At 38.4% G+C, this 72,089-nt stretch overlaps 1 protein-coding gene and 1 long non-coding RNA gene across 5 annotated transcripts; both read right to left on the minus strand.

Moving 5' to 3' along the window:
- Positions 1–24,866: 24,866 nt before the first annotated feature.
- Positions 24,867–27,167, minus strand: LOC143554964 (protein DETOXIFICATION 46, chloroplastic-like). 4 transcript variants are annotated; one of them, XR_013139119.1, is made up of 4 exons: positions 27,084–27,167; positions 26,162–26,205; positions 25,947–26,084; positions 24,867–25,202 (listed from the first exon to the last, which is right to left on the minus strand). XR_013139119.1 is itself a non-coding variant. In XM_077044613.1 (4 exons), exons 1-4 carry the CDS (start codon positions 27,104–27,106, stop codon positions 25,164–25,166), a joined length of 234 nt encoding a protein of 77 aa, XP_076900728.1. In that variant the 5' UTR covers positions 27,107–27,167; the 3' UTR covers positions 24,867–25,163. The 4 variants fall into 4 exon arrangements, 2 of the variants coding, with proteins under 2 accessions (XP_076900728.1, XP_076900727.1); XM_077044613.1 differs by having other exon boundaries at positions 25,947–26,074; XR_013139120.1 differs by lacking the exon at positions 26,162–26,205 and having other exon boundaries at positions 27,084–27,157.
- Positions 27,168–57,023: 29,856 nt separating this feature from the next.
- LOC143554966 (uncharacterized) lies at positions 57,024–58,361 on the minus strand. Its single transcript, XR_013139121.1, has 3 exons — positions 58,272–58,361; positions 58,064–58,160; positions 57,024–57,268 (listed from the first exon to the last, which is right to left on the minus strand). It is a non-coding gene; the product is annotated as an uncharacterized LOC143554966 (long non-coding RNA).
- Between the last annotated feature and the right edge of the window lie 13,728 nt (positions 58,362–72,089).

A 72,089-nucleotide genomic window follows, 5' to 3' on the forward strand; every position in this document is an offset into this window, starting at 1 on the left:
CACGTAGTTACATTGTGATGAATAATACAAAAAACTATCTTACACATGCTTTCACAAAATGTCAATAAAAAAATATGCAACCTACATAAAAACATATAACTTACACTTGTTCTAAGAATAAAAAAACATATAACCGACATACGAAAACATATAACCCGCGCATGTGTAGGATATGTGTATCTTTGTGTAGTTTATATAATTGTTGATGTCGAATTACATATGTAAGCTGTATGCTTTTTGTATGTTATACGTTTTTATTGCTCAAAACAAGTGTAGGTTATATAACTTTGTGTAGGTTGTATATTTATTGTTTACATTTAATGGACACATTTGTATGATATTTTTATTATTATTTATGAAAATAATTTGTATAGGAAACCCAATTGAAAAAAGATATATATTATGTTTTGATATTTAGTGTTAAAAAAACACGTTAATATATGCTAATAAATTAAGTGAAAATTATTTTTTTAATATAAATAAATAGTATTATATAAATAAATTGTATTTATGTTGAATAAAATAAAGAATGTGTAAACAAAAAATAAAACTAAAGTAATGTTTTTATCTTTTTAATTGTTATAGTCAAATTTGTTAGATATATATTAATTAGAGAGATATTTATTATGGTCATATTAGTTGTATTAATTGGAGAGAGAGAGAGTGCATTTATTGTTGCATTTCATCTTTTTTATTTACTTTTAAATATTTAAAACCTAAAATTAAACTAGTGGCTCATATTCATTTCTCGCATTTCTCACAGTAATATTTTATTTCTCTCTTGAACTTAAACCTATATATATATATATATATATATATATATGTCAATCATACCCAGTGGAGTCCCACCAATAGCAAAGCTATAAGTAGGGTCTGGGAATAGTGAGATGTAGGCACATTGTAACTCTATCCAATAGGATAGAGAGGTGGCTTTTAGAGAGAGTCTTAGCTCCTATATATATATATATATGAGAGAGAGAGAGAGAGAGAGAGAGTTAGATCCTTGTATTAACTATGCTAATTAATATTGGGCTATCTTATTTGAATAGAAGAAAATTGCGTATTTTAGAAAAGGGTGCTGCTAAACGTACCCCCTTACTCCATTTTTACTAAATATACTCTATCCCTGAACTTATTACATAAATTACAATTAGCTATTAACATTATTTATATACATATAACATTACTTTCATTTGATAACATTCATTACATATATCAAATTAATAACTTTCAAGTATTACTATTTATTTATATTTTTAATATTAATATTATCAATATTATAATATCTTTTTTTTAATTTTAATAGTATATGTATTTATATTATTCTTATTTCACCACTTTATCTTTTAACCCTTAACCCTAACCCTAAACCCTAAACCCTAAACCCAAAACCATAAACCCTAAAACCCGAAACCCTAAAACCTAAACCCGAAACCGAACCCTAAACCCTAAACCCTAAACCCTAAACCCGAAACCGAACCCTAATCCCTAAACCCGAAACCGAACCCTAAACCCTAAAACCGAAACCCTAAACCCGAACCCTAAATCCTAAACCCGAACCCTAAACCCTAAAACCGAAACCCTAAACCCGAAACCCGAAACCGAACCCTAAACCCTAAACCCGAAACCCAAAACCCTAAACTCGAAATCATAAAAAGAAAACGCAACTTGTAAAAAAAATAATATTAAATCCTTACTTTTGTGCTAATTTGGTAATTATATGATTTCAAGAGTTAATATGAAAGTTGATTTTTCCAAAGTATGGTATGACAAGCAACCAAGAGGGGTACATTTAGCCTAACCTTTTAGAAAATATCTATTTTCAAATAAAGAAATAGAGTATATATATGTAAAACAAGGTGGTGCTTTTCATGCTCCATAGAGTAAAATGAATTATTATAATAACATGAAAAGGAATCAAGACCCCCAATATTATATAAAATGCAAACCTACTTGACTTTGTTTAAAGAGCTTTTTGCCAATCTTTATATTCATCTTCCCATCATCCACTTTCTCGTATCTCCTTCCCTTTCTTCCATATGCAACTCAAAAGAGAATAGTATGTGTTTTGACTCAGGATTGCAACTTAAGTAGACATCCAAAGGGATCGCATTGATCCCAAGTTAATGTAAGATACTATGATCGACTTAGGATCATGCTATCCTTTTGGATTCCTCCTTCAGTAGCTTCGAACTCGCCAACAATGTTTATCGATCGCATGTGAAGAGTGGCTTCGGATTCATACACGTAAGTTTAGTATCACTCGTGTATATATAAAGAATAAACTTCTAGTATTTCCCATCAAAGATCTTTAATTGAAAGATCAAACGATGAAAGAAGTTATCATATATATTAAGAATTATATACTGATAAAATACCTACAACTATATTTTCAGTTTTGAAATTTAATGTATTTATATTGGATTTATTTTACTCAAAAGTGATAATTTTAAAAGAAGAAGAAAAAATGCAAGTTTATGCGTATGCACCGCGTGACCGCACCGTATCCAAAAGGCAGACGTAATTATGCCATTTTCAACTGTGTGTTTTATTTTAATATTTAGCAGTTTATTTTTTATTTGATTTTAATCTTATGTATATTATTATTAATTTGTAGCTTATATCTATATTTCTGTAAACACAAAAGAATTTCAATAACTGTTTTTTATAACAAATTTATAGGTTTACTATATCTTGTTTTGATCATCTGCATACACCCAATAATCCAATAAAAAAAAACAAGAAGAGAGAATATTTGGACGTGCTAGTGTTTTATAGGGGCGAGCCGGTAGTATGACGTACAAACAAGTTTTTTTTGTACAACTAATATGTATTGAAGAAAATAAAGGACGCAATCATATTTTTCTTAATTGCTCTTAATAGAGGAATTTCATTGTTTTCCAAAGTCTAATTTAACGAGAGAAATGAAAGGAATTAAGAGGAAACACGGCAAAATCGTATTCCACTAATTAATGGTTACAATAAGGAAATGGAGAAAATGAGATAAATGGAAGCAAAGTTTGTGTTTATTTTCATCCTTTCAAATTAAAGAGATTTAGAGATAATCGTCTTTAAACATATTCAATCTTTATCTTCTTCCCAGGAGAGATTTGGAGATGCTTGTCTTGGAACATATAAAATCTTTCTTTTTCTTTCCATTGTCTTTCGAACTCGAGAGTACGGTAGTTACTTAGATTTTTCTTTTCCCCTCCCTTTCTTTACTCTTTTTAATTCACATTCTCTTCTTTCGTTGCGTTTATTAAACTCGGCAACAAAGTATTATTATTATTACTTTTCTTATATTTTGATGCAGTGCAATTCCTTTATTCAAAGTAATTACGAAAATACATGACGTCCATTTACTAAGAAATGTTTGTATACATTTACTAAGAAATGATAACATAGATATAATAGGTCTAAGTTTTCACATGTGTACGTAAGTTATAGAATATAGACTTGAAAAGGTGACAGGTAGTCTCCCCTAGTTAAGAGAAGTTTGTCCCGAAATTCAAGTGGTAGCGACTTCGATGGGTTCTTTGAGAAAGAGATGAGGACACTTGTTCTTCATATGATCTCCATGTTCCGACGTGAATTCAGGACCTCGCTTCGAGTTCCATATCACGTTGAAAATTGGGATACTACTTCGCTTTAAGTGTTTTGATTTCTTGATCCGACGTTCTCTTGACAAGTTCTTCAACAAAATGAAGCTTAGGGTCGATACGAACTTCCTCTAATGGCACAATCAATGATTGATCAACCAAATATATCTTCAGATTTGACACATGATAAGTGACATGAACATTGTTGGGCTATTTAGGTAGTTTGAGCTTATAAACCACCAAACCTACTTCTCAATGATTTCTAGTGGTCTAACGTATCTTGAGGCAAGTTTACCTTTTTTACCGAAACAAACTACGTCCATTCGGGAAGATATTTTTAACATAATTTTGTCTCTGACTTGAGATTCCAAAGGTTTTCTTCGATTGTCAGCATAACTTTTCTAACGGTCACATGCAGCCTTTATTATGTCCTTAATGATAGTAGTTCTGTTAGTGGTCTCCTGAATGACACTTTTGTCTATACAACGCCTCGAATCACTTAACACCAGTGTGGTAACTGTTGTTATATGAAAAATCTACCAATGGCATATGGGCATCCCAACTACCATCAAAATCGACCACACACTATTTGAGTATATCCCCCAGGGATTGAATCATTCTTTCACTTTAGCCATCGGTTTAAGAATAAGTAGTGAAATGATAGATAGATATACTATGTCTTGGTATTTACTCGGTTATAAAGAAATTCTTGTATGCTTGTATGTAGCTATCTATCTTAGATAACCATCATAGATCCAACTATATTAGGGATTTCATGAACTTGATGCAATTAAAATGTAAAGAGTAGATACTAAACTTTATGTGTTACATGATACATAATGATGTTTCCCCAATTAAAATGATCCATGCACATGTTCACATAAGATGATGACATAGATGTAATGTAATAATCGGAATTTTCTTAAACAATAAAATAATAATTGTCGAGTACGATACTAATTAAAATTGTTAGCGTCTTGTTAAACTGGTAGAACATTAATGACAAATAACGTAACGTTTTTATGTAAATATTATTTTAATATATAACTTAGTAATAGTAGTTATAAGTTCAGGGGTTAGTTAAAATAAATAATAATATAAAAGGTTTATTGTGTAAATATGGAAATAACTGAAGGACCATAGTTGCCGTTTCTTAAAAACCAAATTTGAGACATGCACATCTACGCTATTGTATCCAGAACTAATTATTATATTTTTGAGTTATCCTAATCCAAAGTTAAACGATTAAATCGAAACTTATGGTCTTTTATTATTCCTTTAAATATCATGCATTAAAACATTTTCTTTAAAAACCCTAAATCACTGTTTCTTCCCGCTCATTCACGCCACCCACCGTCCCCGTTCAAACGCCCATACCACATCCCTCACCGCCGCCAGCCACGTTCCGTTTTTCAGCCGCCGCGAATCAAACGTCACCCGCCACCGCTGCTGCAATCATATGCCACCGGCAACCTCTGCTAGCCTTTAAACTTATCTTCTGTCAACAACTTCCATTCGCGATTAGATAGTCCCGGTAACCATTCGATGGTTCGCAGTTCCAGATTCTACATTCTTCAAACCCCTACCAGGTCGAGGTATGGATTTCAACGCTTCCTCGTTTATGTGATTTCGTTTGTTCCGGCGACTTACACACATAATAAATCTGAGATTTCTTTTACTAATAAAGAAAATAGTCACACATGTAAAATAAGAGTTCTGTTCGGCTTTTGTGCACATATAATTTGTTATAATCAAATTGCTATAATATGGATTATTTTTCACAAATAGATATCATAATTAAATCCATATAAAATGTTTTGTAAGTTGGTGTCTATATTGATCCAGAAGTTTTGCTATAACCAAAGTAGTAATTTATTAATTTTGATAAATGGTTACAAAGTCAACTTGATTTTTGTATTGATTTATTATTTTGAAATACCAATGAACAAAACGATGAAGATCTTTAAATTCTCCGTCGCCGGATCATCGGTTAACCGACTAACAAGGCAACTAATTTGAAGTTTCATGAATCTGATTTAATAATTAAAGTGTAGGGTCTTGATCTAGTTAAAGGCAACTCGTTAGGTTTTTGCCCTGCTTTTGCGTTGCTTTTCTTTGCTAAACTAAGGTACGGATTCTGTTTCTTGTTACTTCGTAGTACGGATTCCGTGTTTCTCTTCTTTTAGCTTTACATTGTTTTCACCGTTCTCGTAGTGTACGGATTCTGTTTCTTGTTACTTCGTAGTACGGATTCCGTGTTTCTCTTCTTTTAGCTTTACATTGTTTTCACCGTTCTCGTAGTGTACGGATTCTGTTTCTTGTTAATTCGTAGTACGGATTCCGTGTTTCTCTTCTTTTAGCTTTACATTGTTTTCACCGTTCTCGTAGTGTACGGATTCTGTTTCTTGTTACTTCGTAGTATGGATTCCGTGTTTCTCTTCTTTTAGCTTTATATTGTTTTCACCGTTCTCGTAGTGTACGGATTCCGTTTCTTGTTACTTCGTAGTACGATCTCCGTTTTTGTTACTCTTAGTATTAATTATAGTCCGTTACTTTGTTGTACGGTTTCTGGTTTCTTTCACTCATAGTATTGATTCTATTCCGTTACTTTGTAGTACGGATTTTCGTTACGCGTCAGCTATATTTTGAGTTCAGTTATATTATATAATATATTTTTGTAGCATGCAATATATTATTTATTTTGTACTCTTTATTGCATGTTCCGGTTTGAATATGTTTAGTTATATGGTTTTATCTTTTGTACTCTGTTACCCGAGCACACACTTTTCGTGACAGTGTGTTTTAAAAGTTCACAGCGTCTCTAACTAGTACTTTGGTAGTACTTTGGCTGTTTAAGGGCGTATGGATCGATCCTAGTTCAGTTATATGTTACACGTTATATGTTACACGTCACACGTTTATATGTTATATGTTTCTGGCTCTGGGTGTTTCTGTTATAGTTCTGATATGTTTCCGTATGCGTTTAATTATGTTCTGGCCAAGTGTCGGATCATACCTCCGAATTTAATTAAATATATCTTTTCAGTAAAAAGGTTGGTTTCGAGTTTGAATTGAAGTCCGTATATTTATTTTCTTACGCTGTCCTTACCTGTACTATTGTTCTTTCCGTTGCTGAGCAATTTTTGGCTCATCCGTATTTTCTTGTTTTCTTTTTCTTATTTTGTTTTCAGGTAATCCGGGACTCGGTGAAATTAGTGATGAGAGAGAATAACGAAGTTAAAGCTTTTAAAATTTAATTGTAACATCCCTAAAGTTTTCATACAAATTTTGTCAATTTAGGAAGTTGAGGGACCATTTAGTCATTTAGCTCAAATAAATATATAAAACTCTCATGAAGCGACACATGTCCGATGACTAATCGCATAAAATCGACATGTGTCCAATGATTAATCATATGGAATGACATGTGTCGCCACATGTCAACATGAAGGACACGTGTCGTCATAAGAATGAAAGGTGGCAAGAGATGGTCCGACCGAGGGTGTGAGTTTCAACTATAAAGAGTGGTCATATGTTGCTCATTTGTGACATCCCGAACACCAAACAACTCTCACTTTCTCGAAGTTTATGCCACCGAGTTGGAGTCTCGACGCCACTATAGAGTTTCGACGTTTTATACCCCCGACACCCAACATATAGTCGAAGTAGTCATCGTTCATCCTTAAGCGTTATACCAATTTTAAGGTAAGAGTTATGTTTAAGATATTTCAATTAATAGCTTAGATTTTAGTCGAGGGTATAGCCTAAACCTTGGAAAGTTTATAGATATATTTTAAATTTTTTTATATATATAAAGGCTTACAAAAAAAATAATAAATGTTTCTTTATTATTAAGAAATATAAAGCTTTACATTCAAAGGTTATTGTTAGTTTATTTTCTTATAAACAAGGAAACATTAATTTTTATATAAAAGATATTTATAAATAATTAAAAAGAAAAGCGTGACGGGCATGTAGTAATTGTAAGGGTGACGATATCGGTAGTCGAGTTTCTTGTCTAAGGAAAGTAATTCGTATAAATCCCAATCAACCGCGGGACCCGTTTACTTTCCTGGAGAGCTTGATGAGAGTGTTCGAACATATTAGGCCAAAGCACACCACACCAAACGTTATGCGAACTAAAATAGCATTTTGAATAAAAATGACTTTTATATCAAAATAAATGCTTATCAAGGTTTAAAGCTACAAATTTGACTAAAGGTCTAAACCTAGATCAGTTGATCTAGATATTCATACAAAGATATTCTCGTAACTACAGGTTCGAGATAACACGCGCAACATAAATCAGTAAAGACATTTTGATCATAATAAAGGTGAGTACATTGACTCCAAAACTAACGCGAAGGCGTTAAGCATTTTTACATATGATTTAAAAATCAAACACATGGCTTGAATGGTTTTCAAAACGTTTGATGCGTAAAGGTAATCTAACGACATAGCATTCAGGCCATAAGTGCACGTATACTTGGATCCAATTTTATACACGTGTTACGGATGAAAGGCCGTAACATGGCTAGTAAAGAGACTCAGTTGTAGGAATACGTAAAACTACGGTCAATCTGAGTAAAAAGGCTAGCGTGCTCCGTGGTTGTACACTCGGGTGAAATAGTCCTGCTGAATGTGTAGATATACTAATACAAATTACGATTGAACGGGTTTTAAATTCTTGCCAACATTAAATACTTTGTGTCTGTTAATGTTATTCACCAGCTTTTAGCTGACGTACTATTTTAAACATTTTCAGGTAATTAGGAGTAAGTGATAAAGACTGTAGAGTAACAGGGAGACAGCTCATTGGAGATATAGAAGGATCTGTGGGCTCATTTTGTTAAACTCCTTAATAAAATATGATTATGTTAAAATAAATGTTTTATTATATCAAGGGTATTTAAATCCATGTTTATATAAAGAAATATTTTGTCAAAAGAATTTTCCGCTGCAACAAAATAAACTCTATATATTTTCAAAACCGATACCAACTATTGGTCATACGTCTAGGCCCATATGGCCGGGTGTGACATTAATTCATTTTGGTTTAATAATGTGACTTAGGTTGATTTGATATCTGTAATAGTGACACGTCAGCCCGTTCTGGGTTTGGGTGTTACATGTAATAAGTCAGATTTCATTTTGTAAGTGAATATAGACATGAAAAGTGACAATTGTTAATAGTAATCGGTTTCAGACACGTTAATCAGCATGTGTCGCATAGCCGGTTACTGGTGTCGGACACATAACCGGCAACTGGCACATTACCGACATTGAACACGTATCTGGCGTAGGATGCAGGTTTAACATAACTGGCATCGAACACGTATACGGCATCGGACACGTTATGGATGTAACTGGTGTCAAACGCATTTCCGATGTAACCAGCACCAAACACAAAAGCGTTTGGTGCTTTTGTCAATAAGTAATTTTAATGAAATTGATAAATGTCTCATATATGTTTTAAAAAAGGAAAATAAGTAAAAATCATTTACTAAAATTAATTATTCGGAAAGTTAACTTTAAAGAAATTAAATAAATGTGTAATACACATGCTTTAGAAATGAAAATTTGTAACAGATAGTTGTCTTTAATACTAACTGAATATGTAAATTCTTTCAAGAAAAAAACAAAAAGAAAAGAAAAGAAAAGAAGCCGCCTTCCATCTTTTTGTTTCCTTAACTCACGACTTTGTAATGGGCTTGTTGAATTTGTTCTCAGCCCAATTAGATCACTAGTCCATTTAAATCTATTTGTTGATTTAACTGAGCCCATGTGATTACAATTATTTCCGTTAACTAATTTAAAGGCATTACTTCTTTTAGTTTTCGTTTAGCTCCATTAGGCTCCATTAGCAAGTTTGAACATTGTTATAAGTTTCCATCATAATATTCATATCTTGAACTTAGAATTTGGAGTTACGTTTGATTGATTTGAGCAAAACAACAATTTGATAACTAATATCAAAATTGTTTCCGTTTAGCTAATATCAAAATTTTGATTACAATTATTTCCGTTAACTAATTTAAAGGCATTACTTCTTTTAGTTTTCGTTTAGCTCCATTAGGCTCCATTAGCAAGTTTGAACATTGTTATAAGTTTCCATCATAATATTCATATCTTGAACTTAGAATTTGGAGTTACGTTTGATTGATTTGAGCAAAACAACAATTTGATAACTAATATCAAAATTGTATCGCCAGCTCCCACTATGTGTTGTGTTACCTACAAAATATTTTTTTTAAAAGAGTAATGTATTCAATACTCGTATGACGTATCGGTAGTATACTTTCTGTGGGATTGAACTCTAGTCGTACTATTCGATATCATCTAGCAAAGAAGTCAGCTATGGGCAAGAGGCCACCAAAGCGGGTTTAAATGACGGTGACGCATTGCTCTAGTGCCTAAAATACACAGATTTGTTTACACTAGGTTACTGAAGAGGTATGTACCCGCCTCAACATCGAGCGGGGCGGGTCAACCCACAAGATATATACAAGACATTAGAAATCAAAGATATTATCAAGGCACAAAGCCAAAGCCTATGCGCATGGCGCATACAAAACATGCTCAGGCACACATATGCTCGCGCATCACATATGCGCGCAGCGCATCAGCGCGCGGCGCATATCACATGCTCGTGCATATCATATTCGCGCATGAAATATCTGCGCGTGAGAATAAAGAGAAGACCTCGCGCATCCTCAGGATGGGCGCATATCACACATGCACATAATCAACCTCGTCCTTATCCAATTCAGGATTAGGGCAACCTTGATTGTGCACGTCAGACAACCTTCCAGAAGGCATCTTTTTAAGGAATAAGGATATGCTGATGTTGACAGCTGCCAAATGAAAGGTCGACAACTCAGCATGACACATGTGCTACCACGTGATTACAACCAACGAGAAAGCGCCAGGTGTCCCAGAGGACACGTGGCGCAGTGCGATTGGAGGAGGCCAACGAGGCTGAGCCCAATCAGTGGAAACCCTAGCACTATAAATACAGCATCAACTCCACTTTGATGGACACATTCATACTCAATCATTGACAGTTACAGGCAGTGATATCACATTCAATCATATTGAATTACATTCACTCACAGTCAGTTACATACAAAAACACAGTCACACAATCATACAGTATTCAGCTATTAAGCAATACTCTCCAGATTCCCTTACTCTCACATTATTATCTTCTCCTACATATACTTATTCTCACGCCGGAGGGTTACCCCAAAGAGGACCCCTCTGTCCCTTTCTGAGGGGTAAGTTAACGGCGTTGTTCATTTTGTAGGTGGAAGAACACAGATCCAGAAGAACCATCGGTGAAATAGTACAATCAAAACCCGAGGAAAGTAGATCTGCTACTAGTGAGTAGATCCACGTTTCTTCATTGGCGCCATCCACTGTTACAAACGGCAATCAGATCTCATCAGATCTACATAAAAAAAATCAATCACCATGGTTTCTGGCGTTCGTAACGCTGATCAAGCTCTGGAGGATATTGAACGTGAGGGTGTCAATGAGGGACAGCAGTTTCTGAGGGTGCCGCGTGATTCTACGCGCACCACCAGTAACCGTCCCTTCATCACAATCCCTCACGGCCAGACTGAAACTCCTCCAGACGATCTCACGTTACAAAATCTTGCCGGCGCGAAACTGAAAGGAACAATGGGTCCAGAAGAAGAAACAAATGATCCGAATGAATGACTCATAAACGAGCAGCGGCGTCTAATGGAAAAGTACAATGAAATGATCAAACAGAAAAAGCCAGCCGACCAAACACAAAGGCAAGCGTTTGATAAGCAGACTACAAAAAGGCCGCGCGCGCCGGAAGACGGACATTCTGTTCACACTGCACACACTGAGTTCAGTGATGAAGAAGTGCATAGCATGAGGAAGACGCGAGATACTCATGCAGGAGGCTCACAACTCCGCGCGCCTGTGAACATGGCGCCTGGAGCCAGAGCAGATCTGGATCTGCACATGCCGTACAACCCGCCAGTGAGGGGGCAAGTGGACGTAACCACGCCGTACAGGCCGGCCATCTTAGTGAAGCACTCAAAATTTACTGAGCGCATCGCTAAGGCCCCCATCCAGCACAAGACCAAGATGCCAAGTGGTCTGGGCAAATATGATGGCACAACAGATCCAGATGACTTTTTGCAAGGTTTCTATAACACGGGAAACCTAGAGAGCTGGACGATGCCAACATGGTGTCACATGTTTGCCCGCTGCCTTACGGGCGCGGCGCGTGTCTGGTTCGAGAGCTTGCCGACTGGGCAAATTGATGGGTTCGAGGAACTATTGGAAAAGTTCCAAGCCCACTTCGTACAGCAGCGCAGACACACGCGCGATCCTGATGACATCATGCACTGCGTGCGCAGGAATGATGAAACGATTGAGGACTACATCACCCGTTTCAATCAGGAGTCTCTGGCAATCGGGGGTATAACTGAGCAACTCCTGCGCGTGGCTTTTATACAAGGCGCGCGCAGTGATCAACTCCGCCGAGCTCTCGTAAGCAGAGATGGTATGCCCACCACTTGGGCAAAACTAATGGAAGCATCGCGAGTCTTCGCGAGAAATGAAAAACAGATTGCCCAAGATAGGGCAAGAGAAAGAGCGCATCAGGCTGAATCACCGCGCAGCAAAGAGAAGAGGGCCAAACAGAACTCTGTATGGTCCAGGTTGCAACCAACAAGTTTTTCTTCCGCAGAAAAGCAAACGCAACCAAGCTCACCCCAGCCCCAAAAAGATGTTCGTAATCGCGGGGAGGGTGACAAGAGGGAGGGCGGCAGAGATCCTAGCAGACCTCTGCCAAGAATATGGACTCCCCTCACTAAAACACCTTCACAGGTGTTAAGTACTGAGAATGTCCAATTCAAGCCCCCCAAGCAACTACACTACAAGGGACCGCAAAACAGTGGCAAATATTGTGAATTTCACAGGTCCCCGGGCCACAACACCGACGCATGCCATCATTTAAAGGATGCGATCGAGAAGGATGTAAAATCAGGCAGGCTGGCTCACTTGGTGAAAAACCCAAGAATAGAAGATGAGCAACCGGAAGGAGCCTCTGCCAGCAAGAAATACAAAAGAATCTGTGTGGCTGAGGGGGGACGACATGGGCAGACGTCAAAAAAGAGAAGCGCGCAAATCCACGGAGATTGGCGCGAGCAGCAAGTTATCTTCCCAAGAATCAGGGGAGGCCCTTCAATCAGCAGCCCTCTCGTCATCACCACACACATTGCTCATTACGAAGTGTCAAAGGTCCTGGTGGACACTGGAAGCGAATCTGACATTATGTATGAGCAATGTTTCAGAAAGTTAGACCCGGCAGACCAAGCGCGGCTCGAGATGGTGAACGCACCAATCTGTGGTGTTTCAAATGAAATCATCCATCCCCTAGGTCAAATTCAGTTTGAACTAACTATGGGGGATGATGAGCACAAGCGAGCCGAAGTTGTCAACTTCTTGGTCTTGCCCACCACGTCATGCCACAATATGATCCTGGGTAGGGGAACGATTGCCCAATTTAATGCTATACCGTCGCCAGCGCACGGCGCATTGGGGTTCCCTACACCAACAGGCGTAACATTTGTTTACCGCGATCATTTGTGCGCAGTGACAAGTACGCCGCGGGAAGGGAGAATGAAACTTCCAATGGCGGACAATGCGCCAGAGAAGTGGATTTTAAACCCAAAATTCCCAGAGCAAACGGTCACAATTGGCGCTACCATTTCAGACGAAACGAGATTGAGAATGAAAAGGTTGCTCACAAAATACACGTCGGTCTTCGCGTGGCAACACTCCGATATGACTGGGGTCCCGCGAGACTTGGCGCAACATTCTCTTAACACGTTCAAGTCGGTGGAGCCAATTGCTCAGAAAAAGAGAATCATGGGGGATGAAAAGGCGAAGGCCATGAATGAGCAAGTTGAGGACCTGTTGCGCGCAAACATCATACGCCCGATCCGATACCAGACGTGGGTAGCCAATCCTGTGATGGTAAAGAAAAGCAACGGGTCATGGAGGATGTGTATTGACTTCAAGGACCTCAACAAAGCATGTCCGAAAGACTGTTACCCCCCTCCCAAACATCGACGCAAAGGTGGAATCCGTGGCGCCATTCAAGCTCAAATGTTTCCTGGATGCCTACAAAGGCTATCACCAGATTCAAATGGCACCACAAGACGAAGACAAGACTGCCTTCAGAACCGACAAGGGTGTTTTTTGTTACACAAAAATGCCCTTTGGTTTAAAGAATGCGGGCGCCACTTATCAGAGACTTATGGATTCGGTTTTCAGTGAACAAATCGGAAGAAATCTAGAAGTCTACGTTGATGATTTGGTGATCAAGAGCAGGGAGGAGAGACAAATGCTCAAAGACATCGAGGAAACTCTTCAGCGCTTAACGGAAGTCAACATGAAGCTCAACCCGAGCAAATGTACTTTCGGCGCGGAAGAGGGGAAATTTCTTGGTGTAATGGTCACTAAGGATGGTTTCAAGGTGAACCCTGAAAAAGGTGGAAGCCATCCTTGACATGCCTTCACCATCCACCATGAAAGAGGTTCAGAAGCTGAATGGTAGGTTGGTGTCAATCAACAGGTTCCTAGCGAACCACGCCAGCAAATCTACTCCATTCGTTAACACTTTGAGGAACTGCTTGAAGAAGAGCCAATTCAAGTGGACGCCTGAGGCTGAGCAAGCTTTCAGTGAGATAAAAGAATGTCTCATAAAGCTGCCCGCGCTCACAGCTCCACTTCCTGGCGAAACCCTTACATTGTACTTGTCAGCTGGAGACCGCGCCATCGGCGCAGTATTATTGGTGGATCGCAAGGGGATCCAAACGCCAATATACTATGTGAGTCGGGTACTGACAGACCCTGAGACGCGCTATTCCATCATGGAAAAGTTAGTTTTGTCACTAACACACGCGTCGCGCAAGCTTCATAGATACTTCAATGGTCATCCTATTGAAGTTCTGACAGGTTACAACATCCAGCAAGTCTTGCGACGCCCCGCGCTCTCCGGAAGGCTGACAAAGTGGGCGCTGGAATTAGGTGAACACACGATCACCTATAAGCCCCGTCCAGCAATAAAGGGTCAAGTTTTAGCGGATTTCATCACGGAAATCCCAGAGGGAAAGATTGAAGAAGCTCAGCGCGAGGTAGACCCTCCGCGAGCAAATGATGAAGAAGATGTTTGGAGGCTATTCACTGATGGAGCCTCCAACAGCGAAGGGTCCGGCGCAGGCCTCAAACTGGTGGACCCTGATAATCATGAATATACTTATGCTATTAGGTTGGACTTCAAGAGTACCAACAATGAGGCTGAGTATGAAGCCCTGCTGGCTGGTCTGCGCATTGCGCGCAAGTTTGGAGTTAAAAGGCTAGAGGCCCATGTTGATTCTTACTTGGTAGCTGCACATGTCAATGGCCTTTATGATGCCAAGGAGAACACCATGCCTCTATATCTAGAGCAGGCAAAAAAGCTCGTTGAGCAGTTTGACTTCTTCAAAATCATACACATCTCGCGCAGCGAAAACAAGTCCGCTGACGCGTTGAGTAAGATGGCATCAACTAATTTTGATCACTTTGGCAAAGATGTCAGGGTGGAAGTGTTGAGCAACCCGTCAGTGCAAACGCAATCTGTCCTTGTAATTCATACAACCCCTTCATCCTGGATAACTCCAATAATGGAATTCCTGAAGGAGGGGAAGTTACCGGACGATCGCGCACAGGCGAGAAAGATAAGACACAAGGCGCAGAACTATGAACTACTTGATGGTACATTATATCGACGCTCTATCTTGGACCGCTCATGAAATGCCTGGATGCTGAAGAAGCAAGCTATGTGATTAGGGAGATTCACGAAGGAATCTGCGGAATACACGCTGGCCCGCGCATGGTGGTTGCCAAGGCAATGAGCTCAGGCTACTATTGGCCAGGCATGTACTTGGATGCGCTAAAAGAAATACAAAAATGCAAGGCATGTCAGAGCTACGCGCCAAACACCATGCGGCCAAAGAACAACTTGATTCCAGTGACCTCCGCATGGCCTTTCCACAAATGGGCCATTGATATTGTAGGGCCCCTGCCGCAAGCGCAAGGGCGAGTGAAATTTTTGGTAGTGGCGGTAGACTATTTCACAAAATGGGTTGAGGCCAAGCCACTAGCAAAAATCACAGCTGAGGCGATGAAGCAATTTATCTGGAGCCACATCATTTGCCGTTTTGGCCTTCCTATGGAAATTGTGAGCGACAATAGCAAACAATTCACTGACAGGAAGATATCCAGCTGGCTCAAAGAATTGCACATCAACCAAATCTTCACTTCGGTCTACCACCCTCAAGGAATGGCCAAGTGGAGCGCGCGAATCAAAGTTTGTTAAATGGGCTGAAGAAAAGGTTGGAGGGAGAATCCCATTCTTGGGTCGAAGAGTTACCTAATGTCCTGTGGGCGCACAGGACATTAAGCAAAACTAGCAATGGCGAATCCCCGTTCAGCCTAACCTATGGGACAGAGGCTATGATCCCAGCAGAAATTGGATGCCCATCCCATAGGGTACTCATGATGAGCAAGACTGATAACGAGCGCGAAAGAAGATTGGACCTCAACTTGCTTGAAGGGCGCAGAGAAGCGACTATCATCAATGAAGCCAAATACAAGAAAAAGCTGGAAAATATTATAATCAGCGCGTTAAAGAATGCCACTTCAAGAAAAATGATTTTGTCCTTCGAAACAATGAAGCTAGCCGCGCAATACCACCAGGAAAAATGTCCCCCAATTGGGAAGGACCTTATCAAATCTCAGAAGAATTGGGGAAAGGCGCGTACACTTTAAAAGATTTGAATGGAAAAAAGATACCGCGCGTGTGGAACGCAGCACAGCTTAGAAAATGCTTCATGTAAAAATTCAAATATGTAATCAAGGCTTTTAAGCCATCATGAATGATGATTCGCGCTATCTTTCAATATTTGTTCTATTACCTTTGCATACATGTTTCACACTTCCTTTATTAATTTGGAGCAATATGACAACACTATATTGACTTCAAAACAAAATAAAACGAAGTAAAACATACATGCGCGAGCCTTAGCTCAAACGCGTTAACGAGTCTTAACTCTAAAACGTCAGGGCCTTAGCCCAAACCTACGAGCCTTAGCTCAAACACGTTAACGAGTCTTAACTCTAAAAACGTCAGGGCCTTAGCCCAAAACAAAGAGCCTTAGCTCAAAACACTCACAAACATCCATCTTACATCCCGCGCAGCCTGATCATAAAAATCCCTAAACACAACTAAGGCAAAGTACATGCCAAATCATAGTTGTTAAGGTCTCAGGTCGAGGTCGCGCACGGAATCATAGTGGATATCTGAGTAACACATGCTGACATGTAATGGCTAAAACTCATAATTCCATATAAAAAACGCGCGACAACGACGCGCAAAAAAGGAATAGTGAAAAGTCATCGCGCGTGTCAGCATAAACAAGATACTGCGAAACCACTTACAAAATAGGACTATGGTTAAGTAAATAATTTCCTTACAACCTTGTTCTTATTTTAACGTGCAAGCATATCTTATATCTATACAAGCAAACATGAAGAGATGAATGGAAATGCGCAAGATGTGAAAAAGGGAAAACAAATTTCATTCCATAGCATTGAAATTTACAAGTGTGATGAGTTGCAAATTACAAGTATAACAAAAAAAAAAAATAGAAAGATGAAGGGCTTCTCAAGTCTCCACGTCGACGTCAGCCACTTCATCACCCTCATCATCTCCCGCAGGATCTGGCGCGGCCCGCTCCTCATCTCCAAACTGACCATAGTCAAGTTCTTCCTCCTCAATGGAGTCTTCTATCACGACGGTGTCAGGAGCAGATTCTTTCGCCGCGCCAGAGCCGCTGGCAGGGGCAACATCCCCCGCGCCACCATCATCGCCACCAGCCCCCTCGCATTCATCGAGCAACTTCTTTAGCGCGCCGAGGTCGGGCTGGTCAGCAAGCGCAGCTATCTGCAAATCATTAGAAAATAATTGAGTACAAAACACTTGGAAAATTAATCAAGAAAAACTCATTAAGGTCAAGGTACCTGCACAAGGATGGGGATGGGAGTATTCATATACTTCTCCCCCACCGCGGCCATGTCCGCGCAGGCCGCGTCGCTCTTGTAAGGGTACTCGGATGGGTTCTTCTTCAACATGCCATATTCATAGCCATCCGTAAACCCTTCAGCTCGACCCACCAAGCGCGCGGCAGCATTGCAGTCCATCACAAGGGCCTGAAACTCGCCAGAATATTTCATCGCCAAAGCGCAACGAGTCATGCCCTGTGACACCAGCCATTGGCGATCCTGCGCTGAGGCTAGCAACAGACGTCTCGAGGGCAGGAACCTGGGAGTTTAATAACTCAACAGTTTCCTTGGTCTTTTTTAGCTCCTCTTTATCAGACGCTGCTGCAGCCAAAATTTTTTCTTTCTCCGCCTGCGCAGCATCAAGTGCTTCCTGGCTAGACGCTGCCGTCGCCAAGGCCTCATCTCTATCGGCCTGCGCGGCAGCCAACTCCTTCTTCAGGCGCGCAACATCACTCTCCAGTGATGATTTCTCAGTGATACTCTGGACGATAGCTTGGTCACGCGCCTCCGCCTCCAGTTCCAAGTCACGCACTCTCCGAGCGTACTTGGCAACTTCGGCCTCCGCCACCTGCTGCTTCTCCCGCGCAGCTTGGAGCTCATGCCCGCGCTTAATAAAGGCGGTGTTGGCACTTGCTCGGTTTTCGCTTAGCTCCGCCTGGAGTTTCTCAGCTCGTGCGCGAGCATCAGAAAGGTTCCAGGCAGCCACCTTAGCCTCTTGCTGGGCTTCCACAAGAGCATCGCGTACTTTAATATAATCACGATGAAGCTCTTGGGAGGCAGCAAAGAAAGCCGACCCAGCGAAAATGTGATCGTTGAGCAAGTCAGCGCGGGTGCGCCCCTCCTGATACCTCATTTCAGTAGGAGGCACAGCATGAGCCCAGAAGTCCTCGCATACACCCATGGATTGGAAGGAACTGTCTTCGTTAATATTCCATCTCGGGCGGTAAACGTGGTCACCTTCCTGCAAAACACAAGAAATGTTCTAAGTCATAAAAACATACTTATATGGAAGTACGCTCAGCGAGCAACAAATTAAAACATACATGCGGGGATGAAGCAGAAAAGTCAGCGCCAGCCTCACCAGAAGTATGCGCCGCGAAGTCTTGTGGCATCGCAGGGCTGGCACGGACTCCGAAGGAGTCTTCAGCTTGAGCTCCCTCATCCTCCTCATCTTCTTCAATCGGCCTCTTCTCCTGCGACCTGGAGGGCTCCAAACCAGTCTCGCGGAGAGGGCTGCGCGTAGGAGGAGGCGAGGGAGGTCTCGACGCCGCCAGTTCGGCGCGCAATACGACTTCCTGCTCCTTTGTAATCCCAATAAGGGGAGACTCAGCACTAGCAGGAGCAGGAGCAGAACCAGCGGCGCCGGCAACGGCGCCAGGAGTGTCACCAGCAGCTTGTACGCCAGCTACAACTCCTATGAACAAATCAACAACAAAAAATGGTTTATGATTTGATCAAAACAAAAAATTCAAAAGACAATGGCGCAAAACATACCTTGGCGCAATTCTGTTCGCGCGGCGAACATCGCCATAAAGTTCATTCTACCCTTTTCTGAGGGTAGAACAGGGGACTTCGAAGCAGCCCCCGGCGCAGCCTCAGCATCTTGTTGCGCCTGCGGCTGATCTGCTACCGTCGCCGGTCCTGCAAACATTCAAATGCGAAAAGATTTAATAATAATTCAATCAGAATCGCCCTCATTGAACCATTATGGGTAAGCAAAGTATACCTTTCGCAGGCGCGACACTGCTTCTCTCTTCAGCCGCGCGAAGGGAGGAGGTCACAACACCATACCTCAAGTGGACAGGAGGTCTGCCCACTTTCACAGGCAGGGAAGCTAAAGAAACCTTGGTGGTAAACACCTGGGTTTCCTCAGGTCCCTTCGTTTGAGCATGGGGATGAGCGACAGGGGTGTCATCTTTCTTCTGTTTCTTACTGCCCCCTGCGCCAGATTTCCCCTTAGCTTTGCGCTTTAGTAGGGGCGCCTCCTCTTCCTCCTCCTCCTCTTCCGCGAGCTCCAGCTCGTAGTTTTCGAGCGCATCTGCAAATACAAGCAACAGAACTGTTAATAAACTTTGGTATTCTAAAGGAATAAGCATAAGTGCGAAGGCTTACCAGGCGCGTCGCTATCAAAGTCAAATTCCAGATCCACAGGGATGAACATGTCATCGAAGCGATCTGGGAAGCCCACCTCCCCAGCGCCCAGCGGGACGGAGCCACCCTCCACTTGATCGTCGTAGGCGGCGTGGAAAAACTCCTTGGTTACTGTGCAAAAACAAGACAAATAATATCAGCAAAGGCAAATTTTATTAGCGCGGAAATAAGGCAATGCGATAACTTACGCAAGCCGTCCACTTGGATGACAGGCTCCGCCGTGCTGTCGGCCCACAGCTTACTCATGCCGACCCCCACCAGCGCCTCCTCGCGAATTTTCTTGGCGGAGGATGGTTCGGCGGTCAGTTTCTTAACCCAAGCGCCGGTTGGGTTCTTAATAACATCCGCATCCGCGGGCGCAGAATCGATTCGCGCGCATCGTCATGCGGATGGGGATTACACCAGCCCTGATGTAGAAGAACCTCTCAGACCAGTCATGAAGGCTCTTGAATGACACGGTGCTGCACTTAACCTTCTGACTGCGAGGAATAAAGGAGATCCAAGAATCTTGGATCTTGGGCTTGTAAAAAAATTGAAAGCGACGAGGGGTGGGCTCCTCGCGCTGTGATTTGCACATGAACTCGAAATGAGTCATGCGCACAAGTCCAAACGGATGGACTTGGGATATATGTATCCCGAAAAACCGTAACACCGCGCCTACAAACCTTGTCATCGGAAGACGAAGGTTGCAGTGGGTGAAAAAATGGGTGTACAGTGAAATATAGCCGGGAGGCGGGTCCGCCGCCGTTTGCCCGGCCACAGGCAACATGCAGCCAAACACAGGGAGAAAACCCTGTGACGAGATGAGGCTATCGAGATCGGCCTGCCTCAGTTTGCAGGGGATTTCATTCCACCTTTTCGTGGCCTTGGTCCTCCCTACTTCTTCCGATGTGGTCTCAACAACCCTCTTCCCCTTGCCCTTTTGCTTCAATGTCGACATCACCACAGATTTCACACGGCGTCTTCGAGAGGCAATAGAGGTGATGGAGGGGTTAGAGGAGTCTTAGCTATCAGACATACAATAACAACAGCAACAGATAACAGGGTATCTGGAAGAAATAACCAGAAAATCGGAAAGACAGAAGCTTTGGAGTACACAACAATGAAGATGAAGATAAAAATTTTTCCTAAGGGCCTGCTTTTATAGGCCCAGGAGAGAGAAAATTGGCAACTGATCGGATTTCACGCGCCCCCACTCGCAGGTGTAAGCCAAAGAGGGCGCGGCACGTGTCCCTAACACTGTTGAGGGGACATAAAAACGTAACGGCACTGCCACGGAGCAGAGACGCGCCCCCACCCGCAGGTGCAAACCAATGCGAGCGCGACACGTGTTCCAGACAGCTGTGCGAGGGGACATGAAAGGCAACTGTAGCACCTCGAGCACACGAAACGTCTGACACGTTTCCGGCGCACGTCACCACCAACCAACCACGTGTTTGGACACTTCGTTTCAAACAAATGGATAGAACTTCGCGCAAAGATGGAAACAACCAATAAAACGACAAAACCCCATTAAAAAGACCAAATCAGTAAGTCTAATATCTATCTTACCGCGCTAGCGCGAGATAAGACACACATTAGACTGGGGGGCTTGAAGAGGTATGTACCCGCCTCAACATCGAGCGGGGCGGGTCAACCCACAAGATATATACAAGACATTAGAAATCAAAGATATTATCAAGGCACAAAGCCAAAGCCTATGCGCATGGCGCATACAAAACATGCTCAGGCACACATATGCTCGCGCATCACATATGCGCGCAGCGCATCAGCGCGCGGCGCATATCACATGCTCGTGCATATCATATTCGCGCATGAAATATCTGCGCGTGAGAATAAAGAGAAGACCTCGCGTATCCTCAGGATGGGCGCATATCACACATGCACATAATCAACCTCGTCCTTATCCAAATCAGGATTAGGGCAACCTTGATTGTGCACGTCAGACAACCTTCCAGAAGGCATCTTTTTAAGGAATAAGGATATGCTGATGTTGACAGCTGCCAAATGAAAGGTCGACAACTCAGCATGACACATGTGCTACCACGTGATTACAACCAACGAGAAAGCGCCAGGTGTCCCAGAGGACACGTGGCGCAGTGCGATTGGAGGAGGCCAACGAGGCTGAGCCCAATCAGTGGAAACCCTAGCACTATAAATGCAGCATCAACTCCACTTTGATGGACACATTCATACTCAATCATTGACAGTTACAGGCAGTGATATCACATTCAATCATATTGAATTACATTCACTCACAGTCAGTTACATACAAAAACACAGTCACACAATCATACAGTATTCAGCTATTAAGCAATACTCTCCAGATTCCCTTACTCTCACATTATTATCTTCTCCTACATATACTTATTCTCACGCCGGAGGGTTACCCCAAAGAGGACCCCTCTGTCCCTTTCTGAGGGGTAAGTTAACGGCGTTGTTCATTTTGTAGGTGGAAGAACACAGATCCAGAAGAACCATCGGTGAAATAGTACAATCAAAACCCGAGGAAAGTAGATCTGCTACCAGTGAGTAGATCCACGTTTCTTCAGTTACCATTTTAAACCCTAAACCGAAACTTTAAATAGAGTTTTCAAAACCGTAGAACTAGAGGTGGCAAATGAATGGGTTGGGTTGGATTGGGTGATGGGTCATAATAGATTTGGGTCAGGATGAGTTTTTTTTTTAAAGAAAAGTTAGGATAGATATGAAATGGATTAGGTTAATCTATCTTGACCCAAGTAAAGGTTAAAATACAAAGGGTTTTAAAAACCCATCCAAAAAATTCATTAAAACTAATAAAAAATAACTCAAAATATAAACTAAAAACGAAAAAGGCAAAACAACAAAAATGTTTCCTCCGTCGTCCTCGTTCAATAAAAAAAACTCTGGTTTTGTCTCTGTTCAGGTTCGATTTTGGTTTTTTTTCCCGTTTTGGTCGGTTGTTCGGTTTCGATGTTTTTGGTTTCTGTTCGGTTTTGATTTTTTGGGTTTTATTCGGTTTTGTGGGTTTTGTTTTGAAACAAAATAGGATGGAGCTTGTTTTAATCCATTCTAACCCACAAGCAAACTCATTCTAACCCATAACCGAAAGTTATTAGCAATCTTCCAACCCATTTTGACCTACTTGAAAAATCATTTTGATCCATCCTAACTCATTTCAATTGTAAAAGTTATCAATGTTGACCCAAATTAAACAGCCCATTTGGTATGTCACCCTTACGTAAAACTATGAACTGGATCATATAGATCTTAACCGATTAAACCACTAATTTAGTTCATCTTTGGTACTGTAAAGTCGATTTTGATCATCATTCCCCTGAGTATATATATGTTCGATATAGCATGGACCATTATTAGTGATTTTAGTGTCATCATATTACTTAAGATAATTAGATTTACTTAATGCTAAAGAGAAATGCGAATAATATTAATCTCTCTCGTAGAAGTGTAAAGTTGATGCTCGTTCAAAACTATTATAATTTCTAGTATCAGGTAACATTCATGTTCAAGAGGGTAGACCGGACTAGGGATGAGCATGGTACCGTACCGATACCGACCGGTACCGGCGCCGAAAATACCGATCCCGAAAATCGGAAATTCTTGGTACCGGTACCGAAACATTCGGTTCGATACCGGTACCGAGGGTAAAAAATCGGGAAATACCGTTACCGTACCGTACCGTACCGTAACGGTACCGTACCGATCCCGAAACTTAAACTTTGATACCGATTCGGTACCAGTACCAAATCGGTACCGATTTTGCTAATCTCTAGACCAGACAACAAGTGGGGCCCACGAAGAGGAAAAATATGATTACTATATTTAGAAGGTTTTTGGAAATTGCCTATAATATAGTTATTTTTTGTTTTGTCGACAGTAACTGGTCATTGGTGGTAACTGGTATGACATTATCAGTGGGAATTGGTCAATTATTAAGGACTAATTCTTGAGTAGTAACTACTTGATCAACATTAACTATAATCGAAATCGATGCTATTAGCCTATCATATCAATGCTAACTTTGGCAATCAATGGTAACTTAGTTGTCGGTGGCGGAAATTATCTATTAGTAGTAAATATGTTATTGCCGACGAGTTTCTACTAAAGGTAACCAAATAAATTTAGCTTCTTTTAACCGCCTATTGCTTAAGGTAAACAGATAGTCGTTAATTTTTTGGACCACCTACTAACAAACTTTCTCACGGAGCACTGCATTATCTCAACTATACAATGTGATGGTTCCACAACTGCAAAACAAAAGTACTTGGTTTATTTCTGAAACATTTTTTAGAACATAAAACGCATACTTATTCACGATTTCACGTCCTTCTAAATCATCTCATTAACAATTTGATATTACTATCAAAATATTTCAATCTAAAAATAATTATACATGATTGAAAATTGAAATAGATATTTATATGCTTTCATACTTATGAAAGCTACATGTTTGCATACATTTATCAATTGATTAAGATTAATATCTTTTTGTCATACATATGACTTCTCTGTATGTGTTGCCGATCTTATATGCCTATCATTACAAATAAAAAGCCATTTAATGGCATATAAAAAGTGTCACAAGAAATCAAAGAAGTGCTACTAAAGAACCTTATTGGAATGAGTGACACACAAAAAAAGTGCCACTAGAAGCGCTACCACTAAAGCCTTTTAGTGGCACTTTTCTCGTCTGCCGCACAAACTTTTCGGCTTTTAGTGGCACTTATTTTCATGTGCCATTAAAAATATTTGGACTTTTAATGGCATTCTTTTCCATATGCCATTAAAACATTTTGGACTTTCAGTGGCATTTTTATCCGTATGCCATTAAAATATTTTTAGACTTTTAGTGGCATTTTTTTTCCATATGCCATTAATAACATTTTGGACTTTCAGTGGCATTTTTATCTGTATGCCATAAAAACATTTTGGAATTTCAGTGGCATTTTTATTCGTATGCCATTAAATTATTTTTGGACTTTTAGTGGCATTTTTTTCGTATGCCATTAATAACATTCCGGAATTTTAGTGGCATTTTTATCCGTCTACCAACATAAAATAAAAATAAAACCGTCAAACATAGAAATTATAATATCTTGACCACAACTAAAAGTTTAATCGCATTCTAAACACACACCAATCGCATTCCATATGCATATTATATGTCTAATAACTCTCAAGTCAAGTCAAAAATCAATCATATAAAAAGAAAAATAACAAATATTCAAATAAAAACTAAAAACTTCATCACACTTGTTAACCTCTTTCACCATCTTCAATCTTCATGCAAGGTGCCTAATAAGAAAAATAAAAACTTTTCAATATGTAAATAATATGGACACTAACTTGTGTAGCATACTTAATTATTAACCTAAAATCGATAATAACCTATTAAAATCAACCATCTCAACGCTTGTGAAAAAGCTAAACTAGCCCGAGCCTAAAAATAAGCTCGTTCTATAAACGAGCCCAAGTTTCATTGTCGAGCTCGAGGCTAACGAGGCAAATATTTTTATTATATATATATATATATATAAGGTAAGGATCCTAAGAGAACCCTTTGCAAATTGAGAACTTTGAGAATCATTTCGAACCACTAAAAACACATTTAAAAAAAATATTTTAAAAAAATCATAAAACAAAAAATAACAAAAATTTTAAAAAAGTTAAAAAACCAAAATTCTTATATTTCATTCCGGTTTCATAAAAAATACGTCGTATTATACACATGTATAATTTTATTTAATCTTTAGTTATGTAATATACACATATATACAGTATCATTTATCTTAAATTATACACATGTGTATAAAAAAAACATGTAAATGTACACATATGTATATATTATACACATGTGAATCAACATTTTCTCTATTCAGAGTAACCGAATTGTTAATTAATGTCGTTATATATAGAAAATGGAAATGTGTAGTTCAGAGAATCGCATTGCAACTAGTTCGAACAGTTATAACTAGTTGAGAGAATTTGGTCACTTTTTTTTATTTGGCCCGTTATCTTTTTGGAAATAATGATACAAACCTTTGAAATCATCATTATAAATACCGGAGCAGCAAGTTTGAATATTTGTACAAGTTCATTAGCCGATGGAGCCGCAACCACATAACCATTATACCCTTTATCTTTCAGAGCTTCAACCATCATAAATCCTGCAACCACCTACAATATGTGTGAGGTGTCACACGACCTATACGACAACTTAATCAATCCATGTTAAACAATTTCATTAATCATACCTGAGACACCATTGTTGCCCATGCGGCTCCTGCAATACCGTACCCTAAAAATAAGCAGAGCACCACATCACCAATGCCATTAATAATACTTGCAACTGCCAGAGCCTTCAAGGGTCCCCATGAATCCTTCATTCCCAGGCTGGTTAAAAAGAAATATTAAGCCTGGCAAAACGAGTGGGTCGGTTCATGAAACAGTTAAAACTGGGGTGGGGTCAAAACTAGGGTGTAAGATAGCCGAGCTGCTTGTGAGATAGTCGGGATCGGCTAGCTAAAAGCTCGAATCAAACCAAGCTTAAACGATCTCGAGCCTAAATAAGTGTGTTTGATAAATGTGCCCGAGCCAGAGCTTCACTTATCGAGCTAGGTGGTGAGCCTAAACGAGCCTAATATTTATATATAAGTCTTACTTAATATATTAATGATACATTTATATACCAGTAATTATATATAGAATAAAATAAAATAAAATAAACTAATATATTATGTTATATACAAAAATTATAATATAAGGAATGCAAATATTATTACTATAAATGTATAAAGTAGTTGACAAATAATAAACGAGTCGATCCGAACCGAGAAGAGCTCGAGCCTGAAAAACTACTCATGAGCCAAGCTCGAGCTTTAGAAATAGAACTTGAAACGAGCCGAGCTCAAGCTCTCATAAGTTAAACGACCCGAGCTTGAGCCTAGGCGAGCTTGGGCTTAGCTCGGCTCGTTTACATGCCTAGTATAACTGAACTGAATCAATGAAACCAAAAGTATAACCTGAACAAAATAGCCTATATATTTGTTTTAGGCTCTTTTAACTAGTATTGGTCAAAGAAATTTTAACTTGTTAACGATCAATACCTAACTACAACTAAAAAAACATTATTATAACTAGGTGTACATGTACAGTCAAATTAGGTTAAATCGTAACCTTGTCCATTTGTAGATCGACATTCTTCGGAATCTGATTGATCACCTTGAATTTTGCTAGTATCATCACCTTGATTTTCATATCGCTCATTATCTACAACATTTTTTTCAACAGTCTCTTCCAAGTCGTTAGAAACTATACATAGCCTCTTGCGTTTACCCATACTATCTATTAAAAAACATATAATTCAAACATCATTACTAGCATATTAATTATTAAAGAGCGTGTATGACCTTATCATTCACTAGCATATTGAACCTAACAGCAACTGATTGATTCGATAATCGATTACAACGATCAGTCAATTAAAAAATAACTAAACAACAATTAAATGATTCAATAATTGAGCTAAACAATAACCTAACATCTTAATCATACAGTTAACCTAATTTCAACTAAAATCTCAATCACAAATAACAATTAAGCTCAATTGCATAATAACAATTCATAACAAATAACCTAATTTCAGTAAGCTCAATTGCATAATCATAATTCAGAACAGTTAAACAATTAAGCTTGTATTTCAGTTAAGTACTTAAAACTAATTTCAATTCGTAACAATTAAGCTCGTATTAATCTAGATATTTGGTGATGTGTAGACAAATAAAAAGATAGGATGAGCTTAATGGTTTATAATCTTGATATATTAATAGTTTTTTTTTTGTTGATAGACTTAATGGTTTTGAAGTCAAAAGGACTATCGATATAATATGAACGCTCGTTTAAAGTTTAAGTGAGAGTTGATCATTTTAATTTGGAATAGTTATTAAACTGTGCATATATTAAATGTGATTTAAGATAATTTAGAGAAGAACCAAAATTAAATTGAAGGACATAAACTATAAGTGATCTCCCATGTGTAATGTGTGTTTCGGTTTGTTTACGCGTATACAATTATAATTATTCACATTGAAAACATATTAACATATAATCATTCACATTGAAAACATATTAACATATTCTGACTTACTAAATTTTGGGTTCAACATGTCCCTATAAGTAAATATTACAAGTGTAAGTGTAAATATGCCACGCCGCTCTTGAACTACTTGAGATCGGCTCGTTAAAAATCTGAATCAACTGAGCTAAAATGAGTTAAAACATGAGCACGAGTATAAAGATAAGTTTGTTTATAAAACACACCCGAACCCGAGCTTGACTTATTGAACCTGTGTCGGCTCGCAAGCCTAAACGAACTTAATTCTATCCAAAAAGTACTTATTATAAAGATATATTCATTGTTATAAGAAAGGATAGACATATGCAAAGTGCCCTTAAAAATCTAGATTAGTGACACAAAAGCTAAATGGCATTAAAAACACATGACACTAGAATTTTAATGGCATAAGCAAAGTGCCACGAAAATCATAAATTAGTGGCATTTAAACTAAATGTCACTAAAAATGTGTTATAAGCAAAGATGACGTACGCAAAGTGCCATTGAAAACCTAAATTAGTGGCACAAGAGCTAAATGCCATTAAAAACGTGTGATGCTAGATTTTTAGTAGCATACGCAAAGTGCTACTGAAATCATAAATTAGTGGCACTAAAACTAAGTGGCGCTAAAAATGTGTTATAAGCAAAGATGATATATGCAAAGTGCCATTAAAAACCTAGATTAGTGGCACAAAAGCTAAATGTCATAAAAACACATGACACTAGAAGTTTAGTGGCACACACAAAGTGCCACGAAAATCATAAATTAGTGGCATTAAAACTAAATGTCACTAAAAATGTGTTATAAGCAAAAATGGCATACGCAAAGTGCCATTAAAAAACTAAATTAGTGGCACAAGAGCTAAATGTCATTAAAAACGTGTGACACTAGATTTTTAGTGGCATACGCAAAGTGCCACTGAAATCATAAATTAGTGGCACAAAAATTAAGTGCCACTAAAAATCTGTTATAACAAAGATGACATACACAATGTATCATTAAAAACTTAAATTAGTGGCATATAAGCTAAATGTCATTAAAAATGTGTGTCACTAGACACGGCCTTTTATTTGTAGTGTATAGTCAAAAAGAACCTTTTGAACAAAACGTTTATATATTTATTTTTCTTCGTTTACAAAATTAATTCATTAAAGCGTCACAAATACAGTGCTAGCTACGTCACCTCGTACATAAAAGAAAAAAAATGCACGTCACCTTGTATTTTTATGAAGTATTATAAATTTATAAATACAATTTACTACTTAGAATTTCAAACACTTATTTAAGGGAAAAAGGGAAAAAATAATAATGGAGCCAAATTTTATGGATATGCTTCGAATGCTTATGATTTTATTTACTATAAAATATTCGTCTATGTTGATCCTGATGCTTTCTTTGTCGAGTTTTTCAAACTTTGACTTCTCCAAAAAGATCGATGACATCCATACATCAAACGTGTGTGTGGCGGATCCAGGAATTTTTCCGGGTGGGTTCACTGTTTTTAGATGCTCTAACTTGATACAATTGAACATAAAACTTTTCGGGTCGGTTTGACGGTTTGGGTAGGCTTAACGATTCGTGTCAGCGGAGGTTCTTCACGTTTCAACGAATTAAGATCTAATTCAAGTTTCAATAAATTAACAATCTAACATAACTAACTGTCTAAACTAACTTCAACAAATTTCAACATCAAATTTAATTCCAACTTTTTAGAAATTTTGCATATTTCCTTATCATTGCTTGAGTGAGCAATTTTTAAGTTCTCATCCTTTATCTCATGTGTGTTGTGTCTTTAACACGATCCGTCACCTCTGAAAGGATAGAAACTTGATATAGACTATGGCGATCATAGTATACAAAAACAAAAATAAGAATAAATTGCTAATCTCTAAACTATGAAGCTTAAACGTGTCTGTAATATTATAACCCGTCTAATAACAAAAATTGAAAATCAATTTAAAACATGACTGATGACCCTAAAGTTTATGTGTTTCTATACAACTTCTTAATCCAAAATAATATTAAATCAAAAGTCAAAATCAAATTAATAAAGTTTGAATCTAAATTAGTATTTAATCAACAATGGTTACATTTCAGAAACCAATTTGATACACAAATCAGAGTCCTCGAACTCTTTAACACCATAAAGTAAATAATAGAATTCGGGAAAGATGTTAATTTTTTTGCATCATGTTTGATGAGTTCTCCGGACTTTATTGTAATAAGAAGTTGTCTTCCATCAATATGAGTAAAAACAAAATGAAATTCAGAAAGAGTTTAGGGAAACTGACATCATGCGCCACATAAGGATTTTGCAATTCAATAAAAAAGTAGACTTAAAACCCTCGAAATGGGATTCGAACACGGGTTCTTTAAGTGGGGAGGTGGATGTTTTTCCACTGGACAATGAACTACTTTGCTTATGAGTTCACTTAACATTTTATGTGTGGATTAACTCATGTATTTTATATAGGCTTTACATTTAAATTCCGAAACTCAGTGGGTTCCCGTGAACCCACACATTATACACTAGATCCGCCCTTGGTGTGTCAATTCATGTGTGAACATATTTTTTATTTCATTTTATGTAACTTTATATGTTACTAATACTCTCTTACATATGGTATAATTTAAATAAGAATATGTATGAACGATGTGCTAAAAGCAGTAATTAGCTAAATTAATCTAATTTATATATTAAGTTATACTTTAAACTTTTTAAAAACTCGACTAAACTACTTACCGGTAAGTAAACCGGTCGACTCTAGTAAAGATAAGTAAGTCCGGAAATCGAACTCAAAAGACTCTTTGGATTACATAAACTAAACACTAGATTTGATTACGGACATGACTAATTTGTTTTTATATTTTTATAAGGGGGTTTTATAGAAAACTAAATATATTTAATTTAAAGACCCAATTACAAATTTTGTCTTTTAAAATAAGACAAATTACGGTTCGTGTCCTTTTTTTAGTTTCCTTGCAGGCGGTGTACTTTAAACTTTTATTTCCTACAAGTTTTGTCCTTTACGCTAACTGGGTTAGAAAAAGTCAGTTAAATCCCATCACGTGAGGCACATGTGAGGGTAGTTTTGTCCTTTCATATATCTCTGCAACTAAACCCCCCTTTATCAGTCTTCCCCCTCTTTTTAACCCAACCCCACCTTCAATCGATCAGGGTACGATTAGGGCTTCAATCAATTAGGGCTCGATGCGAAATTCAAATACCAGGGCTCAATTGATGATGGCTTACTGTGTTTGTGGCAAGGTAGCAGTTGTTCGAACTTCATGGACTGATAGAAATCCAGGTCGTCGGTTTTTCTCTTGTCCGGACATGGTAAGTGTGTAATTCGATTTAAGTTCCAGTCAATTGTTTATACTTCATGTTTCTCCTCTTTTCCAGACATCGGATTGCCCCTTTCTTGGATGGCGTGACCCACCAATGTGTGAACGGGCATTGGAGATTATCCCGGGCTTATTGAAGTCGAAAAACAAGGTTGAACAAAGTTTAGAGAGTTATAAAGAACAAGCAAGGAAGATGAAGAACATATTGGTCATTAGTTGGATCATTTTCATTGCAATGAAAATGTAACTAGTTGACTGAATTTGAAGTTGTTGACTATTTGTATTTTGACTTTATTAGTTAATTTAGGACTTTATGCAGTTTAAGTATTATGTATTTTGACTTTATTTTGGATGTAATTTTGGATCCCTTTTAAGCAATGTATCATCAGTTTATTTTGGATTTAATTTGGATCTTTGGTTAGTTTATTTTGGACTTTTGGATGGATGCTATACACAATCTGCACATTGTGCACTATCTACACATGATGCACAATCTGCACATTGTGCACTATCTACACATCCATCTACAACATCCATAAACCATAAACCAAGAGATGAATACTGCATAATATGATCTGATCTGATCCAAGGGCAAATAAGTAAAAACTGCACAATATGCACAAAAAGATGAATGAGTCATCTGCACAAACATCCATCTGCCAAACCATTAAATTATGTAAAATCTGATCCAAGGGCAAATATGTCCAAACCCTTAAAATAAGTAACATCTGATCCATCTGCAGTTCTGCACAACCATTACCAACAACCATAAATGCAAACAACAACCAAGTTAAATAACGAACAACCATATTAAAAGCTACTTGTCATTTAACAACTACTAAACATTAATCAACCATATTAAAGTCAACAACTTAAAGCAACATTAGTCCAGACAACAACTTAATACATCCATACCATGAAAAACTTGAAAAAAAGTCTAACAACTTAAAAATATCCATACCATAAAGTCATAAAAACTACAAAAACAGTCAAACAGTAGGCACATTAATCAGCAAGATTTTTCATGCATGATCTCTTGTTGTGACCCTTTTGACCACATGTCCCACAAGTGTTTGATCCTTTTGGCTTTGTCTTTCTCACTGCCTTCACTTTCTGACCTTTACCCTCCACAGCCTTTCCCTTACCCTTTGCATCAACCTTTCCCTTGCCCTTTGCATCAACCTTTGACTTTTTCCTTGAACCACCATCTTCCCTTTCCACTGCTGACTTTTTCCTTGATTTCTTTGGCCTTCCAGTTTGCTTTTTGAATTTAGGAGCTGTGATCTGGATTGGGACTTGTGATGTGGGTCACATACTCATACCATTGATGGGATACACCTTGTAGCTATACACTGCCTTCCACCTATCCATTGTGTAAATTGGTTTGACAAATGTTTCTGGCCTGCCAACAGATCTGTCATGTGCACCCTTCACCCAAATACATGCCACCACATGTCTACAAGGTATCCCAGTTATCTCCCATCTCCTACATGCACATGTACTTGTGCTCATGTTCACTACACACTGATCACCATATGGACCTCTTACCTGATAATGATCCTCACCATTCCAATGCACAGAGTACCTATCATCCAAATATGTAAACCATTCACATCATTTACAAGACAAGTAAATATTCACATACAACTCACCTGCTTGCTTCCTTCTTCACTGACTCCATAATTTGTGTAGCATATGGTGTTAGTAACCCTGATGACCTATCAATTACCTTCAACACAGTAACAATCTTCCTCATCACATATTCTCTGATGTATTCCAGCAATGTGATAATAGGCTTGTCCCTTCCATCTACCAGCTTTGAATTGAAACATTCACACATGTTGTTGGCCAACACATCAGACATTGCTCTACCTATTATAACAAAACACAACAGTTAAAGGACAAAACTTGAAAGTTATGAGAGAATAAAGGATACAAAATTAAAAACTTACCAGAGAAGTGTGACCTTGACCATGTTTCTGGTGGGATCTTAGATACCCAAAGATGACACCTTTTGTTCAAGTTTTAGGTTGTTCATCTCTCTCTTATAGTGTGTAGGTGATGTACATCTAGCCAGCTTCCAAAGAGCATCCCTTAAAAGCTTTTCTTTGAAGAGTGATCTTAGGTTATCTTCAATGTGCCTCACACAAAACCTATGCTCTGCAGAAGGAAACAACTTATCTACAGCTTGTATAAGACCCTTTTGCCTGTCACTCATAAAGGTAAACTTGGATCTGTTGTTTATATCCAAGTCATCACCAAGGCATTCCAAGAACCATTCCCAAGAGTTCAATGTTTCAGCTTCAACTACAGCATATGCAACAGGGTAGTATCCATTGTTTGGATCTAGAGCAACTGCTGTTAAAAGTTGACCAGGCCAAGCACTTTTAAGGAAAGCCCCATCCATTCCCAACAGATCCCTACCTATTGCTTTGAACCCCATTTTCAAAGACCCCAAACAGATGTATATCCTCTTGAATTGTCTTGTCTCAGATGTTGGATCTGAGCATTCTTCTAATTCAAGCTTCACTGTTGTATCTGGATTAGTCCTCTTCAACTCTTCAATATAATCCCTCAATAACCCATATTGTCCTCTGAAATTTCCAATTATACGTTCCCTGGCCAACATCTTTGCCCTATAAGCTTTCATCTCAGACACACCAACTTCAAACCTCCTTTGAAACCTTTCTTTGATGGATTTAACTTTCAGCTTTGGGTCATCTTGAAGATCAGTAACCAAATGGTTTGAGAGGAACCCGGCTGTGCAAGCATAAATTTCCCTAGATTGAAGGCATTTATGTTCATTTATCAACCTTGTAATTTTTCATGAAGCTGCTCTCTTTTGGTATGACAACAACAGTACCCAAGGGCATCTAATAACAAGTGGGTCTTTTCTTTTTCCCCTACCCCCAATACTTTTCTGGACTGGTCCCTCATCTTTATTAACACTGCTAGATCCAACCCCCTGCATGTGGGACCCATCTTCCATATCTCCTTCACACACAGCCCTCACCCTTACCAAATCATCTTTTCTTATCCTAATTTGTCTTCTTGTTTCAACTGCATGTGCCTTGATCATATCCTTCACCTCTGCTTTTGTACCAAAAACTTGTCCCACATGGAAAAGATAATCCATGTCCCCCTCATTTCTTTGTTTCTCATTATACATCCTATCATTATCCAACATCACATCATCCATTTCTATGTCCAAACCCTCTAAACTACAATTTGCATCCTGCTGTTCAACTTCAAAATCAGTATGCAGTCTGAAATCCCTCATATCTACATCTACATCATGTGTTTCACCATCTTCATAGTTGAAGTCACTATCTGAATCACTTTCTGAATCTTCATCACCATCCCTAGTTTTCTTAACATTTTTAGATTTCTTTTTGTTCTTAGATTTCTTCACATTCTTTGGTTTCTTAACTGGACAACCCTCTAGATGTTCATCATCATCAGAACTCTCATCTCTCATTTCATAGTTAGAATCCCTACTATCATCAGTTCCACTTTCATCTGAACTTGAAGACTCATCTCCACTTTCTTCATCTGAAATTGAAGAATCTTCACTATCTCCATCCCCACCTCCATCCCCACCTCCATTGTAATCCATATCCACCTCATTTGTAGGCTGCACACCATATCCACCTCCATCTACATCACCATTGTAATCAATCTCCACCTCATTTGTAGGTTGCACACCAAAAGCATCCTCTCCAAACATAGGGTCAAATTCTGGATCCTCATGACATATATCAATCTGGTCTTGTTGTTCAACAACACCAACATTATTCTCTTCTTGAACATTCACATTTGCATCCTGTTTGTCTTGTTCCACAACTACCTTTTGAACAACAACCTCATTTGTGCTATCTTGCCATTCCAACAACAACCTTTTCTTAACTGAGTTTGCTTTATCTAGTACGACCTCACTTGCAAGAAACTCCTCATCTGTTATCTCTTCAATGGTAAACTTTGAGGGTGAGCAGAAGTATGTGTGTACAGAGGTGAACTCATGCTCAACATACACATTCATTAACTGATTAAAAGCTCCAATATACTTAGCAAATCCCCTAACATCATCATCACTTCCCAAAGCTCTAAGCCCCCAATCCAATTCTGAACCCGGTACTACATAATGGTAGAATCTAACCTTATCTGTAGGATAGGATAATTCAAGCAAGATTCGATCAAGCTCGTGAACTGAAAACTTGTCAATATCTAGCATGTCAACAAAATGGACAACGGCTCTGTTATAAACCCGTCCAGGAAATTTAGTGAAACTGCCACCATGGTGCAGCTTGATCGTGAACAAATGTGGATTATTTACTACACAAACAAGATTAAACAGCTGTTAGTTAAATAAACCCAATTATAAACCCTAAAATTATAAACCCTAAAGTTTTAACTTACCATAAAATGCATCAGCATTTGATTGTTCATTAGCTTCACGAATGTAGAATCGAGGAGGAGGAGGATCATCCATCTTACGTTTTTAAGTTTTGAGAATGATGTGCAATTTAAGGTATTAACTGTCGGGTTGTTGAGTCGAGTCGGATACGAGGGTTTTTAATCGCCGGGAATTGAATCGATTGAAAGGGAGGGGGAAGACTGATAAAGGGGGGTTTAGTTACAGAGATATATGAAAGGACAAAACTACCCTCACATGCGCCTCATGTGATGGGATTTAACTGACTTTTTCTAAACCAGTTAGCGTAAAGGACAAAACTTGTAGGAAAAAAAAGTTTAAAGTACACCGCCTGCAAGGAAACTAAAAAAAGGACACGAATCGTAATTCGTCTTATTTTAAAGGACAAAATTTGTAATTGGGTCTAATTTAAAACTAATTTAGAAAACCAAAATAGACTAAGTTTTAAATCGGATTTTAATTCAGATGATGACGAAAAATTACTCAGGCTGGAATCCCAAATGCTTTAGTTATCTTTTAATTGGACATGGTTTGTTATAAAATCAGGATCATAATATATTAAACTTAATGAGAAAACCCCTTCTGGAGAAAAGACCTATCGACCTCTAATAAGTTATTGAAAACACCGGTTTATTAGTCTCCTTTACGGTATTCTAACTGTTTATGAAAAGTACCTTTGTGTGACAAACTCCCTCACTGTATGAAATCAAAGGTAAAATAGATTCTTGATTCGACTCGATAGACAAGAATTGATAAGGAAACCAAGACAAGTTTTTCACAAAGGACTTAACTTAAAATTTTATCAATCAAGAACCACCAAGTAATCTTGCACCCGACAGTTATTAAGATTAGTAGAACACTTAGACCTAGTTGATTATTAAAATAACTTTTATGATATATCGACCTATTTATCAAACAAATCAAAACACAAGGTAATGATCTAACACAGTCCTATTATATGAAAGACATTCAACAAAGATTATTTGAAGCAAATAACAATCATCAATCAAGTTCAAGCATGCATGTACAATGAATCAACAAACCAAATCTTTTACTTTATCATAAAGATCCATAAACAAACCGAAATCCAAGTTTAAATAAAAACCCTAGCAAGTGTTCATCTCAACCTAGGTAGTTTATAGAGTTTTTAGCCAAGCATCATGTTTAAAATAATCAAAACAAGATTTCACTGAAAGATATGAATAAACTGAAAACATAGAAATCAGGACGATAAAACCCGTGATATCTTCGTTCACGTGCCTTGAGCTCTCCAACCAATGATTCTTACTCTTCAAGATCTTCAACTTCTGATTTTCCGAGCTCCAAAAATTGTCCAAAGTTGTTGTAAATCGTAGGTGTATTCTAGGGTTTGATAAGTATGTTTATATAAGCAATCTTGCCTCAAACCCCACAACTTCTCGAAACTTACTATGAGAAAGGACTCCTCGTGTCACGCAAGGAGCAAAGGTAGAGCACAGGGCATGACATAGTGTGCTTGTTATTTAAGCCAACCAATTAAAGCTCCCAGTGTGGCGGGGGGAGGATAGACAACTTGCCCGTGTGGCGAGGCGAAAATATTTGTTTTATCGAACTTCGTGCCATTTCAGCTCATCCCCCCCCCCCCTCCTCTCTCTCACGAACTCGCTTCGGTCCTCGACGTTTTCATATTTAGCTCCGATCTTCGCTCTTTTCAACAACTTAAAGTTTCGAGACTTGTAAAACACAAATGGTTCAGAAATATTCACATTTTAACTATAAAACGAAATATAACTAACAAAAAATATACAAATTTTACACAGAAAATAGGTGTATTTTACAATGCATCAATGACGCTAGGACATTTAAACTAAAAAACAACCAATATTTAACTTTCTATATATCTATATAATGTCTACCAAAAAATCTTATATGTCGCGTTATGGTTTCTCATCATCCCTTCTCAAGCTACCGGATTGCTTGATTTGTGATTTGAGGCTTCTTATTCATTTGACCTAAATCCGCGGGTATGAGTCTCACCAACCCGGATAGTTCTTAAATGGGTTATAACATCTCATTTATTTGTGAAACTCTTCCATAATCAAACCTTAATTTAATTTTTCTCTTCTACATATTCTTTGTCGCCGGTATATCATCTCCATCACCGATTAACTTTGATTACCACCCATCATCATCAACCTCCCCTCTCATGAATCAACCACCATCATCATTGGACAAATATTTGTGTTCATGGTCATTCAATAAAATAGCATGTCCATGTTCGTTCATGTTCGTGTGTTAAAATCTAAAACACCTACACATCTCAATTAAAAGTGTTCAATGTTAAAAAACATACATTGAACGTAACAAACTAATATATATGTATTAAATTAAAACAAAACTAATTTAAAAAATTAAAAAAAACATTACAAAATATATAATAGCAAAACGATTAAAAACAAACACCTAAATAAACCTCATAATATGAGAGACTCAAACCCGTTAATATTATAATTGCTTCGAAACACACGGTTTAAATTAGTAAAGTTTTGAGTGTTTTCTCTATTAATTAAATATACATGTGTAATAAAGATGCTTCAAGAAAACATAGGCGTATTGAGTGAGCCTTTCGATCACAACGACAACTAATAATCGTCGTTTTTATCTAACGATTCATTTAAAAATTATAGAATATCTTACAAAATCTCACATATAGGATAATCTATCCCTCGTTCATTAGATGTGGAATTTGATAAAATCTGAGGAGGCCGAGAAGACAAGAATTAGAGTTCTCGTAAATTTTTATGAACATTAAATTACTAAAGATTAGTTTGTTTTCTCAACTTCGGAATATTTGTGGAGATGGCTTGGAGACGGATCTTTCATGTGCACTTTTTGAGAACTACCATGTTCAGTTCTGGTCTAAGGTAGGAATGGGTATTTTGTCCCAAATACCTGTACTCGTACGCGTATCGTATCCGTACACGTACCTGTACCCGTACCGATTTAGCTTATTCGTTACGGGTATTGGTACTCATTTTTGTTGAATTTTGGTACATGTACAATCGGGTACATGTACGGGTACATTTGGTATCTTGTACATGTTTGAAGTATATAAAGGTTTAATTGGCATTCTTCATATTTAATGTATAAATAAAATTTCCAACTATGTTATTGTTGAACAAGTACTCGACGTTTCTTCGAAATTAAATAATATAAAATTCAAGACTCGAACCAACAAACAAATCACTTAAAGTCGGCGACCGAATTAGGGTTCTTCTTACTATCTTATCATTAAATCAACGTCCAATTTGGTACATGTACTAATTTGGTACCCGTCACGTACCTGTGAAAGTACCGATACCCAAACTAATTCAGGTTGTTTGTTACTCGTACCGGAACCGGTTTCAAGATCGTCAAAGATTTAGAAATAAAAAGGCAAAGTGGTACAAAAACGGGTACTGTACCGAAATATCCGTACCCGTACCATACCGAAAAATTTGGTACGAGTATTGTAAGTGTTTTTATTGATTTTTGGTACGAGTACAATCGGGTACAGGTACGGGTACGAATACGGGTACTGTCCCACGCTCATCCCTGGTGTAAGGGAATAGCATGAGTTTCAAGTGGATTAATTGGGTGTCATTAAAGGTGAATTGTTTCATTTAGTGTATTTTTAAAATCAAAATTTCAGTCTTCGATAATATTTTGTTTAGAGGTGTGCAAGTAAATTCTTTAATCCATCTTTTTATATTGTAGCGGATATGTTTTCTTTAGTTGTAGTTTTTCAACAATGGTGTTGGATTCGTGAAGAAACGTGGATCTACTCACTGGTAGCAGATCTGCTTTCCTCGGGTATGATTAAACTGTTTCACCGATGGTTCCTTTGAATCCGTGTTCTTCCACCTACAAAATGAACAGCGCCGTTACTTACCCCTCAGAAAGGGACAGAGGGGTCCTCTTTGGGGTAACCCTCCGGCGTGAGAATCAGTATCTTTGTGGAGAAGATAATAAAGTGTGAGTCAGTGAAATCTCAAGAGTCTTGCTGAATCGCTGAATACTCTTGATTATGTGACTGTGTGTTTTCTGTAACTGACTGTGAGTGAATACAATTCAATATGATTGAATGTGATATCACTGCTTGTAACTGTCAATGATTGAGTGTGAATGAATGTGTCATCAAAGTGGAGTTGATGCTGTATTTATAGTGCTAGGGTTTCCACTGGCTGGGCTCAGCCTCGTTGGCCTCCTCCAATCGCACTGCGCCACGTGTCCTCTGGGACACCTGGCGCTTTCTCGTTGGTTGAAATCATGTGGTAGCACATGTGTCATGCTGAGTTGTCGACCTTTCATTTGGCAGCTGTCAACATCAGCATATTCTTACTCCTTAAAAAGATGCCTTCTAGAAGAGTGTCTGACGTGCACAATCAAGGTTGCCCTGATCCTGATTTGGATAAGGACGAGGTTGATTATGTGTACGTGTGATATGCGCCCATCCTGAGAATGCGCGAAGTCTTCTTTTTATTCTCACGCGCAGATATTTCATGCGCAGGTGTGATATGCACGAGCGTGTGATATGCGCCGCGCGCTGGTGCGCCACGCGCATATGTGACGCGCGAGCATATGTGATGTGCAAGAGCATGCGATATGCGCCGCGCGCATATGTGATGCGCGAGCATATGATGCCTGAGCATGTTTTGTATGCGCGATGCGCCTGGGTTTTGGCTTTGTGCCTTCATAATGTCTTTATCTTGTGGGTTGACCCGCCTTGCTTGGTGTTGAGGCGGGTACATACCTCTTCAAGCCCCCCCAGTCTAATGTGTGTCTTATCTTGCGCGAGCGTGGTAAGATAGATATTAGACTCACTGAATTGTCCTTTTATAGGGGGTTTTGTCGTTTTCTTGGTTGTTTCCATCGTCGCGCGAAGTTCTATCCATTTGGTTGAAAATGAAAGGTCCAAACACGTGGTTGGTTGGTGATGACGTGCGCCGTAAACGTGTCAGACGTTTCGTGTGCTCGAGGTGCTACAGTTGCCTTTCACGTCCCCTCACACAGCTGTCTTGAACACGTGTCGCACTCGCATTGGTTAGTACCTGCGAGTGGGGGCGCGTCTCTGTTCCGTGGCAGGTCGGTTACATCTTTTTGTCCCCTTACACAGCTGTTAGGGACACGTGTCGCGCCTTCGTTGGGTTGCCCCTGCGAGTGGGGGCGCGTGAAACCCGATCAGCTGCCACATTTCTGTCTCCTGGGCCTATAAAAGCAGGCCCTTAGGAAATTTTTATCTTCATCTTCATTGTTGCTAAAATTCAAATTTCTGCTTTCACATTCTGATTTGAGTGTTTACATCGATTCGAATCCTCGATTATCGGCTATTACAGTTGTATGTCTGATAGTTCATACTCGTCTAGCCCTTCAATCACCTCCGTTGCCTCTCGAAGACGCCGTGTGAAATCTGTGGTGATGTCGACATTGAAGCAAAAGGGGAAGGGGAAGAAGGTTGTTGAGACCACATCGGAGGAAGTAGGGAGGACCAAGGCCACCAAAAGGTGGAATGAAATCCCCTGCAAATTGAAGCAGGCAGATCTCGACAACCTGATCACCTCTCAGGGCTTTCCCACCCTGTTTGGCTGCATGTTGCCTAGGTCCGGGCAAACGGCGGCGGACCCGCCTGCCGGCTATATATCCCTATATAGCCACTTTTTCACCCACTGCAACCTTCGTCTCCCGATGACAAGGTTTGTGGGTGCACTGTTGAAGTTCTATGGGATTCACATATCCCAAGTCCATCCGTTTGGACTCGTGCGCGTGACTCACTTTGAGTTCATGTGCAAATCCCAGCGCGAGGAACCCACTCCTCGGCGCTTTCAATATTTTTATAAGGCCAAGATCCAAGACAATTGGATCTCTTTTATTCCTCGCAGTCAGAAAGTGAAGTGCTCCACTGTTTCATTCAAGAGCCTTCATGACTGGTCTGAGAGGTTTTTTTACATTAAGGCCGGTGTGATCCCCATCCGTATGACCATGCGCTCTATCACTTCTGCGCCTGCGGATGAGGGTGTCCTCAAGAACCCAACTGGCGCATGGGTTAAGAAACTGACCGCCGAACCATCCCCTGCGAAGAAAATTTGCGAGGAGGCGCTGGTTGGGGTCGGCATGAGCAGGCTCTGGGCCGACAGCGCGCTTGAGCCCGTTATCCAAGTCGACGGGTTGTGTAAGTTTTTTTTTTTTTTTTTTTTTTTTTTTTTTTATATTTGCGCGAACATCGTTCTTTTGCTGATATCATTTAACTTGGCTTTGCGCAGTCACCAAGGATTACATCCTTGCCGCTTATGATGAACATGTGGAGGGCGGCTCCGTCGAACTTGGCGCTGGGGAGGTTGGTTTCCCGGATCGCTTCGATGACCTGTTCATCCCAGTAGATCTGGATTTTGACTTTGACGGTGACGCGCCTGGTAAGCCTTCGCACTGCTGCTCATTCCTTTAGAATACCCAAGTTTATTAACATTTCTGTCGCTTGTTTTTGTAGATGCGCTTGAAAACTACGAGCTAGAGCTCGCGGAAGAGGAGGAGGAGGAAGAGGAGGCGCCTCTACTAAAGCGCAAAGCTAAGGGGAAATCTGGCGCAGGGGCCAGTAAGAAACAGAAGAAAGAGGACACCCCTGTCGCTCATCCCCATGCTCAAACGAAGGGATCTAAGGAAACCCAGGTGTTTACCACAAAGGTTTCTTTAGCTTCTCTGCCTGTGAGAGTGGGCAGACCTCCTGTCCACTTGAGGTATGGTGGCGTCGCCTCCTCCTTTCGCGCGGCTGAAGAGAGAAGCAGTGCCGCGCCTGCAACAGGTATACTTTATTTATCTTCATCTGGCTGAATTGTTATTAAACCTTTGCTCCTTTAAATGTTTGCAGAGGCAGCGACGGTAACAGATCAGCCGCAGGCGCCACAAGGTGCCACGGCTGCGCCGGGGACTCCATCGAAGTCCCCTGTTCTACCCTCTGAAAAGGGTAGAATGGATTTTATGGCGATGTTCGATGCGCGAACAGAATTGCGCCAAGGTAAGTTTTGCACATATGTCTTCTAAATTTTTCCCTTTGGAGTCAGTCATAAACAATTTTTCCTTGTTTATTTGTTCATAGGAGTTGTAGCTGGCGCAACAGTTGCTGGTGATACTCCTGGCGGCACTTCCGGCGCCGCTGGTTCTGGTCCTGCTCCTGCTAGTGCTGAATCTCCCCTTATTGGGATTACCAAGGAGCAGGAAACCGTATTGCGCGCCGAACTGGCGGCGTCGAGACCTCCCTCGCCTCCTCCTGCACGCAGCCCTCCCCGCGAGGCTGGTTTGGAGCCTTCCAGGTCGCAGGAGAAGAGGCCTATTGAAGAAGACGAGGAGGACGAGGGGGTTCAAGTTGAAGACTCCTTGGGAGACCGCGCCAGCCCTGCGATGCCGCAAGTGTTCGCAGCGCAGACCTCTGGTGGGGCTGGCGCTGACTTTCCTGCTTCATCCCCGCAGGTATGTATTGATTTGTTGGTCCGCTGCGCGTATCTCCATATAAGTATGTTTTATGACTTAGAACTTTTCTTGTGTTTTGCAGGAAGGTGTCCCCGTTTACCGCCCGAGATGGAATATTAATGAAGAGAGTTCCTTTCAATCCATGGGCGTATGCGAGGACTTCTGGGCTCATGCCGTGCCTCCTACTGAAAGGAGGTATCAGGAGGAGCGCACCCGCGCGGACTTGCTGAACGACCATGTTTTCGCTGGGTCGGCTTTCTTCGCTGCTTCCCAAGAGCTTCGTCGTGATTATGTTAAAGTACGCGACGCTCTTGTGGAAGCCCAGCGAGAGGCTAAGGTGGCCGCCTGGAACCTGTCTGATGCTCGCGCGCGAGCTGAGAAACTCCAGGCGGAGCTCAGTGAAAACAGAGCAAGTGCCAACACCGCATACATCAAGCGCGGGCATGAGCTCCAAGCTGCGCGGGAGAAGCAGCAGTTGGCGGAGGCCGAAGTTGCCAAGTACGCGCGCAGAGTGCGTGTCTTGGAACAGCAGGCCGAGGCGCGTGACCAAGCTATCGTCCAGAGTATCACTGAGAAATCATCACTGGAGAGCGAGGTTGCGCGCCTGAAAAGGGATTTGGCGGCCGCGCAGGCCGATAGAGATGAGGCCTTAGCGACGGCGGCGTCTAGCCAGGAAGCACTTGGTGCTGCGCAGGCGGAGAAAGAAAAAATTTTGGCGGCAGCAGCGTCTGATAAGGAGGAACTAAAAAAGACTAAGGAAACTGTTGAGTTATTAAACTCTCAGGTTCCTGCCCTCGAGACGTCTGTTGCTGGCCTCGCGCAGGATCGCCAATGGCTGGTGTCACAGGCCATGGCTCGCTGCGCTTTGGCGATGAAATATTCCGCCGAGTTTCAAGCCCTTGTGATGGACTGCAATGCCGCCGCGCGTTTGGTGGGCCGAGCTGAAGGGTTTACGGATGGGTATGAATATGGCATGTTGAGGAAGAACCCATCCGAGTACCCTTACAAGAGCGATGCGGCCTGCGCGGACATGGCCGCGGTGGGGGAAAAGTATATGAATACTCCCATCCCCATCCTTATGCAGGTACCTTGATCATAATGAGTTTTTCTTGACTAACTTTTCTAAGTGTTTTGTACTCATTACTTTTCTAATGATTTACAGATAGCTGCGCTTGCTGACCAGACCGACCTCGGCGCGCTAAAGAAGTTGCTTGATGATTGCGAGAGGGCTGGTGGCGATGATGGTGGCGCGGGGGATGTTGCCCCTGCCAGCGGCTCTGGCGCGGCGAAAGAATCTGCTCGTGACACCGTTGTGATCGAAGACTCCAATGAGGAGGAAGAACTTGACTATGGTCAGTTCGGGGATGAGGAGCAGACCGCGCCAGATGCTGCGGGAGATGATGAGGGTGATGAAGCGGCTGACGTCGACGTGGAGACTTGAGAAGCCCTTCATCAAATTTTGTATATTTATTTTTTATACTTGTAATTTGTAACTCATCATACTTGTAAATTTCGATCCAATGGAATGAAACTTGTTCTCTCGTTTTCATATCTTGCGCATTTCCATTCATCTCTTCATGTTTGGTTGTATAGATATAAGATATGCTTGCACGTTAAAATAAGAACAAGGTTTGTATGGAAATTATTCACTTAACCTCTGTTCTATTTTGTTTGTGGTTCTCGCAGTATCTTGCTCATGCTGACATGCGCGCTAACTTGTCGTTATTTTCTTTTTCGCGCGTCGTTGTCGCGCGGTATGGAAGTATGAGTTTAGCCATTACATGTCAGCTTGTGTTACTCAGATATCCACTATGATTCCGCGCGCGGCCTCGACCTGAGACCTTAACATGATATGGCATGTACTTTGCCTTAGTTGTGTTTAAGGATTTTTATGATCAGGCTGCGCGGGATGTAAGATGGATGTTTGTGAGTGTTTTGAGCTAAGGCTCTTTGTTTTGGGCTAAGGCCCTGACGTTTTTAGAGTTAAGACTCATTAACGTGTTTGAGCTAAGGCTCGTAAGTTTGGGCTAAGGCCCTGACGTTTTAGAGTTAAGACTCGTTAACGCGTTTGAGCTAAGGCTCGCGCATGTATGTTTTACTTCGCTTTATTTTGTTTTGAAGTCAATATAGTGTTGTCATATTGTTCCAATTTAATAAAGGAAGTGTGAAACATGTATGCAAAGGTAATAGAACAAATATTGAAAGATAGCGCGACAAATATTGAAAGATAGCGCGAATCATCATTCATGATGGCTTAAAAGCCTTGATTACAAATTTGAACTTTTACATGAAGCATTTTCTAAGTTGTGCCACGTTCCACGAGCGCGGTATCTTTTTTCCATTCAAATCTTTTAAAGCGTACGCGCCTTTCCCCAAATCTTCTGAAATTTGATAAGGTCCCTCCCAATTGGGGGACATTTTTCCTGGGGGTATTGCGCGACTAGCTTCATTGTTTCGAAGGACAAAATCATTTTTCTTGAAGTGGCATTCTTTAACGCGCTGATTATAATATTTTTCCAGCTTTTTCTTGTATCTGGCTTCATTAATGATAGCCGCTTCTCTGCGCCCTTCAAGCAAGTTAAGGTCCAATCTTCTTTCGCGCTCGTTATCAGTTTTGCTCATCATGAGTACCCTATGGGATGGGCATCCAATTTCTGCTGGGATCATAGCCTCTGTCCCATAGGTTAGGCTGAACGGGGATTCGCCATTGCTAGTTTTGCTTAATGTCCTGTGCGCCCACAGGACATTAGGTAACTCTTCGACCCAAGAATGGGATTCTCCCTCCAACCTTTTCTTCAGCCCATTTAGCAAACTTTGATTCGCGCGCTCCACTTGACCATTCCCCTGAGGGTGGTAGACGGATGTGAAGATTTGGTTGATGTGCAATTCTCTGAGCCAGCTTGATATCTTCCTGTCAGTGAATTGTTTGCCATTGTCGCTCACAATTTCCATGGGAAGGCCAAAACGGCAAATGATGTGGCTCCAGATAAATTGCTTCATCGCCTCAGCTGTGATTTTTGCTAGTGGCTTGGCCTCAACCCATTTTGTGAAATAGTCTATCGCCACAACCAAAAATTTCACTCGCCCTTGCGCTTGCGGCAGGGGCCCTACAATATCAATGGCCCATTTGTGGAAAGGCCATGCGGAGGTGACTGGAATCAAGTTGTTCTTTGGACGCATGGTGTTTGGCGCGTAGCTCTGACATGCCTTGCATTTTTGGATTTCTTTTAGCGCATCCAAGTACATGCCTGGCCAATAGTAGCCTGAGCTCATCGCCTTGGCAACCACCATGCGCGGGCCAGCGTGAATTCCACAGATTCCTTCATGAATCTCCCTAATCACATAGGTTGCTTCTTCAGCATCCAGGCACTTCATGAGCGGTCCAAGATAAGAGCGCCGATATAATGTACCATCAAGTAATTCATAGTTCTGTGCCTTGTGTCTTATCTTTCTCGCCTGTGCGCGATCGTCCGGTAACTTCCCCTTCATCAGGAATTCTGTTATTGGAGTTATCCAGGATGAAGGGGTTGTATGAATTACAAGGACCGATTGCGTTTGCACTGACGGGCTGCTCATTACCTCCACCCTGACATCTTTGCCAAAGTGATCAAAATTAGTTGATGCCATTTTACTCAACGCGTCAGCGGACTTGTTTTCGCTGCGCGAGATGTGTATTATTCTGAAGAAGTCAAACTGCTCAACGAGCTTTTTTGCCTGCTCTAGATACAGAGGCATTGTGTTCTCCTTGGCGTCATATAGGCCGTTGACCTGAGCAGCTACCAAGTAAGAATCAACATGCGCCTCTAGTCTTTTAACCCCAAACTTGCGCGCGATGCGCAGACCAGCCAGCAGGGCTTCATACTCAGCCTCATTGTTGGTACTCTTGAAGTCCAACCTGATAGCATAAGTATATTCACGATTATCAGGGTCCATCAGTTTGAGGCCTGCGCCGGACCCTTCGCTGTTGGAGGCTCCATCAGTGAATAGCCTCCAAACATCTTCTTCATCATTTGCTCGCGGAGGATCTACCTCGCGCTGAGCTTCTTCAATCTTTCCGTCTGGGATTTCCGTGATGAAATCCGCCAAAACTTGACCCTTTATCGCTGGACGGGGCTTATAAGTGATCGTGTGTTCACCTAATTCCAGCGCCCACTTTGTCAGCCTTCCGGAGAGCGCGGGGCGTCGCAAAACTTGCTGGATGTTGTAACCAGTCAGAACTTCAATAGGATGACCATTGAAGTATCTATGGAGCTTGCGCGACGCGTGTGTTAGTGACAAAACTAACTTTTCCATTATGGAATAGCGCGTCTCAGGGTCTGTGAGCACCCGACTCACATAGTATATCGGCGTTTGTATCCCCTTGCGATCCACCAATAATACTGCGCCGATCGCGCGATCTCCGGCTGACAGGTACAATGTAAGGGTCTCGCCAGGAAGTGGAGCTGTGAGCGCTGGCAATTTAATGAGACATTCTTTTATCTCAGTGAAAGCTTGCTCAGCCTCAGGCGTCCACTTGAATTGGCTCTTCTTCAAACAGTTCCTCAAGGTGTTAACGAATGGAGTAGATTTGCTGGCGTGGTTCGCTAGGAACCTGTTGATTGACACCAATCTACCATTTAGCTTCTGAACCTCTTTCATGGTGGATGGTGAAGGCATGTCAAGGATGGCTTCCACCTTTTCAGGGTTCACCTTGAAACCATCCTTAGTGACCATTACACCAAGAAATTTCCCCTCTTCTGCGCCGAAAGTACATTTGCTCGGGTTGAGCTTCATGTTAACCTCCGTTAGGCGCTGAAGGGTTTCCTCAATGTCTTTGAGCATTTGTCTCTCCTCCCTGCTCTTGATCACCAAATCATCGACGTAGACTTCTAGATTTCTTCCGATTTGTTCACTGAAAACCGAATCCATAAGTCTCTGATAGGTTGCGCCCGCATTTTTTAAACCAAAGGGCATTTTTGTGTAACAAAAAACACCCTTGTCGGTTCTGAAGGCCGTCTTGTCTTCATCCTGTGGTGCCATTTGAATCTGGTGATAGCCTTTGTAGGCATCCAGGAAACATTTGAGCTTGAATGGCGCCACGGAGTCCACCTTTGCGTCGATGTTTGGGAGGGGGTAACAATCTTTCGGACATGCTTTGTTGAGGTCCTTGAAGTCAATACACATTCTCCATGACCCGTTGCTTTTCTTTACCATCACAGGATTGGCTACCCATGTCTGGTATCGAATTGGGCGGATGATGTTTGCGCGCAACAGGTCCTCCACTTGCTCATTCATGGCCTTCGCCTTTTCATCCCCCATGATTCTCTTTTTCTGTGCAATTGGCTCCACCGACTTAAACGTGTTAAGAGAATGTTGCGCCAAGTCTCGCGGGACCCCCGTCATATCGGAGTGTTGCCACGCGAAAACCGACGTGTATTTTGTAAGCAACTTTTTCATTCTCAATCTCTTTTCGTCTGAAATGGTAGCGCCAATTGTGATCGTTTGATCTGGGAATTTTGGGTTTAAAATCCACTTCTCTGGCGCATTGTCAGCCATTGTAAGTTTCATTCTCCCTTCCCGCGGCGTGCTTGTCACTGCGCACAAATGATCGCGGTAAACAAATGCTACGCCTGTTGGTGTAGGGATCCCCAATGCGCCGTGCGCTGGCGACGGTACAGCATTAAATTGGGCAATCGTTCCCCTACCCAGGATCATATTGTGGCATGACGTGGTGGGCAAGACCAAGAAGTTGACAACTTCGGCTCGCTTGTGCTCATCATCCCCCATAGTTAGTTCAAACTGAATCTGGCCTAGGGGATGTATGATTTCATTTGAGACACCACAGATTGGTGCGTTCACAATTTCGAGCCGCGCTTGGTCTGCCGGGTCTAACTTTCTGAAACACTGCTCATACATAATGTCAGATTCACTTCCAGTGTCCACCAGGACCTTTGACACTTCGTAATGAGCAATGTGTGTGGTAATGACGAGAGGACTGCTTATTGAAGGGCCTCCCCTGATTCTTGGGAAGATGACTTGCTGCTCGCGCCAATCTCCGTGGATTTGCGCGCTTCTCTTTCTTGACGTCTGCCCTTGTCGTCCCCCCTCAGCCACACAGATTCTTTTGTACTTCTTGCTGGCAGAGGCTCCCTCCGGTTGCTCATCTTCTATTCTTTGGTTTTTGACCAAGTGAGCCAGCCTGCCCGACTTTACATCCTTCTCGATCGCATCCTTTAAATGATGGCATGCGTCGGTGTTGTGGCCCGGGGACCTGTGAAATTCACAATATTTGCCACTGTTTTGCGGTCCCTTGTAGTGTAGTTGTTTGGGGGGCTTGAATTGGACATTCTCAGTACTTAACACCTGTGAAGGTGTTTTAGTAAGGGGCGTCCATATTCTTGGCAAAGGTCTGCTAGGATCTCTGCCGCCCTCCCTCTTGTCACCCTCCCCGCGATTACGAACTTCTTTTTGGGGCTGTGGTGAGGTTTGTTGCGCTTGTTTTTCCGCGGAAGAAAAACTTGTTGGCTGCAACCTGGACCATACAGAGTTCTGTTTGGCCCTCTTATCTTTGCTGCGCGGTGATTCTGCCTGATGCGCTCTTTCTCTTGCCCTATCTTGGGCAATCTGTTTCTCATTTCTCGCGAAAACTCGCGATGCCTCCATTAACTTGGCCCACGTGGTGGGCATACCATCTTTGCTTACAAGAGCCCGGCGGAGTTGGTCACTGCGCGCGCCTTGTATAAAGGCCACGCGCAGGAGCTGCTCAGTTATGCCCCCGATTGCCAGGGATTCCTGATTGAAACGAGTGATGTAATCTTCAATCGTTTCATCATTCCTGCGTATGCAGTGCATGATGTCATCAGGATCGCGCGTGTGCCTGCGCTGCTGTACGAAGTGGGCTTGGAACTTTTCTAATAGTTCCTCGAACCCATCAATTTGCCCTGTCGGCAAGCTCTCGAACCATACCCGCGCTGCGCCCGTGAGGCAGCGAGCAAACATATGACACCATGTTGGCATCGTCCAGCTCTCTAGGTTTCCCGTGTTATAGAAACCTTGCAAAAAGTCATCTGGATCTGTTGTGCCATCATATTTGCCCAGACCACTTGGCATCTTTGTCTTGTGCTGGATGGGAGCCTGCGCGATGCGCGCAGTAAACTTTGAGTGTTTTACCAGGATGGCTGGTCTATAGGGCGTGGTTACGTCCACTTGCCCTCTGATCGGTGGGCTGTACGGCATGTGCAGATCCAGATCTGCTCTGGCTCCAGGCGGCATGTTCACAGGCGCGCGAAGCTGTGAGCCTCCTGCATGAGTATCCCGTGTCTTCCTCATGCTATGCACTTCTTCATCACTGAACTCAGTGTGTGCAGTGTGAACAGAATGTCCCTCTTCCGGCGCGCGCGGCCTCTTTGTAGTCTGCTTATCAAAAGCCTGCCTTTGTGCTTGGTCGGCTAGCTTCTTCTGCTTGACCATGTCGTTGTACTTTTCAATCAGACGCCGCTGCTCGTTTATGAGCCATTCATTCGGATCATTTGCTTCATCTTCTGGACCCATTGGTCCTTTCAGCTTCGCGCCGGCCATATTTTGTAACGTGTGATCGTCTGGAGGAGTTTCAGTCTGGCCGTGAGGGGTTGTGACGAAGGGACGGTTGCTGGTGGTACGCGTAGAATCACGCGGAACCCTCAGAACCTGCTGTCCGTCGTTAACACCCTCACGTTCAATATCCTCCAGAGCTTGATCAACGTTACGAACTCCAGAAACCATGGTGATTGATTTTTTTTTTTCGTAGATCTGGATGAGATCTGATTGCCGTTTGTAACAGTGGATGGCGCCAATGAAGAAACGTGGATCTACTCACTGGTAGCAGATCTGCTTTCCTCGGGTAAGATTAAACTGTTTCACCGATGGTTCCTTTGAATCCGTGTTCTTCCACCTACAAAATGAACAGCGCCGTTACTTACCCCTCAGAAAGGGACAGAGGGGTCCTCTTTGGGGTAACCCTCCGGCGTGAGAATCAGTATCTTTGTGGAGAAGATAATAAAGTGTGAGTCAGTGAAATCTCAAGAGTCTTGCTGAATCGCTGAATACTCTTGATTATGTGACTGTGTGTTTTCTGTAACTGACTGTGAGTGAATACAATTCAATATGATTGAATGTGATATCACTGCTTGTAACTGTCAATGATTGAGTGTGAATGAATGTGTCATCAAAGTGGAGTTGATGCTGTATTTATAGTGCTAGGGTTTCCACTGGCTGGGCTCAGCCTCGTTGGCCTCCTCCAATCGCACTGCGCCACGTGTCCTCTGGGACACCTGGCGCTTTCTCGTTGGTTGAAATCATGTGGTAGCACATGTGTCATGCTGAGTTGTCGACCTTTCATTTGGCAGCTGTCAACATCAGCATATTCTTACTCCTTAAAAAGATGCCTTCTAGAAGAGTGTCTGACGTGCACAATCAAGGTTGCCCTGATCCTGATTTGGATAAGGACGAGGTTGATTATGTGTACGTGTGATATGCGCCCATCCTGAGAATGCGCGAAGTCTTCTTTTTATTCTCACGCGCAGATATTTCATGCGCAGGTGTGATATGCACGAGCGTGTAATATGCGCCGCGCGCTGGTGCGCCACGCGCATATGTGACGCGCGAGCATATGTGATGTGCAAGAGCATGCGATATGCGCCGCGCGCATATGTGATGCGCGAGCATATGATGCCTGAGCATGTTTTGTATGCGCGATGCGCCTGGGTTTTGGCTTTGTGCCTTCATAATGTCTTTATCTTGTGGGTTGACCCGCCTTGCTTGGTGTTGAGGCGGGTACATACCTCTTCAATTCGTAATTGGGGTGGGTTGCTCTCCTCGAATCCATATGCATGTTGGATTTGATGTAGTAGTTAAAAAATATGTGGGATCTAAGAAAAAGAAGAAAAAAAACTTATGTTATTCTTGATCTACTCTACGATTTGGATGAGATTAAACCCGGGGTCTTTTTAGGAGACGCCCATCTGCCTTACAATACTACAGTGAAACACCTCGAACCTGGGGGTCTCAACAATAGGGTTTTCACTTGCAGCTTGGCAACATAGTTCTGAAACAAAATAAATTTCATGCACGTATATCAAAAGTGTTCAAAATGTGACCATCATTCGAACCCGAAAGTACTAAATCCGTACACGAACAAAATTTTGTAATTATAACATAAAACATAACGCCGGGATGTCATTCTTCAACTGGGTAGCTGGTTTCAATGCCAGCCATGTCCATGCCTAACCATGCTAACTTGCTAGTCCGATGTGCAAACTAAAAGTCAACGTTGTCGAGTGAGTTCTAGCTTTTATCACATTCATATAATTCAAAATAGGTATTATAAAATAATAACAACACATATGTATCGTGAGGGTACAAAACATTTCTTCCCAGCGACAACGTAGCGTACTATGCACATACATTATAAGTCAAAAAGATTTAGTTGTCTAAATCTACCCATATTTCATTCGAGGTCGTGACACCTCAGCCAGTGACGGTCATCATCCCAATAAATTACACAATTGTACAATTGCGTGTATGCCATGAAGCATTACAATCACATTCGTCACAATTAAACATACGCCCGAAAAGCCCATTCATACATCCACAAGGAGCAGACATACGTCCACGTGAGACAAAGTAGATTTAGACTATGCATTGACTTATAAAAGCATACTCATTATATTTCATACTTTAAAACAACCATGCGTTTAGAAAACGTACAAACCATTAAGCAATTCCCTTCCCAGATGCACACAGCACACCGCCCAAGTACTGGTAAAACATAGATCTAGAACTCACCTAACAGTATAGCTAAGTATACTACAATATCACATAATTGCCCTGTCTTGGAACCCTAGAAAAATAGGACAGAGTTCGTGCAAGATTGAAGAGTCATATGTGAAAAAATCAAACATACCATTTGTGAAAACCTCAAGTATTTCCACATCGCTATGCATACTGATACTAGTTCACGCAAAGCCCTGTCTATGACTATGTGCAAACTGTTATTCGTGTGCATAATAATTTGTGACTCGTGTGCATAATAATTTGTGACGTGAACTTGATGAGACAACTAGAAATATTTAGACTTGGTCAATGTATGAACTATAGTGCGCATACACAAAGTCCAAATTTAAAAAGTGCGATAGCACATACTGAAAAGTCGTCGTTAAAAAAAAGTCGAATATTACAAAGTCCTTCTGAAAGTCTTTTATTATTAATCAATAATAAAGTATTTAAAAATATATTTTTAATAAAGTTATAAAAGTGTGGAGAAAATATGCGTATTGAGTGATCCTTTAATTACAAAAAGCACTACTATTTTATTATTTTATAATTTATAATTGTTTGGAAAGATGCATTTTAAATTCACAAAGTCGCTAATGCTTTATAAGTACAATTTTAGTAAAGATTAAAAAATAAATTAAAAGAAAAAACGTGTATTAAGCGTACCCTCCCAATCACAATCAATATAAGGTACCGTTTAGTACAAGGTAACAAAGCATAGAATAGAATAACCCATTTAAAAGTAATGAAAATAAATAATAGTGTTTGGTTAGTCAATGAAATTAAATTATCTATTTGTAATTTGTGTATCACTCTCACACTTTATTACATCTATCAAGAGTTCACTTGATCTTCCACCACCACACGCTCGAAACAAGTCACTAATTCACCCTTATGGTAAATGGTAAATATGTTAAAAATGAAATAAAGTGACGTATTAACATCACCAATTCACCGCTTATAATAAAATGTAATCTTTCGAGGTACGCAGTAGGCATCCGACTTGTTTATAGTCGTAGAATCAGTTGGATTCTCTCATAATCCTAATGATATCACAATCAAGAATGAGAATGTGCATGTTATTTAATTTATGTGGTGACAATAATTTATATTTATATTTATAAAATCAATCATGCTTTACAAGATTCGCCACTCGGACTCGTGTTGAATTTTACTTTTGCATCGATAAAGAGTGGTAAAGCTTTGCTTCATGATTTAAAGAATATGTTCTTAACCGTCTTTTATACTATTTAGATACTAAGCTTCAGCTTAAAGTAGTAACTTTAAGTCATAGATCATTTTTTTAGTATGTAACTTATGATTAGAAAATAGTGTTTACATCGATACAGAAAGCAATTACAAATAACTAAGAAAAATACTAAATGTGATATTTTTTAATAAAAAAATATAAATTATTATTATTAGCCAACTTTTATATCACGATTAAGAAAAAATATTAAACGTGACTTTTTAAATTTTAAAATATATAAGTTATTATGAGCCCACTTATATTTATTAAGTTGATAAAAGGAAAGTGAAATATAAAAAAAAATAGCATTCACGTGTTTCACATATGATATAAAATGCCGGAGTTTGATTTTCTAAACAGTCATTTCTCTCTTTACAAAAAAGGGACAAACTATCTCTCACTTTTCATTTTGCATGATTCACATGTGGTCTTACGAGGTTAACTAGAAAAAGATTTGCACAAATATATTATAAAATACTAATTGCTATCTGTATTAATTGTTTTCTTCTAATATGTGTTGTCGAATGAATTGAAATTATATGGGACTATGGGAGGTCTTGAGCTAAGTCTCATCCGTGATAAATTAGGGGTTCTAGGTTGGGTTATGAGTTTTCTTACCAATAATGAGTTTCGTCCCGGTGGTTGAAGGAAAATGATTGAATGAGTTAGTGGAATGTCAGTGACTCAAATAATCGTTCTAATAAAAGTTAAATTACTTCGTACTTTTACTTTCTCACAACCAAACTGCAAATGTGTGTGAGCATATAACAAGCCAGAATCGTCGTAAATCACAAATTTGGATCAAAATCAAAGTTATGTCATGGTTGTTAAGAAAGATTAGTTGTCATTACAACTATATGGTGATGATGATGAAAATTGTCATCGAGATTTAAGGGCATTTGTAATGGTGAATAAAAAAAACAAAATACGGCGACCCGTCATATCATTATCACGTATTTAATAATTAAACAAATAAAGTTAAAAGAAAAGGGTAGCATTTGATTACGCACTTTCAATTAAATAAGGGAAAGATGTGTGGGCAACGTTATTCTTGTGGGAACGCCACCAAATGTGATCCATATCAATGTATAGAGAGAAAGAGAAGGTCAACAGAGAAAACAAATATTGCCCAACTAAAAGAAGAAAGTGAAAGAAAATATGTTTAATAATATATAAAAAAAATACTTATATTACCCATCCGACCAAATTTAAGTAAACAACCAAGTAATTACGTGTGTTTAATACCCATTATTTGGTGCTTTGATTATTACCCATACTATAAGGCTATGTATGAATTGCGGTTTAACTCAAAAAAACATACGTCCTTTCGTAGTGAGCTTTAAAACTCAACCTTTAACAAACGCGTTGTAAATTTAACCAAAATTTATATAATAAAAAAGAAAGAAAAATAATAATTATGTGTACATGTTTGCATGTGATTAGTGGAAATGAGCTTCATTCACTTTTTGTGTGGGACGGTGCTAAAGGGATACCAACCAAGGGGCTAACGCCCTTCTTTAACCCGCCCATTATGGTTGATAAGGGCGCTAAAGCCAATTTGGCTTTTGGCACGTACCACGTACTTTAACGCTCACAATGTTGAGTCTAACGATGCCATTTGGTGTTTCTGAATTATGTTATTATTTATTGACCATACTAAAAGAGTACCCGTTATTCAACCAACGTTGAGTCTAATTATATGTCTTTAATACCCCTTATTTGGTACTTTGATTATTACTCATACTATTAAGGTTGTGTATGAATTGCGGTTTAACTGAAAAAAGCATACGTCCTTTAGCAATGAACTTTAAAACTTAACCTTTAACAAACGCGTTATAATCTAACCAAAATTTATATAATAAAAAAAAGAAAAATAAATATGTGTGCATGTTTGCATTGATTGATAGAAAGAAGTATACTTTATTCCCTTTTTGTGTGGGACGGTGCTAAAGGGATACCAATTTAGGAGTAACACCCTTCTTTAACCCGTTTATTATGGTGTTTAAGGACGTTAAAGCTGATTTGGCTTTTGGCACGTACCATGTACTTTAACGCTCACGATGTTGAGTCTAACGATGTCATTTGGTGTTTCCGGTTTCTATTATTATTTATTAAATTATTGACCACACTAAAAAAGTACCCATTATTCAACCGACCCGTTTATTTGACAATTTATCATATGCCACCACAGTCAAGTCGTCAACTCTTTGCCATCCGTTATCTTTATTTGAGAACGAAGTTTGGCCGACATCATTCTCATAATTAGGTGGTCCACTTGATTGCGTACATGGTTAATGTTCTGCGTATTGACACAGCTCAGGCATCAATGTGTGTGCTTCATGTTATCAACTTGTGTACTATGTTAATATTTTGGATAATGTAAGTGAAGGATATTTAAATACCAGTAGGAAACCCGCGCGATGCTTCGGCGGAGACAATTTACAAGACGGTAAAATATTAAATGAATGAAATTAACAAACATAAAATGAGTCATTTCAACTAAGACAAACTAAATAAGAAGGAAGATTTATTAACTTGATCAGTTACTTGAGATTCAATTCATATCAACATCTTACTCCATTTGAAGGAATACAATTTATGTAAAAACATTGGACAAAATACCATTGATCATTGCATCACAATAAGTTTATATGCATGTATACAACAAAACCATTGATAAAATATGTTGAGCAATAACTTAATACTTCTGTAATGCTTTTATAAACATACTTAGAAGTAGTAGTTAGGGTACCAAAATCCAGGAGAAATATTAGATTCTTACAAACCTCCAATTCTTCCAAATTTGAATCAAGTCAAAAGTCCTCATCAAGATAATACCAAAACCCATAGGCTGCATAATTATTTCAAAACAAACCATCCTATGCGGATTAATAGTCAGAGTGTCCTTCTTGCACACCAATTTTGATAACCATAGATCGAGAAATAAGACTCCCTGTTAATATTAAAATGGGATCATACTCTACATAATGTTAGATAAATGAAACAAACATACCAAGCCTGTAAAAGGTGTTCCTTTTATAACTGAATAAACATTTGATTATGAGAATATGAGCACAGCCAATCCCTAATGAGAAAACGGACTACGGGCAAATAATTAGTAAAAACCCAAATGAAAGAAAAATACAAAAGTAGTATCTAAAAATAAAAAATTATTAGTAAATTGGTCAAAATGACCATGCTTGGCAATAATCATCATGGCTTTGGGTGTACCTTATACAGTTTCAGCCTAGCTTCAGGTGGAACCAAGAAGACGTTTAGGAAAGTGGGTCGTGCTCATGTCAACCCCACGAGTTCGCCGGTTAACCCGTGTTACCCGTCTAACCCATTTATTGGTTTTTTAAAATGTGCCTTATATATTAATTTATTATTTAAGTGTGTTCTTTAATATAACTTAAAACAATAACAACATTTTATACGAAAATTTAAAAATTTTAATAATAATAATAATATGACATTAAGGTTCACGTGTGCCTAAATGCCCCCCTTGTTAGTAATAAGTTCACAATTAGTACGCCTGATTTTGATGGTGAGAAGTGTTGTAGGATTCAAGTTTGTTATGGCATTGAGAAGAGGTTGTTAGTTCATATTTTCTATATAGTGTATTTACTATAGCATACTTTAAGAAATTACACATTGTACATGGAAATTTGTACACTATTTTGAAAATACACATATCATTATATACTGATATCGGTAGTTGATATATCATAATATTAAATTAAATTACCTGCATTGATCTCGTTCATGGATCGTTTCACATGTTGATTGGGTTCTGTATCGACAATCAAAGTTTACATAATCTCAAAACCAAAATTGGAAATGGCCTGAAACATAAAAAAACAAAATTGGTTCTTTGATAGTCACACGGGCGTAAAGTCGATCTGAAATGTGTCAAATAGAGTAGTTTAAAGTGTGGGTTAGATAAAGCATGTTACCTGAAGAGAAGAGGTGAGTTCTTGCGTTGATGAAGTTGTTGCAAACGGGCATAAAGGTGTTCTGATATGAACCACGATCATATATTCAGTAAACAACGTAGAGTAAAAAAAATGAACGTTGCAGTTAAAGAAGCTACAATGAAATGAAATGAAATAAAAAAAACAAAGTAGACTTCATATCTAATGCGAGAAATTGAGTGGAACCGTCTTTCACATACATAAATGGTGGCTGCCTATAACATTATATGATAACTTTTTGTCCCAGTTCACCAATATATGATCAACTTTAAGAAAATATCTTCATGTTGAGTAAAATCATGGTAATTTCAGATCCATATGAAACATGTTTTGAATCTCAAACAATAAATCTCGGCGTTGTTCAAGAAAATAAAAATAAGAACATGATTGATGAGTTGAACAAACCTGACATCAAATCTTTTAGAATGAGAAGAAACTGAACTACCTGCGCATTGTCTTGCTATACGATGACTTCCTCTGCCACAGCCAACTCCGATGGTCATTGTTTCTGGTAGCAGATTCATAATCAAACTCTAATATCCCCACACACTTGATCAACAATTTCACCAATCTCAATAATTCAAACCTAAAATCTTCAATAAAACTGGATTACAATCAAAACCCACAATCTAGAAAACTCTAAAAATGGACCCTTTAACGAAAAATATATACTTTTGAGGGCTTTGTGTATTTACAAAACCGAGACAAACTGTTTTCGTTTTTAATAATTTTATGAAATAGCAGCTTGAACAAACTACAAGCCTGATCATAATGAGGCAACTGAACAAGCTTCAAAATTGAACTAAAGAGGAAAATTGATCGGCTATGACCATAGAACCGGAAAGACATCTCAACGAAGCCATATCAGACGTGCCTACAAATTCGATTTTGAATAGTAATGACGGAAGTTGATTTAATAATAACATATATGTGAATACCTGTAAAGAACACAATCGGTGGCGACGAAGTGATTGAATCGTAAGGCTGCTGATGATCATATTCTTCAGTTTGCATCAAAACAAAAAGCCCTAATGGTGAATATTTAGCAGATAGATAATCAAAATCGGCGATGGTTATTGGTGGTGTGGAGTATGGTTTTTGACACGCCTATTATTATTGCGCTAACTACCAGAGGGAGCGTATGAGAGAATGTGAAACTGGCTTAAAACAATAACCCTCCTAAAGGACCTAAACCACAGTCAAATACGTTTACCCTTAAGAAGTTTATTACACATATATTCCCTTAATATTATACCCTCAAACAACTTGTACATTGATACTTAGTTGACTTGTACTTTATAATCCACATCTCAATTTTTAATAAAATTTATATCTAAATGTAAATAAAAAGAAAAACGTTGCAATGGTATGCTTGATTTTTTTTAAACATAATATACTCAAATATATAAAAGATTTAGTAAAAAAAATAGATTTGAGGAATATATGGAGAAATATAAGGGAGTGAAAAAGTAAATATTGCTTAAATTTACAAAAGAGATTCAAAGACAAAGGGGAAGATATGTAATTACATATTATCAAATCAATTTTGACGTAATATAGTGTTGATTAAAAGACAATTTTAGCCTTTGAAATTCAAAATTCTATGCTACATGGGTTGTACTTATATCAATAAGTTTGGTACCTCTTAAAATTTAAGAGGTCTCTAACTCCTCTATTATATATAGTAGAGATTAAACTTTTTTAAGCTTAGTTATATATTGAATAACTTATTTTATTTATATTTCTTTGAATAAAAAGGTGGTCAAATGCTTATAGTTTTATAAAAAACAAGGTCAACCCAGATGGTGTGTCGGGTCGGGTCGGGTGAGGACCTTGTATACCCAAAAATTTTGGGGACGTATGTAGCTCAATGGTAGGACGCTTCCATATCATTCGTGAGAGAAGGATTCTTTGGTTATTGTTTTATTTAAATTTAAATTATTTTATGTTTGATGAACAAACAACGGTAAATGTGACGCGCGAAAAAGAGTCTTGGGACAGTTTGTGAGTTGCTTGCTCTAGTACTACTTTTGGCATTTAATATACTAATATAAAAACTAAATATTTCACTTCGCCGAGAGTGAAGCCATTGATGAAGCTAAGTTACTTATCATTGAAAAGAATTTCGACTGCTATGCCTTTAAAAGCGTCCGATCCATAGAAAAAACAAATCATTCTGCTAGAGTAATTATGTTTTGTTTATTTGTATACCAATTATACCCATACTAATGAATTTTGTTTATTATAAGTTTCTATTTTAAAGTCAATATATGTAGTCGTATGCCTTTCGGAGTCTCATATACACGCATATGACAGTTTTCTTTCTTTTTGACTATGTGTTTTTAATATGTCATATATCATTCAAATGCTTCGATTGAACTACAAATGTTTACACGTACGAAAAGTCCAAAACAAAGTGTAGTCCATTACGGAATGGTTCATTTATTTTTTTCTTTTCTAAATCTTTTTTTTTAAACCAATGAATAAAGTCTGGCAGCCCAATGGAAAAGATAACCATATACGCCTATGATTACAAGCATCGCTAGGAAGCCCAAGTCAACCATCTCGTATTTAGGGGAAAACCAGCATCTCGAAGACCCACTGCGATAAAACTTGGTTTGGATTGGATTCGAACTTGAGACATTACAGACTCTAGCCCAAATCTTCAATTCACCTCTAATGTCAGTTGAGCTAAAACTCCTCAAAACTTTTAACTTCAAAAATTACATATTTGCTCAAATTATGCATTCTTAAATTTGTATTCTAAACTAGTGTATTTTACAATACATAAGTATGAAGATATATGAAACTTAACTTTATAAATATAATGTGGGATCATTGAAAAGGATGATACATAACCTTTTGATTATAACACGTAATGTATGTTCCAAGTCTTGAAATATGACTTTTATGTCGTTTTCCGTAATAAAATCTTGCAATTCCAGAGAAAAAATAATCCAACTCAAAGTGGACCGTAGGCTAGAGGGTTAAATTTAATTATTAGTTAAACTAGGTTAGATATTCATGTATAATACAAGTTGATTAATATTTTTTTTAAGTACAAATTTCATTAACAAACATCAAAACCCTTCCTATCGAGACTATAGCAAGGGCCCAATACCAAACACAAAACCAGAAATAATTACACAACCAAGTATTAATACTTATCCCAATCTAGATTATACGAGTTGGTTAAAATATTTTGATTTTGATGAATGGAGTTGTATTATAAAGTCTAATAAATTATAAATTACAGAACATGAAACAAAATATTAATTTTGGTAGTATAAATTATAAAGACTTTAGTTTTGTTTAAATTTTACCCTGTTCATCATAAAATACATAATTATAATAATCAGTGGCAGATCCACCTTAAAGTTAGAGTTGGCAAAGGGACACCGTAGGCCCAACCTTTATTTCATAAATTAAAATGAACATTTATAAACAATTTTTAACTTGAACATCAATTAAATAGAACAAACAAAACAATGTGCTTCTATATTCAAAATAAATGAATAAAAACAAATTTTAAGGCGTGGAATATATTCACAATACTAAAAAGAAATGTCTCATCATGCCCGGCTTTAAGAAGGCAAAAATACTTTTGGGCTAAAGGTGAAAAATATTTTGGGTCTCAAGTAAAATAAGTGTTTTATCGGTTTTAAACAATTTAATTTTTAAATGGGCATACTTGGTTATGATTTGGGTTGTATAAAAAATATTTGTATAAAAATAGGCTTAAACATGTCTCAAATGAGACTAGAACCCACAACCTTTTGGTTGGGAGTCATGCCCCTTTGCCAATAAGTCAAACTAGTTATTATGTAATTTAATTTAAACATTAAATATACTATTGGTTTTCATATTATACATTTAACTTTTTTATATAAAAAATTTCAGGCCTAACGAGATGTCGGCCCTGGGACCGTCAACCACTCAGCCCTCCCTAAAGGGCGGCCCTGGTCTCATAACATAACCAATATGTAAAATTATATATCGTAATTATAGATATATAGTTAAAATCTAAACCAACCAAAACAAACATAACATAACTTCTTAAATTTAAATAATTGAATATGATGAATGAACATAAATATGTATTTGACATAATTACAAAGTTAGCTTCTGATGTTTCTCTAAAGTAAGAAAATTGAATACTAGTTTAAAAGTTAGATATATAGATACTAAGATATTGAAATATATGAGTGATTTGACTGATTTCCAATATAAATTTTAAGAGCACTAAAGATAGCTACAAATTTTAAATTTAACATTATTAATAGTACATTAACATTGATGGTCAACCATGTTTAGATTTTTATTAAATTAGTTATAATTTTTTTAAATGTGAAGAGAATGTTTTTTTATTAAATACGAAGAAAAAAAAAGCATGGTAAGAAATCTACTATTATAATAAATAAAAATATATTTGTGTCACTTGGCACCTAATTGCACTATATTTGTGCCAGTTGACAAATTTTTATTCAATAATTAATACATTTTTTTCTTTATCTAAATAAAAGGATAATCAAAATTGATAAATAACTTCATAATCAACTCTTTCTTTAAATATGTTCTTCCTATTATGAATTAATTATTTAGTAATTAAAAATAGTAACTAATAATTGGTAAATGGCTTCATAACCAACTCTTTCTTTAAATATGTTATTCCTATTATGAATTAATTATTTAGTAATTAATAATAGTAACTAATAATAAGATAATATTATTATAATTGTAATTTTTGAGCCTCCAAGAATGTATCTCCATTGAACATGACTCACATGAGGGCATAATATTATTTCATGAATCATCATCATCATTATTTAAAAACAAGATTAGAGTACTTAACTTAAAAAATCAATGGCCGGTTTTTATCATTTCAATATTACAGTAATCTTTATAATTAATCATATTATATATACAAGTGCCCTGTTCAAAATTAATTTGAAGTAAAAAAATTGTGAGAATCACATAAACACTTATACAACATGCATTAAAATATAATCAAATGTAGAGAAAGAGAGTATACATGTCTATATTTGTGCCATTTTGCAAGCTTTTATTTTCAATCATTAAAACTCTTTTCTTTAAAAAAAATCAAAATTGGTATATGGGTATCCCGTAACCACCCCTTTGTTAGAAAAACAAATTATATTAATTTTCAATAACTTATAACACACATGCTGACTTTTGATGCCTCCCTAAATCATATCTTATGTAATTGACTTTTTCCCTAAATGATATACACACAAAAAAATTACAGTTTGAAATCTTATCAGGAGAATAAAAAATCAGTCACATAATCTTTAGATATTCAATTTATCAAATCTCAGTTATGTTGATTTATCTGTAAAGACTTTCATGATTTCTCCAAAACTCGATAATAAACATCTAAGGTTTATGATTTGTTTACAAGTTTGATTTTGGTTGAATTTATGATAATCTAGGTTAACGTATTAAATTTCTTACAATACTATTGAATTTGTTAAATAGTATTTTCTAATTTCTATCACCATATATGTGTTTTTTGTTTTTTCTATATGTATTTCATAGTTTAGCATGAGTAACTTTTTTGTTAAGGTTATATTGGGTTGTCCATTTATCATAATCATATGATCGATCATCTTTTTGGTAGTTTCTCATATTTTGTTTGTAAATCAAACATATATAATTTAATGTTACTAGCATAAGCATATACACATCTACAAACTTTTTAAATAAGACCAAGTTTTAGGGTTATGATATATCCTGAAAAACTTTATATGGAAAACATGTGATATTATGTATGAATCAAAATATTTGATTAATGATATTATTTTCTTATATAATTCAGGTGTTGCCAGATAGGCATGCACAATCATGTAAACAAATTTTTTTTAAAGATTTTTGATAACTTTATCATGATTCTTTTTCTATTTTGTAATTTGTAATTTATTCGACTTTATAAATCTTTATATTCGTTTATTAAAATCAAAATATTATCTATCCAACCCGGGTATCACACGGGATGCTAACCTAGTTAGACATTGAAAAAATTTAGTTGATATGAGTTTGATTTAATGATTGAACAACAAACTTGTAAAGTGGCATAAATATGGTATAATTAGGTGCCAAATAGCATAAAGAGATTTTCATTTATAAGTATAAGGATAGGATTAGGATATTTGAAATGTAAACATGTCAAGTTATCACGATATGTGGATAGGTGAGAACATGAATCTGGTTAACAGTTTTAGAAACCGATTATTGACGTATTATAAGTTGGGCTGTTCAATTGGAAAGCATCGAATTTGTCTATGGGCGGTTTTCTAACACTTACTCCCTCCGTCCCATTATAAGTGTCCACATTTCCTTTTTTATTTGTCACATTACAAGTGTCCACTTTCAAAATTTACTAGCCAATTTCCAAGTTTACCCTTAAACACACACAACTAACATTAATAAACAATATTGATGGACCCACTTTTCAAGGGTATTATTGTCATTTGGTTAGAAAAAAAAAATAATCATTCAATCCACCTTAAACTTTGTGTTTTTCAAACCTGGACACTTATAATGGGACGGAGGGAGTATTAAATTGTCTAAATCTTGAATGGTATATTTTTCTCCTTGTACAAACGTCGACTAGGGTGTCGAGAACAATCAGAAAGGATTAGACGGGATTTTCTTTGGGGTAGCACTTGAGTGGAACGAAAATTCTGTTGGGTCAACTGAGATCGTATTGTGGTGAAGAAGAAGAAGTATGTAAGGCTCGATCTTGTTTCATTACATTACATTAATCTCATTCTACTTGTTGAATGATGATGGAAATTCAAAACCAAACCAAAGAAACTATGGAGGAGGCTGGTAAAGGGTATACACTTTAATGTTCATGGCATTATCCTGATTCTAGCCAAATCAATAGTAACATATGTGTGGAACAATATTATTAAGATTGATGGAGCTCTAATAGACCACCAAATTTCACTAAATTCAATAATAAAAGGTGTGTGGGTAACGGGAAAGATATCTTCTTTTGGTTAGATACATTGGATCGTTGGCACCACCCTATGCATGAAATCATCTCTCTTTAGTCTTGAGCGATATAAACGTTGCACCATGTGGGATGAAACATTTGAAGGTTCGACTTTAAATGGGTGGAATTGGTCATGGGAGAGGGAACCAATTTTGCCTATAGAAGTTCAAGAATTATGGGAGTGCTTGGAGATGTTACTGAGCATTGCTTTGGAAATTGGCATCGAGAAAAGATATTTGGAAGTGGAGGTTGGAATCCAATGGTATTTTGTCTTCTAAATCTTGGAGGCTCGCTTTGGGACGTACAACAAACTCGGCCACAGTGTTTGTTTTGGATTGTAACAAATATGTGCTGCTAAAGGTGAATCTCTTTGGATGGAAGGCGAAGATGTGTAAGATACCAGCATCGAGCACCCTATGTAAAAGGAGGTCCATAGAATAAACGAAAATGTGTCCCTTATGTGAAGTCGCATTGGAGTCAGTAGATCATATCTTATTGCCATGTTATGTAGCCTCGGTGATATGGCAATTCGTAAGTAGTTGGGGTAATTAATATCCCCCCTGGTGTACGCTTTTGAGGTCCGAGATCTTCTCAATCTACATCTTAACATACGGGTACACGAGGCAAAACAACGAGCAATGCAAGATTCTTACAACGTGTTGGTGTTTATGGAAGACACGAAACGAGACCCTTTTTAACTACACAAGGTTCTCAGTCAATAGATTTAAAGAGGACATAAAGCTTATGCTCTTTTTGTAGGTAAAACATAGAGGAAATAATTGGTTTGGATTGTGAGACGTGGTGTTCATCTTCGTTTTAAATAGTCTAATGTAATTAGGAGTGTGTATGATGTATTGAGTTTTGTCTCATTGTAATAGGGTGGGCATTTTGTAGGGGTGTCAATTCCTGACACGACCCGAACCCGACACAAAAAAATATAGGTTTTGGATCGGCTGACACATCCTGCTTTCTTAATCATGTCAACCCGAACCTGACCCGTTTAAAAACATGTCAACCCGAACGCGACCCATTAAAAAATGGGTTGACCGGTTAGCCCGTTTAATAATTTTTGAGAAGTTAATATTTTTATATTAGAGATAAGAAATACTAAATTTTAAAGTTAAAAACTTACATTTTTAATTTTTTATATATTTATTGACGTTTAAAAGTAAAAATAATTTATTTTAAAAGACTTTCTTCACATGCAACATCTTAATTTTATTAGTTTTAATCGTATATTCACATCGTTCATTGTTCTTATATGAGCTAAATATGTAAAAACCAAGTTTTTCAATTGAGAATAAGAGATACACTCAAAATAATTTGATCTATCATAAATTACTAAAATGTTATATATGAATAAAAGTAATTAATTTTAAAATTGTTAGTAAGTAAAATGGGTTGACCTGGACACGAATTAAAATGTATCGACCCGGCACGACACGAATAAATATACGAGTTGGGATAGGGTTGAAGAATATCAACACGCTAACCAGCTAACCAATCAACCTGTCAATTCGTCAACCCAACACGATTGACACCCTTAGTATATTGTATGGTTTTGTCTAGCTACTTGCCAGATGAATGTGGTTTTAAGGCTTAACGTACACGATTGACACCCCTAGTATATTGTATGGTTTTGTCTAGCTACTTGCCAGATGAATGTGGTTTTAAGGCTTAACATAGTGGGCGATTTTGGTGAGGCGACTGGGGTGATTTGGGGGGGGGGGGGGGGGGAACACCGGCCCCCGGGCGATATTGGGCGAAATGGGGCGGGGCCGGGAGGGTTTTGTCGCTAGAAGGAGGAAAAGAATATTATTATTATATTACTGTGTGTGCGTGTAACACACACACACACATATATATATTACTATTTGTAACTCTTACACCATTACACCCCAAAAACAAATTCCCAACTTTTGCTGACTGGGCGTCACGTGTCGCAATTCGTCCCAATTTGTAGCCCTTTCACTACGCATAGCCTAATAGAATTGGTTGTTAAAAGAAATAAGTATTTGAAATATACACTACTATTTTTATCACAATTAAATATGTAAAAATTAATTTAAATTATACAGCAATAATACATGTCATGTGTGTAGGGAGTTCATAAGTTGATATGCTCCAGATCTGGTGTTCGGTAAACAAAACAAAAAAGAAAAAGAAAAAAAAACCCATCAAGTTGAATCAGCAAATTGAAGGCCTACGATAAATTTATAAATTAAAAATAATATATAATAATACCAAAACATGTATTGTTGTATTTTCCTATAAATTTATGTTAAACAAATTTTTATTAACTTTATGCTGAAAATCTTTTCCTTCATCTACAACATTTAGTATTTTGTATTTAAATGTATTAAGTTTTTATTATTAATTTTCTTTTGAAAAGCTTAAATTTTGAAATTAACTTAAATAGTAAATACGCATACAAACTATGTTTCAATAATGTAACTATTGTAGAAACTCGATAAATTAATACTTGATTATTTAATAAACTTTTTAAGATAATATTTTTTGTTGGTCCCGACTCGGGGATATGGTGCTAAATTAATAATTCGCTAAAATTATAAAATAATACATTTTTGATAATTTCTTTAGACCCCATATAAAATATAAATTAATAATTCCTTATATATAACATATTACATGAATGATTTATGAAGATTTCTTGAAAAATGACTCAATTGTCTTTTGTTTTTTGTTGAAATCAATTTTCCCTTGAATCTCGTCTCTAATTTTCCTTAGCATGGTAAGAACTTCTGGTGTTGTTTTCTCATAGCTCAACAAGAAATTGTTCAATGTGATTGCCGCTTTAATAGCTTCGTTTCGCGAAGGGGGCTCCTTGTATACAATAATTAAGTGGAAGCTTGAAATGTGTTTGTAAACTAAGTATTCTACTATAAATTAATAAAATATTAATTAATAGACAAATTAATAAATATTAATTTATCGATTAATTAATAACTTTTTTAATTAATAAATTTTGGTGGTTTCAAGTATATTATTTTATAGAGTTTATACTATAGAAAGTTTAAGGTTAATTAAATATGTCTAATAATTGATGGAAAATATTCAATAGAAAGTCAAAAATAGTTTTTTTATTCGTAACTATTAGTCTATTAGTTTAGACCGAATATCAGTTTATTTATGGATAATTTATACTATTATATTTTTGAACTCCTAACGAATCTAATATAGTATGTTTTTAACTTTTTAAACAGTCTAAATTTCAGGAATAGTTTTTATCTTCATCTCATAATGGTTGAAAAGGATATGTTAATACTTAACTAAAGTATTAACTTATTACTGAATGATATCTAGTTTAAGTGGTTGAGGTGAGATATTAAAAAATTTCATTATATGTAGAGGTAAAGTCCCACACGTGACAAAAAAAAATGGCCTAGCTTGGGTATGGTCTCCAAGTTATTCAAGGAACAGAGATTATTTGGTGGACTAATAGCTCGTAAATGTTTCAAATGTTCGTTAAAAAAAACTTTGAGTATTATATATGGTGTTTACTAGGTTAGTTACCCGTGTTTTACACGGGTTAGAATAAGTAATTTTTTTTAAATAATAACATAATGTGAAATACAAAAAAAAATGTATCACATATATAAAGATATATTATAAGGTAACAAAATTACACATTACGTAATTTGGAAATAAAAAGTTGTTAGAAAATTCATAAATCATAAATTAATTATTGAGTTATTTTCTATATGAAACTTAGTTGTAAATTGCTACTTTTTTAAACCAACTCGTAGACCAAAATTATAACAAACCAAAAAAATTAAATAAAAGGAAGAAGTAAGGAAATGGAAGAAGGAAATTCCACCCCACATTGGTGGAGGAAAGAAATGGAGAAGGAACCGCCATAGTATAAATAGGTTTGTAAACTCTTGTCTCACATCGCTAGATTAACAAACTAGTGAGCTCTTTATAAGAAAGGAAATTTCTATGTTAATGTTCTTATAAGGCACATCACACCCAGTGGTCCTCGCGGAAGGTGCGTAGCACCCGAACACGCACGGGCACGGGCTCGGGCGAAGTGCGATGGGCGCAATGTGGCGCTTTGAGGGCGCCGCGAGCCGCTTAAGGGCCGCCTTAGTATTTTTGTTGGGAATTAAAATAATAATAAAATAAAAATCCTTCCATCGCGTACCGCGACGGGTTTTGGGTTACCCATCGTGTACCGCGACGTGAAGGTTACGCAGATGTGACACGTAGCCTGCCACGTGGCGTGCCACGTAGCAGGCCTAGGGCTGACTCAGCGAAGCTATAGATGCTTCGCGGTACGCGACGGCTTTCTATTTATGGCCATCGCGTACCGCGATGGGGTCCAAAACCTGCTATAAATAGGTTGAGAATGGGACATTCATTCCTTGCTCAGACCTCTTCTTTCTCTCTGAAATTTCACACACATATTAATACATATTAACGGTATAATACCCGAGTTGTAACGATACCCTATCCGATCGAAAGAAATATACACGAATCCGAAAGCTCTGCCTGTTAAGGTATGACATTGTGCCATCGTGTAAAGTTTCTACTCTCGTGATTATCGTTATGATTGTTGGTTTTATACTAATCTAGTGATACTACATTGTGTTTATCCTAGGTGCTTAATACCAGGAGGTTTTCTTTAATTGTAAACCTGCAAGGTGAGACATTCGAGTTTTTGTACCACTCACATTTGCGTGAGACAACTGTTTTTCCGGCACTGCCATGATAATTTCAAAACCTATAAAACTCATGGCAGATAGTCTAAATTTTTCAAATATATTTTTAAAAGTATTTTAAATACATTACAGTGATTAAGTCTCTGTAGACTTACGAGATGGTTACTACTGGTATTGTGGGGTTTTGTATACAAGGCTTGCCTACTGGGCTATTACACGTTACTTATTGGAAAAGTGTTAGCCAATAAGTAATATGACCACAGTTATAGATACGGTCGAGTGACAAGTACCTTTCGGTAATTTGTAAGCAGACATATGTAAAAACATCTTAATGCTGTAACTGTAAAATGGGTCATTTACAAATGAATGTACTCACAAGTATTTCTTGCTGATCAAATATTTTAAACATGTTTCAGGTGACTTGTTAAAGACAAAGGAATGATACCTGCGGGCTTCCAGCTTAAATAAGTGGCTTGTCACCAGAATAAAGAGACGTGTTTTGTAAATTAGGGTTTAACCCTATAAAACTTATGTTTGTATAAAAAGAGATTAAATTCCCGGTTTATCATAATAATAATCATGGTGTTTTTATAACTCTGATCATTTTTCCTAACTACGGTTCTGATGAAATTTTCTGTTGCAAAATAATTTAATAAACATCGATACCACCAATCAATGTTCACGGCTTCCCTCCCGGGGTATAGGGGTCGGGGGTTGTGACAGCTGAAGTGGTATCAGAGCCACTGGTTTAAGCAATATGGGTATTTTAATAATACCTAATCTTAAAAATTAATGTTAGGAAATACATGCATTAACCTATGTGTTAACTATAAAGATAAGATTCTAATCACACGTGAAAATAAAAACAACTTTCTTTTGGAGTTCGTTGTTTTATTGTTTTTGATTAACAACATGAGTGAGCTAGTTGAAGCTTTTGAACACATATCCGTTAACTCCACGGATATAGAAGAATGAGAAGCTGGTCAACAACAACCTGAACCTATGATCTTTCAAGCTCTACCTGTAGAAAAACCAAAGCCTAAAAGAAGAAGAAGACTCAAGGACTGGCAACGAGGGTTGAGAAGAAACAAGAAAAAAAAACCATAGTCAAACAACCAACTCAACCACAACCCGAACAACCAACTCAACCACAGCCCGAACAACCAACTCAACCACAACCTGAACAACCAACTCAACCACAACCAATTGAACCACCACCAACTTTACCACCACCCATGTCAACAATACCAATGGAGGAGCGACTAGGCAGATGCCTAGATGAATGTGAAATCTTTCAACCTATAATTAATGATTTAGGTGCCGGAAGCTCCAGCAACTCGAATATGCCATCTCAGGACCCAAATAATACATTTCCCCATGATGATATTATCAGTCAAGCGCAAATGGAGGAATGGTGGACCAATGATTGGCAATATCAAACAATGATGAATAACCCATATGCCCCGTTCCAAGCAGAAACCGCAAACTACCCCACCATGACACCGGAGATGACAACAGAACTCCGTCACTATGGGGAAGAATTGGTAGATCACGCCAATAGACTGAGGGATGTTGGGGAGACTCTACTCTGAAATTCTATGACCGAGATCCTTATATATAAAGTTTTATATATATAATATTTATATGTTTATTATCGTAATTTCTTTGATATAAAAAAAAAGAGTGTATGTATGTAAGAAAGGTATGTAGTGACGCATATATGTAAGGTGTGTAGATGTAAAAATATAGTGATGCATATATATAAAAAAAGAGTAAATGTCGCAAAGATCGACTTGACATATTCTGTGCCTATGTGTTTATGTGTTATTAATATCTTGCTTACTTTATTATTTGATCACGATATTAATAATTCCTTTCTTATATGTACTTCAGATGTCGAATGAGCACAATCACGAAGATGAGCACAATCGCGAAGATGAGCACAATCGCGAACATGAGCACAATCATGAAAACGAGCATAATCATGAAATTCATAATCCAGAAACTCATCTGAATATGAATGCCATTGAAAACATGATAGCTCAGAAAATCACTGAAGCAATTCCTTTAATTGTTGATGCCATTAAGCAACCCGTGTCT

This window comes from Bidens hawaiensis, unplaced genomic scaffold (assembly GCF_021521415.1).
Source record: "Bidens hawaiensis isolate Kalapana, Puna unplaced genomic scaffold, B.hawaiensis_p1.1 tig00017939_1, whole genome shotgun sequence".
NCBI lineage: Eukaryota > Viridiplantae > Streptophyta > Magnoliopsida > Asterales > Asteraceae > Bidens > Bidens hawaiensis.

Excerpts from the sequence above, each read along its gene's own strand:
- LOC143554964 (XM_077044612.1), bottom strand. The coding sequence starts at position 26,293 with ATGAAGGATTCATGGGGACCCTTGAAGGCTCTGGCAGTTGCAAGTATT. Across the intron at positions 26,085-26,161 it reads GGGCAACAATGGTGTCTCAG|GTGGTTGCAGGATTTATGAT; the intron begins GTATGATTAATG and ends CACATATTGTAG. Across the intron at positions 25,203-25,946 it reads TTATAATGATGATTTCAAAG|GCACCTTGCATGAAGATTGA; the intron begins GTTTGTATCATT and ends TTTTCTTATTAG.